The 60948-nt window shown below is 37.4% G+C and overlaps 4 protein-coding genes across 5 annotated transcripts; 3 read left to right on the top strand and 1 right to left on the bottom strand.

Moving 5' to 3' along the window:
- Positions 1-12972: 12972 nt before the first annotated feature.
- Positions 12973-19179, top strand: LOC121323514 (G-protein coupled receptor 1-like). 2 transcript variants are annotated; one of them, XM_041264611.1, is made up of 2 exons: positions 12973-13473; positions 17449-19179. In XM_041264611.1, the coding sequence occupies exon 2, from the start codon at positions 17474-17476 to the stop codon at positions 18560-18562; it is 1089 nt and encodes a 362-aa protein (XP_041120545.1). In that variant the 5' UTR covers positions 12973-13473; positions 17449-17473; the 3' UTR covers positions 18563-19179. The 2 variants fall into 2 exon arrangements, with proteins under 2 accessions (XP_041120545.1, XP_041120546.1); XM_041264612.1 differs by lacking the exon at positions 12973-13473 and adding an exon at positions 14928-15085 and having other exon boundaries at positions 17450-19179.
- A 440-nt stretch (positions 19180-19619) lies between these two features.
- On the bottom strand, positions 19620-23658 carry LOC121323515 (elongation factor 1-beta-like). The gene is made up of 6 exons (XM_041264613.1): positions 23477-23658; positions 22771-22893; positions 22130-22253; positions 21661-21727; positions 21176-21301; positions 19620-19829 (listed from the first exon to the last, which is right to left on the bottom strand). Exons 1-6 carry the CDS (start codon positions 23554-23556, stop codon positions 19675-19677), a joined length of 675 nt encoding a protein of 224 aa, XP_041120547.1. The 5' UTR covers positions 23557-23658; the 3' UTR covers positions 19620-19674.
- Positions 23659-24395: 737 nt separating this feature from the next.
- On the top strand, positions 24396-35960 carry ndufs1 (NADH:ubiquinone oxidoreductase core subunit S1). Its single transcript, XM_041264610.1, has 19 exons — positions 24396-24504; positions 25603-25685; positions 26219-26310; positions 26566-26673; positions 26868-26944; positions 27418-27499; positions 27595-27725; positions 28005-28190; positions 28628-28762; positions 29144-29258; positions 29384-29529; positions 29822-29950; positions 30588-30717; positions 30990-31150; positions 32784-32938; positions 34205-34380; positions 34992-35126; positions 35338-35410; positions 35699-35960. The coding sequence occupies exons 2-19, from the start codon at positions 25607-25609 to the stop codon at positions 35788-35790; spliced, it is 2202 nt and encodes a 733-aa protein (XP_041120544.1). The 5' UTR covers positions 24396-24504; positions 25603-25606; the 3' UTR covers positions 35791-35960.
- A 4335-nt stretch (positions 35961-40295) lies between these two features.
- LOC121322912 (INO80 complex subunit D-like) lies at positions 40296-59805 on the top strand. The gene is made up of 10 exons (XM_041263507.1): positions 40296-40535; positions 48645-48891; positions 49985-50895; positions 51709-51811; positions 52146-52370; positions 52851-52960; positions 53340-53473; positions 53858-54075; positions 54296-54453; positions 55068-59805. Exons 2-10 carry the CDS (start codon positions 48674-48676, stop codon positions 56267-56269), a joined length of 3279 nt encoding a protein of 1092 aa, XP_041119441.1. The 5' UTR covers positions 40296-40535; positions 48645-48673; the 3' UTR covers positions 56270-59805.
- Positions 59806-60948: the final 1143 nt, after the last annotated feature.

The following is a 60948-nucleotide window of genomic DNA, read 5'->3' as shown; positions in this document are numbered from 1 at the left end:
TGCCACAGGTATTCGAATGGATTTAGGCCGGGGTTCTGACGGGGCCACTCAAGGATATTTACTTTTTTGTTCCGTAGCCACTCCAGTGTAGCTTTGGCTGTGTGCTTTGGGTCATTATCATGCAGTTTCAGCTTTCTTGCAGAGGGTAGCAGGTTTTCCTCAAGGACTTCTCTGTACTTTGCTCCATTCATTTTCACTTCTACCCTGACAAGTGCCCCAGTCCCTGTCAATGAGAAACATCCCCATAACATGATGCTACCACCACCATGCTTCACAGTAGGGATGGTGTTCTTTGGGTGATGCGCTGTGCTAGGTTTGTGCCAAACATAGCGCTTCGCATTTAGGCTAAAAAGTTCCACTTTAGTTTTGTCAGACCACAAAACTTTTTACCACGTGACTACAGAATCTCCTGAGTGTTTTTTTGCATACCTCAAACGGGACTCAAGGTGGGCTTTCTTGAGTAATGGCTTCCTTCTTGCCACCATACCATATAGTCCTGATTTGTGGAGTGCTTGGGATATTGTTGTCACATGCACACTTTGACCAGTCTTGGCCATAAAAGCCTGTAGCTCTTGCAAAGTTGCCATTGGCCTCTTGGTAGCCTCTCTGATTTTCACTTGGAAGTTGTGGGGTAGGATGTGTAGATAATAAGGCAACAAAAGATGAACATTTTGAAAGGGGGTGTAGACTTTCTATAGGCACTGTATTTCAAACCCTCTACAAAGTAAATCATTAAGTTCATTTCACAGCTTCAGACATAAAAGTGTCAAATAGCATAGAAGTGGTTTCCTTCCTATTCTAATGTTCAAGTAAAGACCACTAAATAAAATTAGTCAGACACTGAGTTTAAATCATTTAGAAGTTTGTGTCATTTATTATTATGTTCAATGTTTCACCATGTAATTTCCTTCCCATGAAAATAAATTTAATTCAAGAAAAGCGTAATAAAATTAAAACTAAACCGTTTACTCACCCACTGCTGCGCTCCACTTTTGTCAGTGGTTCTTCTTGTCTTCTGTCTGTTTCTGTTAAAAAGAAAAGACGATAACTTTACATATTCAATGTTAATGGTTAGGTTTTTTCCTAATCTTGCTCAACATCATTGTTTCCTCATTCATTATGTAGCTTTTTGTTGAACAAAAGTTATGTCAAATGAGAATAAGAATACAATGATTGCAAACCCGAATAACTCTGTAAAATAGTGAATGTTTGCCAGTATCTATATAACTATATCCTATTTTTTTGTATTGATTTTTTTGACGAATTTGTGTTGAACGGATCACTACATTTATTTAGGTTTACTGGACGTCACTGGTAATGAATCTTCTGAAAATCAAAAAATACAGTGTATTAAACATTAAGAAAAACAGTTCAAACTTAAAACAGTCACATATCCTCAACATGGCAAACAGGAAGCAGCTTTGTAAAAATGTAGCCAGTATATTGAATGTCTTTATCATCTAGTAACCAAAATGTCACATGGTTAGGGTTAGCTGTGTAAAGTGCAACAGATTTGAATAACTCAACACCATCTCAACACTGCGGCAGTGATTCTGCATTTTATATTTATACCAAAGGTTTTATTTATTTGTTTATTTATAACAATAGTATAATAATTGCTTACCTTGTGCTGAAGGAGCTGACTGCTCTCCAGCAGGCATGCATTTATCATTCATCTGTAAAATAAATAAATACATACATACATAAATAGGCAGGACTACCAGTCATTCACATACTGTACTGCCCCATAACTATTTACAATATGGGGGACGTAGATATGTCCTGCATTAAAATGTAATAAATACAATAAAGAAAATAAAAGCCAATGTGACTGAGACTAAGATCCTCTAATTTTCATTTTGTAAATAGTGGTTAAAACAAATCAGTCACTTTGCAATGCAGCTGAGCAATGAAGCATTCCAGTCGGAGGCACCAAACAACAGACGGCAACATGTTAGGGCTGCCACCACAGGGCAAAGAAGGTGCTGTAGCTGATGCTTTATTTAAAATATGGGAATATCAACCCTTTCTACCATTCCTTTTGATGAGAATAACTTAAAAAAGCAATTACCTGCAATATACAGTATGAAAAAAGTATTTGTCTTTTCCAATACTAACCTTGCCTGCTGGCACTTGGTAACTACATGTGTGTTTGAGCAAAATAATTAATAGTCAGAAGCCACTTCTGAACACTTCTACAGCATTTAGAAGCAACTGTTTAACCACATGAAAACATGTACTGCAGGGAATTTCACAGCCCAGTCTGAAATAGTCCAAAAAAAAAAACATTAAAACAAATATATTAAATACACATAAATCTCAAAAATTGCCAACAGGTATAATTCACAAATAAAAAAAAAAAAATCATAACATTTCTACCCAGAACATATGTTCCCAAAATGTAAACAGTTTTACCATACTGAAATGTTATGGTTTGCTTTTTAAGGTGTAAACCTGCTTTTATTTATTTATTTATTTAACTGAGATCCAATTTTAAACAGCTTTATATTTTTGCCATTGTATTTCATACAGCAGATTTGAACAAACACATTAATCAAAAAAGCAATTAATTCTCCCAATTTTCGTCTTTAAACAACTCCTATTTTTGAAAGATGAAGAATCCACAGTGATGTACAAAACTGATAAACAACGTACTTGCTTAAGGGAGCTTCAAATATATTACATAAACTCCTGTTGACTTGTATCAGATGTTTTTCTCCTTCCAATAAATGGGGGTAATTATAGACCGGAATAAACTACAGCTATAGCCAAATGCGTTACATCACCCTATACAGAATTAACGTATGTTGCGTCATAAAGTCGAAAATCATTTTGTAGTTTCTTTGATTACGTGATGTTAAATAATAATTTTTTAAAAAATTATATAGAAAGTTACACGTAAAAAAGCTTATGAAAACTATTATCATTTAGAAAGTATAATCTACAATACACATTTAACATAGCATTTAAAATCATAGGTTGCACAGTGAAACTGCATTATTAATAAACAAATGGCAGAAGAGTGTTCTGCTCTTGACGTAGTGTGCTACGTACGGCCGAACGACTTATCCAATTCCAGGATCGGTATACTTTGTGGAAGTCATGTGGTACCACAGAGTACCTTGTTAATGGCAAACAAGAGATTCCCTCTCGTTATTACTTTTTGTATTAACAATAAACTTCAGTGACTGAGTGAGATGAACGCATACACTGCATTTAATCCAATGCATACCATCATAGTACCATGTGTTCTTTTTGCATCACATTCGGTTACTACTGAAATTCAGTAATGTCACACTCGTTAGTTAAACAAACAAACAAAAAAACTTACATTAAGTTTTAAATAAATGTTTTACTTTTAAGTGTCAACTAGCATACTGAAAACTAAAAGTAACCCTACCCACATTTGTCGCATAAAAAATATGACTATGACTTAATACTAAACGGTTTGCAATGCAATAGACCATGCAACCCTCATTGGCAGTCTTAATTTCAAACAAATTCAGCAAAGTGTAGTGTACCAAGCAGCACAGGGCCCGCGTATCAAACAAAACAACCATTCACAACTAAAAGATAAAGGGCTGTTATATTTTATTACAATATAATGCATTTTAGGCATTTAGCGTCTCCTACCGTGGTACCTGCTTGCACCGTGTAATATGAAAAGCGTAGTAAAACAAATGGAAGGCCTACTGCTTTCAAAGTAATTCATAAACATACATAGTACACGCCTGATACTACATAGTGCATGTACTTGTATTTTAACTAAAACTAGAACATGTGAAATATAGCTACCAATGTATGGCGCAACCTACGTTAGTAAAGCGGGCTACACTTCGTTCAGTAGTTTTCATCTTGTTATTTTTCCCAACAGCGCTTATCGGTAGTGGAGTTCAAGTTTCCCCATATTTTCTTCCCTCGAGGACAGTGACGTCATTATGGTAATGAAAAGGAACGACTACTTTTGTTCGTGGACTGAATTAAAAAGGAAGGGTTGCTGTCGGCGAAATGTTCTAAAATAAAATGAAGATAAACAGAAACATAGAAGTGTCAAATTGTGTACAGAGACCGGTCTCTTAAAAAAAAAAAAACAGGCCTGCTACAAACCAACAGATTTTATATTAGCAGTCAAAACTGATTCAAGTTTCTTTCAGATAGTTTGAAGGCAGAATCATTAGTGCGGTGTTATTTTGACGTTAATGGGTGTGTAATTCTGTACACATGCGTATCAATACATAATCATATATTTCTTGTGTACTATCCACTCCGTTTTATATGAAAATGCAGTTATTAGGTTATAGTCCTTTGGTTTTTCATTAAACCCTTGCGCCTGTGTCTGAGTATAAACTGATATGAATGCAGAAGACGTGTGGGCTAAGGCTTAACACAGTAAATTATAGTAAAATTGATGAAAGACAAAGTGAAAATATCTAACGGGGGCAAACGTTTCAACATTGAAGAATTTGTCTTATTTTCATCAAGACAAATTTGCCAACATCTGTGCATCTTCTGTAACTATGGCTTTTCCTCTGCAAGAACATGCTGCTGTGGTTAGCTGTATAAGGGAAAACTCATCACAAACTGTACATCTGTTTATCCTTCGGGCTGGGTGAGGCTAGAAACCGTTGCTGGCAACAATAACTTGTAGGACCAGCGCACATTAACTTCCAAGTCCTTTGTGGAAAGCATTAAACAGTAAAATACATACAAGTAGCTTAGGTATATGAATATAATATGGACCATTTTTAAAAATACTTTCTCATCTGCTCAAAAATAATAAAAAATAATTACATTTCTTTAAATATAGTACAATAACTCCCTGAATAAAATGTACTTAAAATACAAGACACTAATGGAGCATACATAATGCCCATTAATGAAAAATCTAAGGATTGTAACTTAATAAAAGGGAGGTGAAATGTAAACTAGAGACATAGGGGGAATAGAAAATGTTGTTTTTTTATATCAGATTTGAAAAGATATCAGTCATTGTAAATGTTGCTGGAGTTTTAACCAGAGAGCTGAAAACAGGCAAAATTTGCCATGAAGCATACATACTGCCCACTTCTGAAAAATCTAAGGAATGTAAATCAGTAAAAGAGTGGTGAAAAATAAAGACCCAAACAGATTAGGAAATAATTTACAGTGCCGAGAAAATTGAGGTATTTCACATCTAAATTGTTATTAAATCTAAGTTTTAATAATAGATAAACACAACCTGATTAAACAAATGCCACAAAAACATGATACTTTTTCAACATTTATTTATTCACAAATGATTCAACATTCAATATCCATGTGTGAAAAAGTATGTGAACCTTTAGATTCAGTAACTGGTGGCACCTCCTTGAGCAACAATGACTTCAACTAGACGTTTCCTGTAACTGTTGGTCAGTCTCTCACATCGGTTTTTACAAAACTGCTTCAACTTGGTGACATTTGAGGGCTTCCTTGCATGGATAGCTCGCTTCAGGTCCTGCCACAACATTTCAATGGGGTTTAGGTCTGGACTTTGACTAGGCCATTCTAAAACGAGGAATTTCTTCTTCTGCAGCCATTCTTTTGTAGATCTGCTTGTATGTTTAGGATCATTGTCTTGCTGCATGACCCACTTTCAGTTCAGCTTCAGCTCACGGACGGCCTGACATAAATCTTCTGATACAATGCAGAATTCATGGTTGTGTCAATGATGGCAAGCCATCCAGGTCCTGAGGCAGCAAAGCAGCTCCAAACCATCACACTCCCATCACCATGCTTGACGGTTGGAATGAGGTTCTTCTGTTCGAACGCAGTGTTTGGTTTTCGCCAAACATAACGTTTCTCATTGAGGCCACAAAGTTCAACCTTTAACTCATCTGTCCAGAGAACATTGTTCCAGAAGTCTTGTGCATTATCTATGTGCTCTTTGGCGAACATCAGACTGGCAGCAATGTTCTTGTTAGAGAGCAGTGGTTTCCTCCTGGCTCTATGAACACCAGTCATGTTCAGTCTTTTTCTGATAGCTGAGTCATGAACACTCAAATTAGCCAAGGTGAGAGTGGCCTGCAGATCCTTGGATGATACTCTGGGGTTCTTTGTGACTTCTTTGATGACTTTCTGGTTTGTTCTTGGAGAGATTTCGGTAGGACAGCCGCTCCTGGGTAGAGTGACTGTGGTCTTGAACTTACTCCATTTGTAGACTGTCTATCTGACAGTGGATTGGTGGAGCCCCAAACCCTTAGAAATGGTTTTGTTAACCCTTTCTAGACTGGTGAGCGTCAATAAATGTTTTTCTGAGGTCCTCAGAGATTTATTTTGACCGTGGCATGATGTGTACACACCTGTATGACGAAGACCAAACTCACAAAGTTTCTGATCTTTATATAGGGTGGGGCCTCCCAAACTCACCCCTGAAGATCTACTTAATTATTTAAACACCTGGCTAATTATCCCCTTAATTGAGCTGATAAAACCAGGAGTTCACTCATTTTTTCACATACCCTGAATCTTAATTACTCATTGTTTGTCTAATTTATACATCATTTTGTTTTAAAAGAAATGGAGTTGGTTAATATAAACCCTATTGGATAGTTAAGAAAAGAAAGGTTTTTATTCAAGAATGCTATCATGGTAAAACCATGGAATTTCCATAATTATCATTGGGGTTCACAAACTTTTTCTCAGCACTGTATGTCACTATAGAAAATATACCACCTTTCATACTGTTGGCAAATAGCTAAAATCATACACAAGTACATAATGAGTCAAGAAGTTTCAACATTTTAAATATTTTTTAATTGTACCTAAAAATGTAAGTTTGCTTTAACACTACAAATTTGTTCCACAATGCTAGGACAGACAAACCCCCCTGTATAGCAGGAGCAAATCTACTGACTTCTGCGACTGGGAACTGCCCCCTTCCCAGGGTATTCTACATATATAACTAACAATGGAATACAAACCAGTATGCTGGGTCACAGACTGCAAACTTTATACATTATTTCATTTGTTGTTTCTGATCAAGGGAGGGTGTATGTTACTCATATTTTAGTTTTTCAGGAGCAGAAACTATAATATCCTGAGTTTGTAACTCAAATAATATTGTTTCCCTCGTTTTCCCAGAACTCTGAACAAGATGGTTTCCTCCAAATAATATTTTTTTTGAAAATAAGCAGACATAAACTCCACAGCTATTACCATCTGTTTGCTTTGGAAAATGTAGACATTTATGTGCATACTCAACAATAAACTTTATATGACAGATTTTGCCTGTCAGAGACAAGTACTGTACAGTAAAATATACTTGTAGACAGCAAAGAACTCCTTTTAACTAATGTCCATATCTTTGCGATAAATCCATCAGGTATGTTTGCAACCTGATCATTTTATAATCTTCATTGAACATTTAGAAACCACTTTCTGAATCATTTCAAAACTATATCGAATTGTGTCAGCATCATTCCCGTACCATTGCTGATTCTCAGTTTTCCTGAATAACATTAAGTAAGGATAAGATTTTAAGGCAAACATAGGTGTCATCTTATATTTCTTAAATGTAAATAGTGAGTGAAGACATAACTTCATCAATGCAAGATGGAGCAGTACAATATTATACTTTTTTTTTTTTTTACAAACTATTAGAATCAGAATTTGCACAGCATTTACAGACCATATTGGTAATGACAGGGTAGTCTAAAGAGAAATGATTTCTCAATGTCACTTTTTGATTTTCTGCTGAGTTTATCATCCTTATTTCTTTATAAGTAGCATTTATAATCGTTTAACCTTCACCACACTGACAAATACATGTGTACAATACTTTCATATACAGAAAGTCATCAGCAAGAAAATGTGCTGAAATTTGTATTTAAGAAAATACTCAACCATATTAGAATAATCAAGTTTACTGTTTGAAACAGTCTGTGTAGAGATATACTTTGTTTTTTCCACTTTTAAATGTATGTTTTTGAAATTGGTGACTGTACCTTGTTTTACTGTGTGATTTAAAAGACTGTGAGTCTGATGAATTGCTGCTGTACTGTTAAGAAGAGGTTTTTTTTTTTTTTAATTTAGTCGTTGACAATTATTTTTGTTATTTTCTCCCAATTTGAAATGCCCAATTATTATTTAGGCTCAGCTCATCGCTATCACCCCTGCACTGATTCGGGAGCTGGGGAAATGAGCACACGATGTCCTCCGAAGCGTGTGCCATCAGCCGACCGCTTCTTTACACATTGCGGATTCACCATGCAGCCACCCAGGAGCTACAGTATAGGAGGACAACGCAGCTCCCGGGCAGCTAACAGGTAAGCCCACAAGCGCCCGGCCAGGTTACAGGGGTCACTGGTGCACAGTGAGCCAAGGACACCCTGGCCGAGCTATTTTTATGAGCAAACAATCCATTAATTTTTAAATACGTTTTTTTCGTGTTTTTGGTAAAAGAAACAATGGTTTTTAAATACAATAACGCAGTATGGATTTGAATCTCTAATTTTATTACCAAAAATACTTTCCCAAGAATATTTTTTTAAATATCTCCTACTTTTTTGTTGTTGTAGTCTTTTCCAAACTTCCACAGGCAATGAAGCAGGCAATGGAATTGAGCATGTAAAATCGCCAAAGGTCGTCTTTTCTGATAGTGTGCACTTTAAAGTATCCTGACAAATAATTTGATCTTCCTTTGAACATTCCTGAACATCACCAATAGGATTTATTTCAAAATCGTTATCGGATTCCAATTGATACTGCTCATGAGAGTACTTAGCTATTGTTTTGTTACTTTTGTTGTCGATTTCAATATCAGAATTTAAATTTTAGTTGTCTCTGTGCTTTGCTGTTGCATGTAATAATTTCATCTGGTGAAAACTATTTAATAAAGTATGTTCAGTGGGAGTTTCACTAGTGGCGTTTGTTTATTTTTACTTATAAATTTCAAAGGGTAATTGCTTTTCCCTGAAAAACTAAAACCTTTTGTACCTGTAGCACCTGTAACTGGCATGTCTGTGGGTTGCATGCAAAGCCCATGAAGTCGCATGTCTGTGAGTTGCATGCAAAGCCCATGGAGTTGCATGTCTTTGAGTTACATGCAAAGCCCCTGGAGTTGCATGTCTGTGAGTTACATGCAAAGCCCCTGGAGTCGCATGTCTGTGAGTTGCATGCAAAGCCCCTGGAGTCGCATGTCTGTGAGTTGGATGCAAAGCCCCTGGAGTCGCATGTCTGTGAGTTGCATGCAAAGCCCCTGGAGTCGCATGTCTGTGAGTTGGATGCAAAGCCCCTGGAGTCGCATGTCTGTGAGTTGCATGCAAAGCCCCTGGAGTCTCATGTCTGTGAGTTGCATGCAAAGCCCCTGGAGTCGCATGTCTGTGAGTTGCATGCAAAGCCCCTGGAGTCACATGTCTGTGAGTTGGATGCAAAGCCCCTGGAGTCGCATGTCTGTGAGTTGCATGCAAAGCCCCTGGAGTCTCATGTCTGTGAGTTGCATGCAAAGCCCCTGGAGTCACATGTCTGTGAGTTGCATGCAAAGCCCCTGGAGTCGCATGTCTGTGAGTTGCATGCAAAGCCCCTGGAGTCTCTCCACTACTATAAAGGGGAATAACTGCACCCTCCAAAATGGTACAATTCATGGCGATTTTTTTTTCATTAGGTGATTTACAAATGAGAAAAGTTTATTTTTTCTTCACCAAAGGCTCTGTGACCCATTCATCATTGCCATATTTTAAATGGTCCTCTATTTCTCTTTTTATGTTTCTCTTACTGAGTTAACGTGTTCATTATTATCCTCTGGGAGAAAATGTAATCCCCCCCCCCCCCAATCAGGTTTACTTTTGTGTCTGTCTGCATTTAATAAGAGAGATAATATACTATCTAGGTGGCTGTGTGGTCCAGTGCTTAAAGAAACAGGCTTGTAACGAGGAGGTATCTGGTTCAAATCCTAGCTCAGCCACTGACTCATTGTGTGGTCTTAAGTAAGTCACTTAACCTCCTTGTGCTCCATCTTTTGGGTGAGTCATTCTTGTAAGTGGCTCTGCAGCTGATGCATAGTTCACACACCCTAGTCTTGTATCTTGTAAAGCGCTTTGTGATAGTGGTCCACTATGAAAGGTGCTATATAAAGATTATTATCTGTCTGTATTCCTAAAGTATGAATTTGATCAACTAATTCCTGTATATCACTTAAATTTTTTTTCCATATATTATAAAGAAGTTTACTTTTTTTTGGCTGCATTAGGACGTGTGTGAGGAATGGAATTTTACAACTTCCTCCCAAAATTGTAGCTCGTTTGTTTTTTTATCGCTGTATTTTTTAACCTCATGAATTGCATTTGCAATTGCTCTATAATCCAAAACATTTACTTTTTTAAAAATACTTTTTGTGTTCAATAGGCTCCTTTGAACTATGTGCTGGACCGCCTCCCTTTAGCTTCTTCCAATTTATAAATTGACTGAACAAAAAATATGAACTACATGCTGCAGTATTTGTGTGTGGAGTCACCTTGCTCCCTGTACTCAAACTGGTTTTAGAGTGTCCTTTGCTGACCATTTCATTTCTTGTCACTGGACCTGCCTCACAAGCCTGTCCTCCTCCCCTGTCACTCTTCACCTCAGCCTGTCCTCCTCCCCTCAGCCTGTCCTCCTCCCCTGTCACTGTACCTGCTCTCAGCCCGTCCTCCTCACCTGTCACTGTACCTGCTCTCAGCCCATCCTCCTCACCTGTCACTGTACCTGCTCTCAGCCCGTCCTCCTCACCTGTCACTGTACCTGCTCTCAGTCCTCCTCACCTGTCACTGTACCTGCTCTCAGCCCGTCCTCCTCACCTGTCACTGTACCTGCTCTCAGCCCGTCCTCCTCACCTGTCACTGTACCTGCTCTCAGCCCGTCCTCCTCACCTGTCACTGTACCTGCTCTCAGCCCGTCCTCCTCACCTGTCACTGTACCTGCTCTCAGCCCATCCTCCTCACCTGTCACTGTACCTGCTCTCAGCCTCCTCCTCACCTGTCACTGTCCTCCTCACCCGTGTCACTGTACCTGCTCTCAGCCTGTCCTCCTCACCTGTCACTGTACCTGCTCTCAGCCCGTCCTCCTCACCTGTCACTGTACCTGCTCTCAGCCCATCCTCCTCACCTGTCACTGTACCTGTTCTCAGCCCGTCCTCCTCACCTGACACTGTACCTGCTCTCAGCCCGTCCTCCTCACCTGTCACTGTACTTGTTCTCAGCCCGTCCTCCTCACCTGTCACTGTACCTGCTCTCAGCCCATCCTCCTCACCTGTCACTGTACCTGTCTCAGCCCGTCCTCCTCACCTGTGTACACTGTCACTGTACCTCTCTCAGCCTGTCCTCCTCACCTGTCACTGTACCTGCTCTCAGCCTGTCCTCCTCACCTGTCACTGTACCTGCTCTCAGCCTGTCCTCCTCACCTGTCACTGTACCTGCTCTCAGCCCATCCTCCTCACCTGTCACTGAACTTGTTCTCAGCCCGTCCTCCTCACCTGACACTGTACCTGCTCTCAGCCCGTCCTCCTCACCTGACACTGTACCTGCTCTCTGCCTGTACTCCTCACCTGTCACCTTATCTGTTCTTAGACCGTCTGCTTTACCTGCCAGCACCACTGCTCCTGGCTTAATCTGCATAGCTGCCTCGCTCTTAACAAATGACTGACTTATCTTATTAGCTTTTCCCTTTCTTTTCTCAGCCTTTGTTTTCTTCTCCCTTATTCCTGTTCTTGATTCTTCCTGAACTGCTCTGTATGCCTTAGGGTAGCACAGGACTGTTGACCTAAGGATTTGGTAAACACTACCACCACTCAAACCCTAACATTAGGCAACAATACGTAAAGATAATATTCTTTAAATAGGATAAATGTTTGGATAAATTCACAAATTGTATAAGGGAATGAGGGAGATAAGTAACCAACACTCAACTTTTTTTTTATAATTATGCACATTTCAATCATTAATATAATGCATAAAAATGGCACTAGGAAACATGCAATACAAAAGTAAAAAAAAAAAAAAAAGATATTTTAACCATATTTGTATGAATAATGAAAAGCGGCAAATAGAGATTATTGTATACAAAATATTGACATATACATACACAAACATGGTGTGATTACATTCTAGCTTGCAAAAAAGTTGTGAAACAGATGTGATCAGAAAACTGTAATCAGTATGAAAAATTGGAAAAATGTATATTTAAAAGTATTTGGCACAGAGATGTGTACTTAAAATATAAATGTATATTGTAACAGCTCGATTTAAAATACCTAATCAACGTGTAGCTACTTATATACATTAAGCAATAATAATACGATACATGTTTTATTTTTTTATTTTTTATTTATTATTTTTTTAAATACATGATCTTGAGTGTCAGAGGTATGGGTCAAACGGGACTTTTATTTTTCAAAGATCCTACGCTATTCCCCGCTATTCTGGAAGTTAGTATCACCAACCGCTGAAAATGATCTGTTCTTTATGAAATATTTTATACATACATGTAAGTGGTCCAACTCGAAGCCTAGTTTCCCTCATTTCCTTAATGAATGTAAAATGTATCTTTGCATGTCTAGACAATAATCTCATTTATCTTTGCTTTTTCTTGCCATATCCGTTCCTCTAATCCACACATTTCCTGTACGTCATATGCCCATTGCATTCCACTTCTTAAAGAGCTAGTCAGTGATTGAACATTACACCAATAAGTTATAACAGTCGCCTGGAATCCAGGATTCGACACTTTTCTGTAAACTAAAAACACAGACTATAGTAACCCCTACCATCCTATATGTATAACTTTGTCATGTGGATGCGTGATAGGTAAAATGAAAATGTGCACTAGCCTATCTTTAAATTACCGGTAAGTCCTTTTTGTCTTGCAGTCGGTCCATGCTTAAAACGTAGGATCCTTCTAGTAACTTACAGGGGAATTAATGATTAATACTGTTCTATTGTTAATGTATTTGGTCTGCGGTAATTATATGTTAATTCGCAATATTTAATTAACTTTTTTTTTTTTTTGTAAAATGTTGTCGTATGCACTTTTATTCTGTAGTTTTTGTTATACATGTGTGTTGATTACAATTTAGCAAAAAGTGACTGCCCTATAGCTAAGGATGTATGACAGGTTTTACCGCAAATAAATAAGTAAAGAGTGGACAACAAGCAGCTGACTTTAAAACTACAGTAAAGCTCATCAACCAGCACAGTCTCTTGAACTATCAAGGCCTACTCCTTTTTTTTATTATTATTATTTTTTTATTGGCACAAGGACGCTTCCTTACGCATAAACAAAGAAAAAAAAAACTAAAACGTTTGCTTCAGTAATCTATTACTAAATGTTAAGGACAAGCATAATGCACCCAGACGTGATCTGTTAAATGTAACAACGGCTTATCTAGGGATGGGGGTAGGGGCAGGCTGCTGTGCAAACAACTGAGCTCACATTGCTGAACCAACATACTGGAGGCTGCTTGCACCCTCGTTATTTTCCGAGGTAAGTGAAAATTGAAGTTTGGTAAAGTTTTACGGAAAAAAGTGTGATACAGAAGTGTAAAACAGATTGTAAGTTATATTGTAACTACTTGTGTATTCTATAGACGTTTGAACGTTTATTTTGCATAAACACAATGAAAGATGAAAACTGTCGGTGCTGATGGAATGAATGCCTGTGTTCATATGTGCCGTGCCTTTGGGGAATTCGTTTCTTATTTTAAGGATCACTACAAAGGTACATGTGAGTATGAAGAAGGATTTTCAACGTTATATATACAGTTGAAGAAGGGGTTTTCCCCGGAACGTCCTGAAAATAAAATATTTTTTAATCTTTTAAACTGTCTGTGTACATTTTTAAAAAACATTTTCTTTCATATGCCTTCAATTTTGTACACTGCAGTTTTATATATATATATATATATATATATATATATATATATATATATATATATATATATATATAGTATATCATACATGTAATTTTGTTACATGTGAACTACAGCAAGGCTAATACATTTAATTCCAAAAGAGTTCTCATTAGAATACTCCACTCATAAACAAACCTTAAACTGTGTCTATATTCCACATTCCACAGACCAGTTCTATCCTCCTGTGTCTCCCTACATCCTGTTTTTCAAACCAAAAAATCTAAAACCTAGGACGTGTGGTAACAACATTGCAAAACTTGGTATGAAATTACAACAGTCTCTAAACACAGGACATTTGAACACGTACTGCCAGTCTGAGACATGCATGCAGTAATAGTGCGAAAGCGAAAAACCGAAGGCTTGTTCTATTTCTAAGCACATGCATTAACCCTTTGCGGTCCTATGTTGGACCAGGACCGACATTACAATTTTCCCTTTCTGGTCCAGCACAGGTCTCTAGTCATTTTTCTTCCGGAAAAAGCAGAGAAAACCTTTCAATGGCTCAATGAGACCATTAGGAGCTGATAGAAGCCAAAAAAGAAAAATCTGAGCAATACACGTATCCCATGCACCACAGAGATAACACAGACACAAACAAACAAGATAGCTTTTTCCAGTTTAAACCATCTATTTGTCCTGTTGTCAGCCTCCCCTTATTCTGTTAGAGAATAGAAGAAGTGCTTGAACGTGACTGCTTCTACTTTTTACAGTATATATTGTTTTTTAAAAACAGTAATTGAATTGCTTTGGACGCAAAAACAAGTGTATCCATCATGGTTTACTTTTTCATTTCTCTTGTAATTTTGAAAACGTTTTTTTCATTGCCCCGGTGCTTTGTGAATATTTTTTTGAAATCTCCCAAACATTACTTGCATTTAAACAAAACACATTACCAAATAGCAGTGTAAATGTGTGGTTTTTTTTTTGTTTTTTTTCGGTTTCAGACTAAATATTTAGATGTTAGGGAAACAGTGAGTCACAGATTAGGAAATTGTGCGTAACCATTGACTTGTTCAACAGGCAAATCCTCTCCAGGCTATAACACTCATTTGCAGTGATTTCATTTTTCCATATTAAATCTGACTATAATACCAAGAAGAACTAAGAATACTTCTCTGTGTGCATTCAGCTGTGTTGTGGATTTCTGAAAACAATTGTCATAAGACTGGAACAGACACAATCAGGTTTGTGTGATTTATAGTATACATGCATAGTGGTGTAGTCCACTTAATTTAAAATCTTTACTGAATTTCTCACATTCCAGTTGAGTTAAGGATTTTTTGGCTGGTACTAGTTTGGAGATGAGAGCTTACGTATTGTTGGTATTTATAAGGGTTGTTGTTATCTGAGGTAAACTTTTACAATTTACATTTTTCTCAATTTTTGGCACACTGCTTTTCAATAATAGTTCCAAAAATGTAAGCATGAGCCCTTAAATTAATTATGTAGTGTTTTTATAATTTTATAAATCACCAACTTTTCTTTTGCAGACAGTGTTTCAAAATATTCTTTGGAGTACAGTGACTTTTATTGACTTGTTAATCCAGCAATATCCATGATTCCAGGAGCAGTTTGCACATTAGCAATATCTACATATAAATGCTGTTCAAAATGTGGATGTTCACTGAGCAATTCATATAAACATCTTTACAATGTTTGATTACTGCAGACAGACACTTTGTACAGCACTTTACATATGAACATTCATAGGAGGCAGAGTGGTCCAGTGGTTAAAGAAACAGGCTTATAACCAGCAGGTCCCTGCTTTAAATCCCTGCTCAGCCACTGACTCGGAGCAAATCACTGAATCTCCTTATGCTTTGTCTTTTGGGTGAGATGTTGTTGTAAGTGACTTTGCAGCTGATGCATACTTCACACACCCTTTGTGGCGGTGGTCCACTATGAAAGACACTATGTAAAAATAAAGATCATTATTTTAATTATCTTTTTTTTTTTTTAAACTTTGCTCACAATATTTTGTTCTTTTTTGGGGGCGTATCATTGACTGTAAAACTAATAATAAAAGAATACATATAGAAATATACAAATACTTTTTGTGTTGTGTCTGGCTGTGTATCAGAACTTATTTGAAATGTATTCTGAGTACAGAGTAATCCAAGCTGTCCAAGAATCACTGGAATCTGTACATTTGATTTTGTGGGCGGAAATCCTTATGTTTTTGGAGCATTGTTTATTGCTGTTACAATACACAGGTACTTTGCCTGTGTTCAAATACAGTATGTCAGATAGACAGTGGTTGGTAGATTGTCTTACTTTCTCTTTTGTCAAAAGATTCGGAAAGGATGTCTGCTCGACTTTTTCTCTTCATTCATTCAGGAAATGTTTGAAATGTTTTAAAGGATTTACAGGATTAGGGACACAGCTCCTTCCTAGCAAAATTGGTATTTCCTATAAGCGGTAAGGTTTTCCATCATAACAAACTGCAATCTGTAACAAGGGAAAGTCATCTGGGGTAATGTTTAAAACGATACTATACTGATTATACAGTACATCCGTATTCTGTGGGAAAAACAGCTGTCTTCAAAATGAACTATGTCCATATGGGAGAGGCAGTATTTAGTTTTTTTGGGTGGAGTGCAGTAACTTGTTATCAGATTAAAATGAGTGAACTGTTAATTCACAGAATGACTGTACTGTAACACAGGCAGGATCAGTGTTACCACTTTAAAAGTTTACTGCGTTGTGCAATAGTAATGTGTAGCTGGGCATTGTAAAAACATTCTGAAAGCATGGTAAAGTACAGCAATGTTTGGTTTAGGCATTGTTTAGGCATATGGTTTACATTCGTACAGCACTATGCTGCTGTATACTGAAAACATACTGCATAGATCATTGCTTAAGCCCTGCCTTGGAGTGGCTTCATTCTGGGAGTGTGGTAGTTCACTTCCCTTTCAATCTTTTGGCTTAGTAACTGCCAACATACTGACTCTGTATTAATATTTCTGGTTATTTATTGAACCACTTATTAACATGATTGCATACAATAGCTACATAGTTTAATAAGGTATGCAGAAAATCTGTTTTATAAAATAGCCCCACTGTCTGAACTAATTAGTGCCAATCACAACAAAGGCTTTTGTGATTTCTTCTGGGCTGACACCATGCTACACTGGCACCCAACATATATCAAATAAAAGTGACTTTGAGCCTCTAGAGCCCAGTTTTATTTAATATATTACAGAATCCATATCTAGGAGTTACAAAAATTTTGCATACTGTGTTTGTGTCTCATCTATTGGACTCTGCCTCAATGGGGAGTGATGTACTCTACTTCCATCTAGTGGTCAGAGAGACATGCATTTCTGCTTGGTAGACTTGGCTAATGTCTGACCTTGTGACTCAGTGAAACAACAGGCTTATTGGAAACTTGTTTGAACAAGGCATCCCATTCATTAATATAGCTCAAAGTCAGCATTTCCAAAGGCAGAAGTAAGTTCTCCTGGCCAGGGGCACAAAATGTCCAGCTTCTGAGTACAGATTTTTTAATTCCCATTTCACACTTGTATTTGTTTTACCTTCTTTTACAGGATTTAAGAAAAAGAAGAAATAAACATGAATAAACACAGACCAACGGCAGGATATGAAGACATCCTGGAACTGTCACCTAATTACAACTACAGCGATTACAGTGACTACTATGATACTGAAGTGGCTGAGGAGCCCCAAAGAGAAACTTTGCACATAGTCTCAGTTGTTGTTTACTCCATCTCTTTTGTGTTTGGCCTCATTGGGAATGGTCTTGTGATTTGGGTCACAGCTTTTAAGATGAAAATGTCAGTCAAAACGATTTGGTTCCTGAACCTGGCCATTGCAGACTTTGTTTTTGTGCTCTTACTCCCCTTGTCCATTGATTATGTGTTTAAGAACTTCCACTGGAATTTTGGAAGGTCTTTCTGCAAGATCACTTCATTTGTTTCTCTTCTGAACATGTTTGCCAGTGTGGGCTTCCTTACTGTCATCAGCTTAGACCGCTATCTATCACTGGTTCACCTCACCTGGTCCCAGAAGTACAGGTCACCATTAAATGCATTGAAACTGAGCTTGGGAGTCTGGGTCATGGCAGGAGCTCTCAGTTCCCCCAGTCTATATTTTAGAGACACTACCCATGTAGCTGACAAGGTTATATGCTTCAACAATTTCCACAAGAGCGACAGGAGCATGGCTCAGCTGACGCACATCATTTTAGTGTGTGTCCGCTTTGTCTGTGGATTTCTTATTCCCTTCATCACAATGGTGGTGACTTGCATCCTGTTGGTGATGAAGGTGAGGTACAGAGGCCTGCCTATGCTTTCCAACTTTTCCAAAACCATCTCTTCTGTGATCATTGCCTTTTTCATCTGCTGGACCCCGTACCATGTGTTCAGTTTGATGGAACTGTCAGTCCACAGCCATGGGAGCTCGATGCTGCACAATATACTCCGAACCGGCTTCCCTCTGGCAACCAGCCTGGCATTCCTCAATAGCTGCCTCAACCCCATCCTCTATGTGCTCATGGGTAAGAAGGTCAAGGCTGTTATTGGGAAGTCCTTTTCAGTTGTCATGAAGAATGCCTTAAGAGACAGAAGCCAATCAGGAACTGATACAGAGGTCTTGCCAAACAGCACAGAAGTAGAAGTGTGTTTCAGGCTTTCTTCAGTATAAAGGGAGCAGTGTAACAAGCATTGAGACATGGTGTGAGTGTGGTAACTGTCCCAATATTGTTGGTGTGTAATGTACTTTCATGCATTTTATAGCTAAATTAAAGCTTTACAGTAACTTAGCCTTATTATAGTTTTATATAACAATTAAACGCTAAGAGAAGTATACTTTGTTTTGATTCTTTTAAGCAGTAGTTAGAGGCATTTAGATGTAAATTGTCATGTTTGATATGATTAACTGCCTATTCAGTCCCCCCAAAGACAGAACGATCACAACATGACTACAATAGTTAGCTAGGTTTATTTAGTTTTATAAAGTATGTATGTCACACTTTAGTTCCCATTTACTGTGGCATTAACCTTTTATTCATCAATGGACTGTGTGCTATTGAATTGATTGCACAGTAATACAGGATACTTTAGACATCAACAGCTCTTGTAACTAAAATAACCAGGAGTATTATATTAAACTGAATATTCATTTTAATTACTGTTTGAGTTTTTTTTTTAGATTTGTAATCCTGAAGTAGTCATTTATTTAAATAGATGCATTACATTCATGCAAGTGTTAACAGTATTAAACTTTAAAGTGTTTTATGAAAATAAAACCTGCTTTGGTTATGCAGTGTGCTTGATATATCAAATCAAAATAGTCAAAGTGGTCCACATGCAGCAGCAATGAGGGCAAGTTTCACCACTGGCAGCAGTACCCACATATTGGTAATTTGCCAATCCCATCTCATTAAATCTGTTATTCTCATTCAGCATGTCTTACTTCAGCAAGGCACTATTTAAGTTCATATAAAATTTAAAGAGGCCTGCATTCATGCCAGGACTCTTAAGCATCTCAAAGTAAAAGCAACACTACATGGTTATTGATTGTAATGTCGCCCATAATCTTACAGCAACACTGAATATCATATTTGCTGAAAGTTAATAAAATGGAAAACTTGTTTCATGAAACAGAATTTGAACTTCTTTATGCAAGGTGTAAACCCACAGCAGTAAGAAGTAAGGAAGGTGGTGCCCAGTGAGTGAAAGAAAGATTCTTCAGACAAACATTTGTTTCAAATTGAAAGTGCTTTATTATCAGTACAATGAGGTCATTCAGTTTGTTTAGATCTTGTTGAAGGCAGCAACGTCCATGGACTGCACAAGGTCTTCAAAAGCAGTAATCAGTTCTTCCAGCTGGTCTACACCCACTTTGTCATCTTCCACCACACACTGGATCTGCAGCTTCTTGATGCCATAGCCAACTGGAACCAGTTTGGCTACAAACAAAATTAAGTCAGGTTAAAGTCCAAATTTATATTAACACAAAGTCTAGCAGGGCTCCAGACAAACTCTGGAGCCTATTTAGACACCCTACGAACTGAACAGCAAGAGACAACATTGGGTTATTGGAGTTTAAAGAAACCTTTTCACCTTTTTATTTAATTGACTTTTGCTGTGTTTAAGCTCATTATAAATGGTTTTCTTTACCTTTTAAAAGTTCAAAGCTTTTTCTTAATGTCATGCGTGCAACACACAAACCTTGTATTTTTACACAACAGTACCTGCCATCACATCACAACTGCTGCACGAAACTGGGGTTAACATTCTGCTGCTGCCAATACTGCACCTCTGGACTTCCAGGCATTTGTATTCGATCAGATTGGGCTTTCTTAGCGCATTCTTAAAATATGGACACATTTTTAAAAGAGAGGGGCAGCATGTGCGTTTCTGGTACCCAACACCTCCAAAAAGTTACTAACATTTTTTTAGTCAGTGGAGCCCCGTCCAGTTATCCAATTATCAATACATTAAAAAACAATGAAACAGTTTTGGGAAGAGAACACTATTCTGCCTTGGCAAAGATGGGCTTTAATTAGGTACCTAAAAAAGGCTAACAAGATGCTAGGATACATTGTGAAAAGTGTCGAATTTAAATCAAGGGAAGTAATGTTAAAACTACAATGCACTAGTAAGACCTCATCTTGAATATTGTGTGCAGTTCTGGTCACCTCGCTATAAAAAAAGATATTGCTGCTCTAGAAAGAGTGCAAAGAAGAGCGACCAGAATTATTCCAGGCTTAAAAGACATGTCATATGCAGACAGGCTAAAAGAATTGAATCTGTTCAGTCTTGAACAAAGACGACGACGTGGTGACCTGATTCAAGCATTCAAAATTCTAAAAGGTATTGACAATGTCAACCCAAGGGACTTTTTCAGCCTGAAAAAAGAAACAAGGACCAGGGATCACAAATGGAGATTAGACAAAGGGGCATTCAGAAAAGAAAATAGGAGGCACTTTTTTTTTCCCCCCCACAGAGAATTGTGAGGGTCTGGAATCAACTCCCCAGTAATGTTGTTGAAGCTGACACCCTGGGATCCTTCAAGAAGCTGCTTGATGAGATTCTGGGATCAATAAGCTACTAACAACCAAACGAGCAAGATGGGCCAAATGGCCTCCTCTCGTTTGTAAACTTTATGTTCTTATGGACTGAACTTTGTTTAACTCACTCCCTTGGTGTCCCCAGCCAAGAGCATACCATTATATTCCAATTGTCTCCAGAAATACTTTGCAGTGGCTCAATGTTGGCTGTGACCTTCAAAGTAAACTAGATTGAAACTCACAGGATCCCCAAAGCAGGCCGTCCATCTGTATGGTCCGGACACACGCTTCCAGTTTCGCCATGTCTGTCTCATCGTCCCACGGCTTCACATCAAGCAGGATGGAGGATTTCGCAATAAGAGCTGGTTCTGGAGAAGGGAGCCAGAATGTTGGAATAAAATTACTAACTGGGGTATTGGTCTGTTTACTTTAATATTTACACTACCATGTTTGTAACCAAGCAACTGCTGTTACGTATACCTTTCCGCAAAATTCATGTAAAAACAGAAGATGAGCCTTAACAATTAAACTAACACATTAGCATTCCTAATAGCTGCAGTGCACTGTGCTCTAAAAAGCAGCAAGATGGTATCAGATTAAAAACAGAGTCCATCACAAATACAGCCGAAAGATGGTGAGATCAATCCTCATTTTACCAAATGCACTGTCAAGCAAGTCAAAGCCATTTCCAGGGCACCACAAGGCGCAGTCACTGTACTATACATACTTTTGGATTTCTTTGCTTCATACTGTGCCACACGCTCCTCCTTTAACTTTTTGGCAGCTGCGGACTCCTAAGGTAGGAAAGGACAAAAAAATAAAAAAATTAATTTGTACACACACACACGCAGTAGAAAGCACAAACTTTAAAAACAAAACAGCTGGCAACTGTCAGTAGAAAAAACACACATCACAGATTCAGCCAAAAGATGGCGATTAATCATCATTATGAACAGCCATTACTGTCTGTACAATGCATACATTGTATAACCAACTTCTGAAGTGTCAGTAGAATAGGTTAAAGGTTATTGGGCTTTGTGGTCAATTCCCGCTATAGGGCAACACATGGGTATAGGGGGTGTGCATCACCCCGTAGTGGGTGTGGCAGAATTACAATGCCAGGTTAGCAAAACACCTCACACCCATCCACACCAACATCCATCAGCCATAATTTATATATAAAAAAAAAAGTTCACCTCTTCATCATCAGATCCAAAAAGATCAATGTCATCATCACCATCGTCATCCTTAGACTCCGCAGTGCAATCTGCTACGTCAGCAGGACCATACTTGCCCAGAGGTTTCTTCACTCCTGGGAGACTGCAGGACCGAGCAACAGCAGATTACAATGAGGGCAGCCTTTGCACTGCAAGACTTCAGTTTCTCATTTACAGACACGACACATCATAACCTCAGGCGAAAGATGGTGAAAAGAATCATCATTCAGCCAGTCCATATACTACCAAATGCATTTCTGCAGAGCTATGAATCCCTCCAAATGTTCTGATGAGCATTAAGAACTCACTATATTGAGGTTTAAGCAATTCCAGCTTGTACTGCTTAATGAGATGTTGTACTGATCATTTCGTTGCAGCTCAAACTCTGGAATTCTTTGGACTTAGAAAATTCCATGCCCTAAATTATAAAGACAGTAGCAAGTACAATGTTTAAATGTACATGCTTTAGCACAGTACTTGTAAAATGGTAACTTGCCAGAATATAATATTTTAAATGTACAGTAAACTGAAGTGTGTAGAAATTGCCTCATGCCCCATTGATGCACTCTTAAATCTACTGTACACTGTTTTTTCACCCACATAATTGAATCATTTTTTACCTTGCTTTTTCTTTCTGGTATGACTTGATATGGTTGTACCACCGGAGAGCATGGAAGAGCTCTGCAGATGGAGGGCTGGAAAGGGCATCGAACACTACAACATCAGCCTGGGATGGAACGTACCTGTACAGAACAAATTCGGATCAGTATAATGAAAGACGTTAACATCTACAAAACATATGGGCTGCATGCAAAACCGACTTATGTAAATGCGCACCCCATTATTCATTTATTTTTGTTTTTTGGTTTAGACAAAATGGGCAGGAAACTGCACTAGTACTGCATTTGGAATGGGCACGTATCAACTTGAGTGTATATATTAACACGTTTAACTTTCAAATAAACCGTGTGTGTACTAGAACTATTAATGTTAAATGTTCAAAAGATATAAGGTTGCACCAATGCATCCTACGAGTATGTTTCACACATCACTAGGCCATACTACCATTTCCGACCTAAAATATACACAAACCCCAAATAAAATACTACTACACACTAAAACCAATAGGACAATATTGAAACTTGAATGTACTGTGAAAAAAAAAAACTAAAGAAAATAAACCAAAAACACCAGACAATGACCAAGTCTCTGTTCTGACTCAAGAAGTTTCATTTTAATATAGTACAGTAATCGATCGCATGCGTGATATGCAAGTTCTTCACACTGCAACAATACAAGTAAAAAATAAATAAATAAACTACAGACCCCTCGATGTAGCTTTTATCCGCCAGAAACTCGTTGAGAACCTTCAGGCCACTAGGTGATTTCAGATCTCCGAAGCCCATTTTACGTTATTCTAGTACAAAGGTATTTCTAACAAGACTGCGTTGCCGTGCCTCCAGTCTTACCGCCAGACAAGAACAAGGAACGAGAAAAGCCCAGAATGCCATTTATATGTGTGACGCAATCTCTCGCTCCACCACCAGGCATTTTTATAAAATAAATGTTTTTGGTAGACAAGAAACACGTAAAAACTGTTTAATAACAACTATTTAAGTAATTCAAAACAATCAGTAATAATAATAATATATCCATTATTGGGTCACGATATTCTGTCAGCGGGAGTGTGCGTACCGTATAATCGAGCAAATAGGCGTATTTCTTGGGGGGGGGGGCACTGTTTTTGAGAAAATGCACTAAATCCTATGGTTTCATATGTAAGCCCATGTCCCTATTAAATAGGTTTTTGATATTTAATTTTGTTATTTCTCGTCTGCTATTTTCTAAAAAGTCTACAAGCTAATGCGCTTATCTTGCGTGTAAATGCGCACACCCGTAACATAATTCTTCCGCCCATTTGCGCGGTTATACGGTAAGGGTTAACTCATGGAAATGGCCGGACTCAAATCAAATTTAAAATAATAATAATAACAAATTAATTTTTGTCAACAAATATCTCGTATATTATTCACATTTATAAATTAAATGAAACATGGTAACAGTTGTATTAATATTAACGTATGTCACGTTTTTACCGAAGGATTACATACATAGGTCAGAGGTCACGAAAGTATTATAAAAATATGACATTCGTTGTAGTTTAAAAATGTATTGAATTTGACGAGTGAATGCATTTAATAAAAATGTGACGGTACACTCACACAGTTTGATATATAAAAATGTATAAATATATATATATTCGGTTTTCTTCGACAGTTTCTCCGGAAACCATCGAAGTCGCCATACTGATTGCAGTGCCGCTGTTCTGGTCCAGAAGGCCAAATAGCGACAAGGTAAGTCACACAAAACAGTAAAGCTAAAGCTAAAGCCGAAGGCGTTTAAGTTTGGAATTGCAATTAATATTACACGTTTTTTTTAAATATACGACATACGTTTAAATTGAGTTTAATTTGTATTTTTTTTTTTTTACATGAAAGTGAATCGTAATGTTTTTCTTTGCCCTTGACTTTCCAATTCTGCTGAGATCAGAATAACATTACAATTGAACTGTGTAGCGCGCTTAGATAAAATTGAGGCGATCTTTCTATTTTCTGGAGAGCACGTGTCTGCGTTAAACTGAATTCCCTATTTCGAATTTAGTAATTTCAACAAAATAGCAATGTCAGTGTATGAAGTTATGAACTTGTCTTTTTTTTGCTTTGCATTTTTTTTTTTTACACCTCATTCTTTATTAAGTAGTATAGAATATTTGTCTTATTTCATTGTAAGTAATGTTCAGATTTCATTTACTTTGTATGAGCTAAAACGTACACCACTTATTTACAAGCTGTGTTTACAAAGTACCTTACTTGTGCCACCATTATACAAGAGGGAACAGCAGCTGCAGAGTCAATAGTGAAGATGCATCCATGCATGTATTTATATTTACATGAATGACATCACTCTTTCTATATTACGTTTTATGTCTAGTGTAAATTTAGGAATTATAACGTGGACTAAAATGTTGCGGTGAAGAACACATTCTGATTAATGAGTTGTTATGCAAGTGAAACAATGGAACTGTGTAATATAGCTAATCCGCATCTCCCTGTTGCAAGCCAGTTAAAATAATGATGGAGAAGATGTGATAGGCTACCATTTCCAAAACTGCACAACATACTGTTTCATGATAAACAGTCACAAAAGTGTTTACTCTATGGGCCACGCTGCATTTCTACCTCAATTCCTAGGCTGTAATCCATGAAGAATGGCAATGCATCCCTTCAGAAGAATTTAAACACCTTGCAGTGCATGCTCGAATCACTGCTATCCTTGCCTATGATTGGTGGTTATTCAGCATTTGATTTTGTACAGTCAGGTTGCTGTTGAGTTAACATTACTAATGATGCACATCATATATCTTTTGAGTGATGTTTTATCTTCTCTTTCAGCACCATGCTGCGATTGCCTGTTAGCCGGGCTCTGGCAGGAGTTGCCCAGAGCTCTAAAGGCTGCATCACCACAAAGAACAATGGTAATGATCCCTACAATGCTTGGACACTAACACACAGTTTTAAACAACAAGGAAAAGGAGCCTTTTTTATTACCAGTTACAATGAATGAAAGTAAATGTGGCATTCTTGAATCCCTATTGTTTTAACAGAACTTGGAGTTTTACTGCATATTACCAAGTGTTTAGCATCCCCTTATTTGAAATGCATTCAGTGTTGGGCCCTCTTCACAAAGCTTGATAACTACGTTTGACATATGTTAAACTGTTCTAGACTTTAGCAATAGTCTATATTAGTTATATGAATAACAAACTTTATTGTATTAATAATGCTAGTTTAAAAATACTATTAAATAACCCACATATTATAGGGTTAACCAACTAAAACATGTGCACATTGTCTTTCTGTGCATTTAATGTAGAAAGCCACTACACAAGTTTATTTACTGTAGAAATGCCAAACAAATGGGTTTGTCTATAATATAGTTGGCTTTTGTAAGATCTCTCAATAAAGTGAAGATTTATTCACCCACTTTGTTTTTATTCTTTTAATGCAGTTCGCACTGCAGCTACAGCTGCCAGTAACCTGGTTGAGGTGTTTGTGGATGGGAAGTCGCTCATGGTAGAACCTGGAACTACGGTCTTGCAGGTGATGATTAGGTTACTAATGTCCTCAGCAAATGTGTTTTCCCAGGCTGCTAAAAATAGAAATTGTGTATCATTACATAAATGACTACCACCACAGCCCTGCACTTATAATTGTCATGGATTTATTTAACTTTATTGGGACACTATTAATAATACAGAAGTAACCTATGGAAAACTGTCTAGTAGTTTATTATTTGAACCTGCAGCACCCGATTTATGTTTTCCTCCCATTTTTATATTTTTATTTAAATCTCAGGCCTGTGAGAAGGTTGGAGTTCAGATCCCTCGATTTTGTTACCATGACAGGCTCTCTGTTGCTGGGAACTGCAGAATGTGCCTGGTGGAGATAGAAAAAGCACCCAAGGTACAGCCCTCTTTTCAAATGCACTTGCAACACTAAAATAGGAATTCAATTTTTTTGTGAATTTCTATACTAAAACTGAAATTATACTGACAAGGTCAGTATAATGTTGAGCTTTATTCAGTATGAGTACCTGGAATATGTTTTGGAGTCCAATACTGTTTACAATAGGAACTGAAATGTTTACCCCCTTTTAGCCAGTTGCAGCCTGTGCTATGCCTGTCATGAAGGGATGGAACATCTTGACCAGTTCTGAGAAAACCAAGAAAGCTAGGTAAGTTTTCCATAAATGGCTTTTTTTTAAATATGCTACTACGGTATGGTCCGATGCATGTTCTCTTTATGGTTGTGTTCTGCTTATGAGGATGAGGTGCAAACCAACACATTTCTTACCAAGAAAAAAACGCCACATTGTCAAATATGAAGTAGTTTTTTTTTCTTTAACACTTAAAATTTCAATTTTTCTACTGTATAACAAAAGTAAATGAAACCTCTATAAAACATTTAATATATTTTCTATATGTAAACTGTGTTTTACCATGCAAAAACATGAAGGATAACGCTTTTTCCAAATCCAATTAAAAACTTTAGGAGTTTTAGTTGGTCACAGCACACATTACCTTACAATATGTGACACCAAACCGGAAATGGGGAAACCTTTTTACTACATTCTTTTTTGTTTTAGGGTGTAACACTCTGTTTTAAATCACTGTGCTGTGAATTTTCTATTTTGCGGTTGCCTTTCAGGGAGGGGGTTATGGAGTTCCTGTTGGCCAACCATCCTCTCGACTGTCCAATCTGTGATCAGGGAGGAGAGTGTGATCTTCAGGTATAGAAAGTAGATATCTGTCCAATTCTTAGACATCATCACATTTTTAAAATAAATATTTTGCTTGAATTTTCATTCTGCCCCGTGTGCCCCAGGACCAGTCCATGATGTTCGGAAGTGACAGAAGTAGATTCACAGAGGGAAAGAGAGCTGTGGAAGACAAAAACATTGGCCCTCTTATTAAAACCATCATGACTCGCTGTATCCAGTGCACAAGATGTATTCGGTAAGGATACTGAATCACTATGTGTTAATTGATCAAAGCCTTATTTTGTCAGTCTTACCCATTGCAAAAATCAAGTTATTGAGAGTATCAGAAGTTTGAATGTTTATGGAGTTGTCTGTCTGTATGTCAAACTTACATTTTTACACATGCATATAATGGAGATAGGTCATTGTTGTTTTTACTTTCATGAAACTGATGGCTCTAATTATGCATTTGCAGCAGTGGTAGGAGGTTGTATACCTGATATATTATTTATTTATTTGTTTTTTAAATATGAAGGTTTGCCAGTGAGGTGGCAGGAGTGGATGACCTGGGTACCACAGGAAGAGGTAACGAAATGCAGGTTGGCACATACGTCGAGAAAATGTTCATGTCAGAGATGTCTGGGAACGTTATTGACATTTGCCCTGTAGGAGCCCTGACCTCAAAACCTTATGCCTTCACTTCCCGGCCCTGGGAGACGAGGTAGGGAATCCTTCCGCTGACATTACATAGCTTGTTTATACAATCTACCCAAAACATTTCAGGTACAGAAATAACTGAGTTAAAAATCAATGAAAACTGTATGAAGATGTGAGATCTGCAAAAAGAACCATCTTAAAAACTCCCTTTACTTGATGCAATTCCTTGAAAATCTCAATTAGCTAAACACCATATCCTAGTTACTGTGAGTAACTTGTATGAAATTTGTTCAGCAGGATGCTGATTAAAGAAATCGGAACAAAATAAGAAAATAGATTTTTGTATTTTTGTAGGTACAGCAACTCATGAATTTGATAGAAACTCTTAATACAGAGGATTTGTACGTTCTCCAGATTCATGCTGTTGAGCTAAATGTGGTACAGTATTTTTAAAGCCTTACAGTCTGCATATTGTTTCGTTGTATGTTGTCACACCCACAGAAAGACAGAGTCCATCGACGTGCTGGATGCGGTGGGCAGTAATATTGTTGTGAGCACACGTGGAGGAGAGGTTATGAGGGTCCTCCCGAAACTGAATGAAGACGTCAACGAGGAATGGATCTCTGACAAAACTAGGTGAGAACTAGTGTAACTCCACCAGTTTCCTACATAGTACAGATATCAAATCTCAGATAATGTGTTTCATATTTTATCATTTTTGAAAGCTTAGAATTCACGCAGTGTAATTTGTATCTCCATGAGAACATATTTGAAAAGACTTTTTTTTTTTTTAATTGACAACTGTATTTAATATTACAACCATTGATTGAAACAGCAGTTATGGGATTATATGGGAGTTGGGGATGAAGTTAGAAGGGTTGTATAAATGATTAAATATTTAGTTCATTGGGAGTCAAATACAGTAGTTTTTAATTACATTTTTGATGGCTACAGTCAAGGTTGAAATCGTAGCGTAATACAGAAACTTTTTTTTTTCTCTCCCTGCTAAATATATAGGTTTGCTTATGATGGTCTGAAACGTCAAAGACTGACACAGCCCATGGTGAAAAACTCTGCAGGGCAGCTGGTTCCCACATCCTGGGAAGATGTGCTTACTCGTGTAGCTGGATCGGTAAGGCTGACACATTAAACGTTCACGATAGCATCAGGTTGCAATATTTTGCTGAGGACAGTATTTGATGTGTCTGTATGGAATGCTGTAGACAAAATCTGAAATCCTTGTCCTTGTCCTTCCAGCTACAGGGAGCTCAGGGTAATGATGTGGCTGCCATCGCAGGGGGGCTTGTGGATGCCGAGGCCCTGGTAGCCCTGAAAGACCTGCTAAACAGACTCAACAGCGACAATCTGTGCACCGAAGAAGTTTTTCCCATGGCTGGGGCTGGGTAAGTGACAACTTTTAAAACTAGTTCTGTAAAATGCCTCGGATGCATGTTTTTTGGAAAGTCAAATAGCTCCACTTATACCGCCATTTTTGGCTGTGAGGCAATAAGATTGACCTGTGGCATGTTGACAAGGTTCAAGAAAGTGTTCTTGGTTTGGGGCCTAGAACTAGCTAGTTGTTTATAAGGTAAAATAATTCCTATGTGATGCTGAGCCTGGGCTGCTGAACCCTTTGGACATGTCGCGTGAGGGGACAAAATCATTTGCTGTTTTGGTTCCATTTTTTTGATGCAGCACTGACCTGCGTTCCAACTACCTGCTGAACACCAAAATCACAGGAGTGGAGGAGGCCGATCTCCTGCTGCTGGTTGGCACCAACCCAAGGTTCGAAGCACCTCTCTTCAACGCCAGGATCAGAAAGAGGTCGGTAAAATGGGCAGCCGTGGGTCCGTTGGTTTGATATGCCTTTCTGCAGGAAAATCTTGTAGAGTCATTGCAGTCCCATAAGAAGTCAGAACTGGGGTGTGACATGCTTTCCTTTCATAGAGTTCTTGTATGAGAGCAATATGAATACATTTTGGTGAAAGAAATGGTTTGGCCCTCAGGTTTAATTTTTTTTTCTTGGTACTTTTTTCCCCACTCCAGTTCAATACAAACTGTCTTCCATCAAGTGACATAAAAGTAGCCAAATACAATATATTTCGCATTTAGTACGTTGTGTATTTTTAAATTAAAAGCCCAGTAAAACCTGGAACGCCCCCAAACTGCTATGCAATGGGAGCCTTATTTTGTTCCTGGGACTGACATTTAATAAGGGTTTTTAAATTCCTCCCCATTATAAGAAGTTATTTAAAAACATTTTGGAGATGTTGCTGGCTAAGCACAGTAACTAAATACCAAATAAATGACTCAACTGGTAATGAGTAAGTTTCATGAATATTACAACTTTAGATTCTCAAATTGCAGTCTTAATGCTTTCAGCTGTTGAGAGCGAGTCAGCAAACGTTGCTGCGCAGAGGTTGTTTTAATGTTTTTTTTTTCTATTTCTGTCTTATCCCAGCTGGCTTCACAATGATCTTCAAGTAGCTGTGGTTGGCAGCAGGGTGGACCTGAAATATACCTACAACCATCTGGGGGAGTCGGCACAAGTATTGGAAGAGATTGCCTCTGGAAAACACCCATTCAGCCAGGTAAATCCATACTTCTGTAGTCTTCTTATATAACATCTCCTAATTGTATAGGCCTGCTGAATACCTGCATGTATTTTTTGCTGTCGTCTGTATGCTAACTGGCAGTGGCTGGGTGCAATTTGTAGTTGATTTTATTTAATAGTCTAATTACAGTATTTATGGCAGTGGGCTAATGCTGGAAGTTTTTGAGGGCGGTAATTAAAAGCTATTTCAGTTCATTCAGACAATGTGCTCCATTGTTTAAGTTCATAAATGTTGCTGTTTCCCTCCAGGACCTAAGCAAGGCCAAGAAGCCCATGGTTGTAGTTGGCAGTGCTGCTTTCCAGAGGAAAGATGGAGCTGCTGTTCATGCTGCAGTTTCCACCATTGCTCAGAATGCAAGGACCAGCAGCGGGCGCCAAGACAACTGGAAGGTTCTCAATGTTCTCCACAGGTGAATGATCATACTGGGGCTTTGGGTGTATTGTAATTAGTGCTGGGACGAACATGGGATTTTTATGTTCGCTCATAATTTAAATGTTTGTTTATTCATTTGTTTGTTTTCAAAAAGTAATAAAAGCATAGCAGCAGGGGGGCATGGCCCCTGTGTGTGTGCTCCTGTATTTTACAGCATGATCTTACAATATGTAATGTTATAGTAGAAAAAAATCCTAGGAGTAAAGAATATGTTTTACTCCAGTGAATTAACTACAAAGCAAAGGATGCCAAATAGCAGTTAAACGCTGTTTTGTTTATTCCCAAAATGAACAGTACATAAAGTTGACCGCATTTTTATTTATTTTTTTACTTTTGTTTTCATTCCTTGCCATTGCGGTTTCTTCACAGTAAACAGTGGCCATAGACGTTTTTATAAAGTAATAACACAAGGTTTACTTGTGCCTTTTTGTAGTTGAATAAACAAGCAAAAACTGAAATTTTACTTTAAACACTTCAAATAAAACAAACGTGGAAGTGGCGTAAAATTAAGGTGAAAAAACACACTGCTTTGGTTCTCGTTTTATTTTCATTCCACATAGTCGCAACAAGAAAATATAAAAATCACTACACAATACAATTTCCAGCATGTTGGGCACTGTTTAAGCGAGGCATTTCAGAATGATGTGCTTGCCTTTTTTCTGTCCCATGAGATTCTGACTCGCTCTAAAGTAGCACAACATGTTTTTGACCCAGGTGGCTTTCCATAGAGATCACTATGCATGCGTGCGCTTAATCTGGTTTCTTTACTTTTTGCTGTCTAAAACTTTTTTAAATAAAGGCTCAAGAGCTGCTGTGTTGATCCTGTTTTTTTTTTTTTTTTACTTTATTAATTAAAAAAAATATATATATTAATCTCACATCACACAGAGCTGTTTTTCATTTGCCATTTTTTTAAATCTTCATGCAATTTTTGGTGTGGCAGTAAATAAGTTCTAGGTATTTCTGTCATTTCTAGTGAATAAAAGTGCTGTAAAAGTGATCTGTCTTGGTGGTCCAGTAGTTAAAGAAAAAGGCTTGATACCAGGAGGTTCCTAGTTCAAATCCAGGCTCAGTTACTGCAAGTGACACTGAGCAAGTCACTAAACCTCCTTGTGCTCCATCCTTTGGATGAGATGTAAAATTGAGATCTTATTGTAAGTTACTCTGCAGCAGCAGTCATTGATGCATACTTCACCCCCTAGTCTCCAAGTTGCTTTGGATAAAAGCATGTGATAGTGTATTTTTATTTTATTTAATTGCCCGAGATGGAATAACACTGTAAAAACACTCCCTGTTTGTTTTATAATGTGTATAGTTAACCTTTTAAACGTAATTCTGTGCAGAGAGCAATATTGGTTCCATGTGTAGTGGAGATGCAAGTATCAATGTGAAATACATTGTAGATTATAATGTGTGTGTGTGTGTCATATATATATTAGGCATTTTTGTAACGTTTATTCTGTGACAAGGTATTTTGTATTTATTTAACTCATATTGACTGAACACCATTTTTGCTTGTGACTTGTGATGTGGGGTTTATTTATTAAGTAGTTTTAAGTAAGAGTCTTGTAGAACCTTTCTGTGCTGACCTTGTGTTTTTCTCTTTGAAGGGTTGCTAGTCAGGTGGCAGCACTGGATCTGGGATACAAGGCAGGAGTTGAGGCTATTAGAAAGAATCCCCCCAAAGTGCTGTTCCTTCTGGGAGCCGACGCTGGCTGTATAACCAGGCGGGATTTGCCAAAGGACAGCTTTATCATCTACCAGGGTGAGGGGGTGGCTTACAATAGTGCTAGTAGTGCTATGGTTAAGAGGACCCAGGTTTATCCTTCATTTTGGATTCCAATAGCCTTGATTGTCTGCACAGAGACTTTCTTCTGCCTGTTATGAAACATACTGTATTAGTGCTCAAAGTTTCTGTAGGGTATTTAGTGCTGTGATGCAGTGGTTTGGAGAAAGCAATCAACTGTGCACCTTCTAACCCCTTGCACTAGCATGACCCTATACAACTTTGAGTGCTAATTTTCTGTATCAACACCTATGCATTGCTGATGAATGGCTTTTAGAGTGAAATGAACTGCTTAAAAAAAGAAACTGTCAGATCTAGTTAGGGCTTGGAGTTTGTCACAGCACATTTGGATGTAAATCACGGAGGACTCACGGTCAATGCATTTAAAATCACAGACAAAATGACAGAGGGAGAATAAAGTCACAGGGATAAAAAAATAAATAAAATAACTGTCTTTAATAAAAGCATATTGCAGCGTTGGTGCGCACAGGTTCAGCAAAGAAGGACGAAACAAGCGAATAATTCAATTTGTTGCTTTTTTTTTTTATTTGCTCTGCAACGATGACTACTAACAGTAGCATTTATAAGTGCTGAACTAAGCAGAGAATAAAGACGCAAACGGGAAAGAGTAAGCCGACGGCAAGCGTAACGCTGGGGGCAAGAAATATACACACAAGGATAACAAAGGGTGTGGGGCTGACAAAAATTAAGTGCAACCGTACAACAATTAAAACACAAGTGGAACAATAATTTCAATTAAAGAGGAAACTTTTTTCAATGTATGTCCGGCAGCGAATGCTGGCAGTTTAGTACACTCATGCATGCACGCACGGACACATACAGACACACTGAATTTATGAACTGATGGCATAACTTTCAAGAAGTATTTAATCGAAGAGCTTAGTTTGATACAGAAACTTTTTTCTTCTCCTCCAAAAAAAAAAAAAAATAATACACAGGAAGTACTGTGTTGGAGCTAGTTCCAAATTTGTCATTGTTTATTCGAATTAATAAATGATAAATGCATTTTTTTTTTTAAATGTGAAATTTAATGTTAATGAGAAACTCTTTCCAATAAAATCACATACAGATTGAACACAATTTACTAATATCCCCGCAAGTCACGCACATCAGCAAACATCGCGGACACTAGCAAAAGTCATGGAATCCATGACGCCCGCAACCACTGTGAATAAATCCCAGCCCTAGATATAGTATAGGATTCTCATTTTTCTTTTCTTTTAGGTCATCATGGTGATGTGGGTGCCCCCATGGCTGATGTCATCCTCCCTGGTGCTGCCTACACTGAGAAATTTGGCACCTATGTGAACACAGAAGGGCGGGCCCAGCAGACCAGGGTGGCAGTAACTGCCCCAGGCATGGCTAGAGAGGACTGGAAGATCATTCGAGCAGTTTCAGAGGTGCCGTGACAAACCGTGTACTGTTTTTTTTTTTTTTTTTTTTTTTTATAGCAGCAAATAAAATGCAGGTGTAACATTTTAATAATCTGGGAATATCAGCATTAGCATGTAAAACCTTAAAGTATTGTAATTTTCAATCCAAATAATGTTCTGTGCTTCTGTTGTAACACTTAAGTAAAGATTCCAGAGTTTACAAAGGATATTTTATGATTACAGATTTGGTTACCCTTTCTGTTTTAATAATATAGTTTTAAACCAAATATTATATGGAAATTAAATTACTTTGATATATAAAGTAGGGTTTTAGTTTCATAAAAATGTAGCCGTAACTTGTTTAATACAAGATTCTAAATTAGACTGTCATTGAATAGCAGTTTGATCCATTCCAGGTGTTACTATGACCTTTGTTAAAATTTCAGGTTTTTTTTTTTTTTTTTTTTTTTTTTTTTTATCTTCTACACAGTGCCTAATTAAATTCTGGATAGATGGTTGATGCAACCAATTGTGCTTTTCTCCAGTGCTACCAATTGCTCTTCTAGTTTTACCTCTGAATTTGTGCTGCTCTCCTCTTAAAGGGGAGAAGTTCATGTTGACCTTTGTTGTCTTCCCAGCTGGCTGGTGTGACTCTCCCGTATGACACTCTGGATGAGGTGCGGGACAGGCTAGAGGAGGTGTCTCCTAACCTGGTCCGCTACGACGATGTTGAGGAGGCCAACTACTTCAAGCAGGCAACTGAACTGTCAACAGTGAGTCTTTACATTGAACATTTTTTTTTTACCCTCTTAATAGAGAGGTGGTGATGCACCTGGCTTGTGAAGTCTTCTTATTTCTTTCCACAAACTTCCTGGAATGTAGACGCAATGGTTCTTTCATGCTTTTAAGCGGTCTTATATTTTCCCCGTTCTGAAATCTTTATCTCTTGTAGTCCGCTGACGTAATTTTGTTTTTGCTTTGCAGGCAGTGAACCAGACGCTCCTTAGCGATTCTCTTGTGCCACCACAGCTCACAATTAAAGACTTCTACATGACCGGTGTGTTACCTGTAAAGCCTTCTTTAACTCTGTTTTCTTGTGGCTTTTTAAAAAATAAATAAATAAATTCTGTCTGGAAATCCAAAAGATATTTTAATATTTCATTGGCACTAACAAAATCCTTTTGATAAATTCTTAATTTGAGGTTTCAGCCTGAGCCTACGAGATACCTGATTTAAAATTGATTCAGAAGTTTCAGATACACTGCAATTGTAATTACATATGTAATATGTGTGTTTTTTTTATTTATTTAATTGCATGTGTAATATGTGTGTTTTTTTTAACCAGATCCTATCAGCAGAGCCTCCCAGACCATGGCAAAGTGTGTTAAAGCAGTTACTGAGGGGGCCAGCGCGGTGGAAGAACCATCCATCTGTTAAAGAACATTGACTGAAATAAATATTGGTCTGTCATATCCAGCACTTGTATTGTGTCTTGTACACCAAGCATGGAAGCAGACCATCTTAAACTGTGTGAACTTTATATATATATATATATATATATATATATATATATATATATATATATATATATATATATATAATAAGATATATATATAATTTGGCCAAAAGAGGTACAATATATATTAGTGTAGCACTCTGACATACTTTGACAGTTTTAGTAGAGGGTGATTAATGTGGAAGTTCTGTGGCATACTGTATCTTTTAAAATAAATCTGTGGCAAAAAAGATGTAAAAATAATAAATGTATCTTATTATAAAGGTTTTGTGTGAACATTTTTACTTAACACACCCTTGTTATGACAAGGCAAGACATTTCCAAGCTCTAACAGAAATGTATGATGTGTATTGTAAATTTGGTGATAGCAAGTGTCCAGCAGTTGTCCAAAAAGTTTGGATATGTGTTTTTATATATCCCGTTAATCAATGTTTCAAGTATTTGTGTTTTGCTAAAATCAAAATGTATCAATGCAGAAATCATGTGATCTATGCGGAAGCGGGTACTTGCACTCTATTAGTGCAGAAATCTGCTGAAGCGGACAGTCATAATGGAATTCAATTAAATTGAGTACAGTATAGTGCAAGCCAGTGGACAGTACTGTACTGTAGTTACTGAAGCCAGTGACAGGCAAGCAGAAGCAGACTTTCTTAGCCTGGCAGTCTGAATATGAGCACAGTAGCAGCTCCTGACTTTAACAAGTGCGCAGACTCAACAAGAAAACCTGCTTTTACTGCTATATATATATAGCGTGTGTGTACTTATTATACGCAACAAAAAGTTGCATGTTTTAAAAGGTACTTCATAATTTAATAAGAGATGTAATATAGTATACACAGCACATAAGGCAAGCAACTGAATATAACAAAAATATTGTTGACTTGATTGATGAATCCTGAGTGATGTGTAGAAAAAAATAATTTTACAGCTGGTGGAAGATTTTTTAAATCACTAGCCCACAGAAATCCACTGGAAAGAGGAACAGCTGGTTTGAAAAACCAACTAATACTCGCAGTCAACCATTTTGTTTTTTCATAACATGAGCAATTAAAAAGGCCATTTTGTTTTGGTTCTCCCTTTTGAAGAAGGTCCAATTTTGGCTTTGGGTGACCTTGATTGTTATTTTTTGTTGTTTTTTCTTCAATTTGAAAGTGAGGAAAATTGCATATGAATTTGAAAAATCTACGTTATAAAAAATATACAAGGAAATCAAAACTTATGGGAGTAGCCACATGTGACCCATAACCTACCTGGCAACAGACATGTCAAGATTAAGTCTAATTCTGAGTGGTAGAGGCTAGCCGCAAGTTTGCATCGTGTAGCCAATACAAATACAGTAAAGCTTGACAGGTGATTGCAGGTGGAATATATGCAGAATGCTACCCATTTTGAGGCTACATGTTAGCCAGTAGCAATACAGTAGACCTGGGAAAGCATAACGTAAGATAAGCTTTTTACTTTTACAAAACGACACGTAGGCTTAGCCTCCGTAGCCTCTTATAATGAGCCGCCACTGGAAGAGCAGTTACGACAATTAAAGACTCAAAGCAAGTTCAGTGACTTTTAAACCAGCTCTGCCTCTGAACAACGCTGATTATATACTGCATATATTTTGACCATTGTTGGCACATTATATTTTAACTGTATTGTTGCATTTTTCAAGTTTTCAATTAATAGTGCAGGGATTTCACAAACTCGGTTTCGGCTTATCCATGTTTTTCACTACATCACAGTGTGTATATAAAAGCAATGTGGGATAAATGTTTATATTACAGCTCGTAAAATCAACCCAAACATTCTGGTGGACTGGTGGATTGCTTAAATATGGTGTTTACAATAAGGGAAATTGTGCAGGTTGGGTCTATAAGCAATTCCACTCTGGGTTTAGATCATGGCTGGAAGGGACAAATTTGCTCATGTACTCACACTGCAATTGCCATGATAGTCTTGTTCATGACACTCCAAGAACAGCATTTTGGAGCAATGAAATAGTCTTGCATTTGCACATGCAAGAGTATTGAGACAGACTTAAATTTCTTAAAATATAAACTGAATATTCAATTGAGAGCTGTCCTAAAATATTTTCTTCAAATTAAACAGGCTTGTAGAGAGTGGTCTTATTGGTATGCAGATCTTTGTTAACTGCTGGCCACAAGAAGGGAGTTTATTGCAGAATCTGAGAATCTTACGCAAACCTGAGGTTTTTACAATAACAATCCTCTGAATGGTCATGTGTCATCGTGTATTTTACATGTTACAAAAAATAAGTTAAAAATAAAATACTCTTTCTAGGGTGTTTGTTTTGTTCAATGTAAGCCTGCTTATAAAAGGAAACTTTCAAACAATACACACATACAAGTGGTGGTTGAGCGTTACTATCTGTACTACTTTTTTTAATAAGGTTACTTAGTATTTCACTTTATCTTGGGTTGGAACTTTTCTGTGATGAAGAGTTTTAGAATTTACCTTATACATGGTAGAAAATACACATACATACAATTAGTGTTAAGAAAACATTCATATATTTGTTGTACATTACAATAACCACAGCTCCATATATTACAGTACTGTCAATTGTTTAAAATTACAAAGTTACTTCAGTTACAAAAAAATATATATATATATATATATATATATATATATATATATATATATATATATATATATATTTTACAGACCAATACTTTACCCACCCCTGGTTTTTTATGGCAAAGAGGTACAATAGTAACACTTAATGGACTGCAATAGAAATGTACTCTTTTATAGCGACCAGGGTAACCCAGGGCGGTTCACAATTTATATTAAAATATACCTAATGTGCTTGTGGTTAAACCCGTTCCAATATGAAAACGCACTTAGACAGATAGGTCTTCAATCTAGATTACTTTATGCAGACGTGAAGTCTTGAAATGCTGGTGCTACTGAATATATATTTGTTTATTTCCGCACACAAAATGTACCTCATACAAGGACAATGAAATGCAGCTGAGTATCTTACCAACCCCTTCAATTACATCACACACACCCGTGAAGGGCAACCTCTATACATTTAGAGACCATTCTGTATTTCATGTAAATGTGTCCCAAGTTAAATCAAATAAGGACAAGTCTGTTAACCAAAAAAAGCAAAAAAACAAAAAAAAACAGTGACTATTTATAGATAACTAAACCCATTTTCACATAAGGATAAACAAGTTGATATGAATGAGCACCAACCATATTCCAGTCTTTACTAAGCTTCAGAGACTGATTTCAGTCATCACATAGTAACTGAGATTTTGTTATGTACAATAGTAGACCTTTGTTATTGTAAGCATATGGAAATGATCTGATACCTGTAATTCGTGCATCTCAAATAACTATACTAGACATCAACTTTGGAATGTCTTGTCAGAAACTGTTGACTAGCTACATTTTATTTCACAATAATAAAATTAAGTTACAGTATGCTGTCAAAAAAATAGGTATACATGTTGTGAAATATTATTAAAAGAATGTATATCAGCATTATATTTATACTCGCTTTTGACCTTCAGAAATATACAGTATATGTAATTGATTTTATTTTTCGGATAAAATATACCCTTGTAAATAAAAAACATAATGCCTAAATTGCGCCCCCATATGAAAACAGACGAAGGTGGAAGAGTATATTGCATTAATTGATACCTGTAATAAATGCACTTCAGTGGTACCTGCTGTCACAGTGTTGTATAAATTGCATTTCTTACAGTGCCAGTGCCAGCGTGTGACTTCACTACTGTTGCTTTTGGCCTCAATAAGCAATTAAGTTTTTCCAGAGACAATTTTACTAAAATGTACACCAAGAGATTAGGTTACTGTGGGTAGTCACTTATCAGGTTACTGAAACCTATTTGTAACAGTAAAAAAAGGAAAAATTGTAAACTTCAAAAATGTGTTCAAATTACCATATGCCTACAGTGCTGATAAAATATTCACACATGAAAAATATATTTATCACAATCCATATTTACTGAGTTAAACATATAAAATGTTTTAAACTGTTTTTTTTAAATATACTTATTGACTTTTCCAAATATATAAAATCATATACATCATCATATAACATAACTATGCAAACACAAATTCAGATAACAGAGGGGGAAAAAATAACCATTCAAAGCATACACAAGAGCTCAGTCTACGTAGGAGTTCAAACTAGCAGTATGTCCACCCAGCTGAATGAAGGTTTAAACTTGTTTTATAACGTCCAGGAAACCTATGCTCATATATGCCATCAGTGCAAACAATGCAAGAACATATCAATGCTCAGAAATTACCATTAACCAAGGTTATTTTGAAATGTTTACCTTTTCAATGTAGTACAAACTTAAAGCGTTCAATATGGTAGCGAGGTTGTTGTTGTGCTGCCGGTTGTTGTCATGTCCCCCAAGTGCCTGTAGTGGTGCTGTAAGGAGAGTCTGCTGATGTTTAAACTATAAACCCCAGCAGCTCTTTAGTGGTATTTTTTGCTGGAGATAAACGAGATTTATATGTATCAGGGATTCATACAAAACTATATACAAATATAAAAAAGCATAGCTCCTTTAAAGATACAGAAAATAGTGCTTAAAGAACCCAACAGATTGAAATAGGGATTTCAAGACTATCAGGAGTGAATATCAGATACAGCAAATAGCTGAAGGTAAGTGAATCCGGTCTACAGCCTGGGGTTTGCGTGGAAGCGGGAGCTGATTTAGTGGGCGAGACAAGGCCGCAGTGGTTGTTACTCGAGATCGGCCGATTTAAATTCCGACAGGCCGTTATTGGTAGTTTGTTTTTGTTAATTATTTTAAGTGTTGGGTTGCTTTGTATAATATAATTGTGTTTTATTATTTATTGTCTAAATCAACGGTTTGTCTGGCGATTAAAACTTGTTTGAAGTAAGCATTTACATATTTTGTATTGATGTTTTGTTTTGAAGGCCCCGTAACAGTGGGCCTTGGAGCGCCTCCCTTTGTTCGAACGGGTTTTTTTTTTTTTTTTAAGAATAACTATTTACTTATCGAAAATATAATTCAAGTACATGTTTTACATAATTTTTAAATAGACACATTTTATTAAGCTACTTACTTTTTACGTTTCAATTTTTATTATTTTTTCCGTTTCCTGCACAAGCTCTCTTTTGGCTTTAGTGTTTAAGCGCTTCCTGTGTAAACAAAATAAATGGATATTTTATTGTTACATGTAAAACAAGTGTTTGAAACAATTTGCCGTTAAAATAATGCATAACAGTTCCACGCATCGAGTTAGGGCTGTGCTTGTCTTTAGTTTTCAAAACAAATTTTAGGATTTAATCAGCGATACTAATGTGTACTTATATGTGGGATGATTACAGTTTGTAGAATAATTGTATAATGCTAGATGACTTTTAATGTGTACATATAACACCAAACATGCCACATTTTCATATTTTTTTCTTTTTTGTAAGAACCATTCCTTGGTAAAAAACCGCGAAATTCGATAATACACGATTATTTCAAATACATTACAATACTAATGCAATAATGTGTTCATTCAAAAAGTTTACCATATTACATAGTGTAGTTCAGTATATAAATATTTACTATTTTGTTTAACATGAGAAGACGTAAACAAGCGGCAAAGGAAAGTACAAATCTGAATAATTGAAACATAAATATTTTGTCCATGTGTTTAGTTTGATGATAATTTTATTTATCCAGGTACATCCTGTTCACATGAATAAATGTACAGCAACAGTACAGTTATATCCGCTATAAATAATTAATTTGACAACAAACTTGTTTAGATTTTAAATTGCAGAAATGTCCGTTTTCATTTCTATAGGTAGAAATCTGTTCAAAATACAAACCGGTACAGTATATAAGAGTGGTTTGGTCTACACAGGAACTAGGTTTGCCTGCAGTAGGTGTGCTCCTACTGTGTCAGTATTCTGCAAATGTGGCCAGAACATATTCACAGGAGCAGATTATCACAGGGTGAGTGATTTTACTACATAGACATTGAATAAAAAGGGAAGGGATTAGCTTGATTTTTTTATTTTGTGAGAACATGCTTTTTGCCTACAAAATGAGAAGGTTCACAATCAAAAGTTCCTAGAAAGGGGGTTGACCTTTCTGCTGTGTACACATTTGTGCTGTGGTGCTGTGAAACTAACTACATGCAGCAGTGAGTAAATTATAAATGTTTCCTCCAAGCCTACAGTAGTAGGTAACCTTGTCAACTGTCCTTATGTCTTCATATTTCAATGTAACAGGGAGAGAACTGAAAAGGTTCTTGTACACAGTTGTGTGTGTAATTGAAGCCATCATAAATTAGGTTTACTGCAGGATAGTAATAGGTATAATTAAAATTTACTTTGATAAAATCATCAGGCTTCTGGTCAGCATCTGTGATACCAGTGTATGGCACTCCAGTGTCACTTTTAGGTTTGTGCCACAATTGCTGGTTTGCTGCTACTTAAACTTTTTTTTTTTTTCTCAGTGAAAACACAGTCATTTGTGATTGCCTTATAACAATTATAGTACTGTAGTTACTAACTAGCTGTCTATGGTTTGCAGCCTTGCTAAAACAAACATGTTGGCCTGTAATGATTCAAGGTGAGAACTGTAATTGCTGTACTTCTGGGATGGTTTTGTTGGACGATGACACTCCCACCAACGTTGGTAGATATTCTGTACTGAGTGGATCAACACAGATATTGTGCAGAGATCACTTAGAAGCACAATCTAATATTGTAGAAAAAAAGTAATTGAAACTCAGGTGCTTAGAAGAAGTTGTAGTTTCAAATGTAACCAGCAGCAGGGGTGTGCAATTCTTATCACCCGACGCCCGGAACAGCAAGTTTTGCCATTATGCTTTGTCCGTCAGTGAAGTAGTTTTTATTTATTTGTTCTGTTTGTAGAAAGACACTCCAGGTATATTTGTAGAGAGCCACTCACAGACTAATTTTTTAAATTTAAGGTATTTAATTTTTTTTTTTGTAAATTAGCAAATAAGTGATACTGCTTTCTTAATGCATGAACATGACATTTAAATGCTGCATTCTAGCAAAGTTACAAAACACAACAAAAAACACCATAGTAGCTAAGGTATTAGCGGATTAGAAGAAAATATGTTGTCTAATTTATAACACTGTGTTGCTAACCTAATTTGCTATTTACAACATTTACATTTTTTAGTGGGGGGGGATTTAAACTCTCAGAATATAGAAATCTCACTATATATATATATATATATATATATATATATATATATATATATATATATATATATATATATATATATATATATATATATATATACACTTTTTTTTTTTTTTTTTTTTTAGATTTGAACAGCAGTGATATTAGTTATTTATTGGACATGCACAATCCCTCGATTGTGAAACTATTAAAACATGAAGATTGACAAGTATGTTTATAATGATAGAAATGAGATTCTGTACTGTGTGTTTTTAAAAAAAAAAAAAAAAAAAGTATAATAACAATAAACAAGAGAAATAAAAAACTTGTCTGCAGAATTTGATGGTGCCTACTGTAAATATTGCTGCATGCTGGTAGAAAAACAGTAAAAAATGCAGAGAAACTTGACAGGTTATACACAAGTCCTTAAACTCTGGGGTTCAGCAGTTACAAAACTGAAAGAAAAATCAGAATTCCACAAAGCAGCAGTAATAGTTGACAATGATTTTGTATCTGTGATGCAACAAAGTAAAACACCTGTACATCAGGAGTTAGATTTTGTATATATATATATGTGTGTGTGTGTGTGTGTGTGTTTTGCTTCTACTAGTAGCTAATCTAAGTCTATTTCAGCTACTCGAATATGGAATGTAATTCAGAAGTCAATAATAGTACTAATATTATTACTACTAATAATAATATTAATGTTTGTTGGTCTTTTAATAGGCTATGCAATACAGGTGTGTTATTGCATTTAGCATAATTAGCCACACTGTATCAGTAAGGTGCTCAGTTGTGTCAGATCAAACTGGCATGGCCCAACTGCTTTGGAATAGCTGATACACATACTGAATAAGGTGTACTTATAACAGCCAAACATTAACCCAAGTCAGAGATTTGTAAGCCAAAGAATTGTCCGTTTTATTTCATTGTATGCTTTTTTTTGTTGTTGCTCTCTTTTGTCAAAATTAAATGAAGATGCTTCTCAGCCCCCTAAAAATAGAAGAGAGTTATTTTTCACTGGGTTAGTTCAGGAGTGCCCTTATGTGGGGTATGGTGAGCAAAATGCAGTTTTCACCACTAGTGTGGTTGTGCCTGAAACGCTGGGTGTGGTGATAAATGAAATCTGAGACTGGGCCATTTTAAAACAAACAAACAAACAAATAAATAAATAAATAACTTTTTTTCTTTGAACAAGTTGTTGAGTGTGCCATTCAAAACTGAACTTTGGAACTCCTTTTCTGAATAACTAGCTCAAGAGTTTACAAAGTTTGCTGTACAATATAGTGTTTGGAATTTTATTTAGATTGACAGCATTTAAATTGCTGTGTAGTGCTGTTGTATGTGTGTGTATATCTGTCTGTCTGTCTAAGTTCTGTGTGATTTTAGGGCGTCTATTGTACATTATACTACATGCAGTAAACTAAACTGAACCATTTACACTGACACATTGATTGTGCCAAATTCACAAAGAAGCACAATCTAAAAATCAACTCGCAAAATGACAAAACTAACTTTCAGAAACTGCATAATTAAACTCTACATTGCAGTAGTAAAATAAGTTATCCCCATTTAGTAAACAATACTGTATTAACTAAATTGTTGAAGTATATATCACTACTTTTATTGAATGACTTCTTCGAAGCAGCATGAACACTTCCGCTTTCTCTGTAGACCTAGTATCCTGTTACCTGAGTTTCAGTAACTTTTTTTTCCTACAATATTACATTATGCTTCTTTGTACATTGTCAGTGCAGAGTCTCTATCAACATTGGTGAATGTGTCACGTCGATAAACATGAAGATCAGCTGTGGCTATTAGCTCAGCTTCAGTTTCAACAAAGAGTTCTCAGTTTATGAGGGGTCATCTGTTGTTTTATTTACAGTAGGACAGAGCTTGAGAGTCTGTACTGAGCCCCACTGGTGATCATTTGTGGAGATGGTGCTGAAGGAAAATCTGTGACTGATAATGCTACTGAATGGAGAATGCAGTTTACACACTCCAGTTCCTGTACAGTTTCTTTGGTTTTTCATTCATTGTAAACTGTAGGCTTATGATTTAGAAAACAAATTTAGCAACATTCTCCAGTGGTAATCGGTCTGGAGCTGTATTACTATCCAGGGATTTTTGGTGTTTATCTGGCAACCAAACTAGCAGAAATTGATTACTGTGGTTCAGAGCTGCTTTTCCATGTGCTTCAGTGGGTCTTCTGAGGAAATCACATCAAGAAGGATACACTACACAGAGAAATACACATACTATATACAGGGTAAAATTAGCTTTCAGTTTAAGAAAGATCCATGTCATTGTTATATTTTCTTGCAAAGTCTGAACCTGCGCTGCTACTGTATCCACTGCTAAATGATGTATCAGAAATGCTTGAACCTCTTCAACTAAATAGATTGGGCTGATAAGTGATTTGCTTTGTAATCTACAGCAGGTAGGAAAGTATAGCTATGTAATTGTTTACATTTCCTTGTGGCAAAAAGATTAGCTTCACTTTCATTCTCAAAAGATGCAGTCTGCATGGAGAGCTTGAATGCACAGATGGACTGCTTCACTTCTACTATTCTGGGAAGGCATTCAGTAGTGTTTGTGTGCGCAAGAGGGATGGTGGAATATTAGGTGAAAATTTTCCAGATTCACACACTCAAGATTTGATTTACCCTCTTCCTCAGGGAGCTCCCTGTTGCTTAGATTTCGGTACTGTTGTCAACCAGCGGTTACTGCGACAAAATTAGCTTGTACCCTTACTGTCAATGTGTGAGATAAACCTTGAGTTGCATGTAGCAGCACCTGCCTTACTGACTTGGCCTGTATTTGATATCTGTTTCCATTGCAAACTGGCTTTTCCTGTTTTGTCTGAAGTAAGCCTAACTGAGTCAGACACTAGCCTAGTCCACCCCAGTTTCTAGTGAGTTAATATGTAGATCATCCAAAGACTAATACAATCAAGATAGGATAGTTCTTGGTTCTAGCCATCATCTAGCAAATAGGGTTATATTAAGTTTATCTTATTTTACTATATTGTTTATTTTAATATAGTTTTTGTGATTCAATTGTAGATTTAAACAGAGTTTTCAGTAGTGTCTGTCAGGGCAGCACTTGGAAATATCCAATCATCAGTCGTAGAAACACTTTAAATAGGCAGCATTGGTTGTGGTCAGATGAGAGTTTACACGCATCAGTTTGAGTTTCGGTTCAAACAGCTTTAATACATATGTGTATGCACTGGCTGAAACCGAGGTCTCAAATTGGCTTACAGTGTTCAACTACAACACATTCCTTCATTAATAGACATGCTGCATCATACAACTTTGCTTTTACAGTAAGGGTCTACCTGGTACAGGTAAATAATCACTAACGTAGATAAAGAGTAATCTGAAAAGGGACAGATTATCCCTCAAATATTTTTCATAATTTAAAAAAAAAAAAAAAAAAAATTATAAAATTATAAAATAAAGTATTAATTTAGGTTGGTATGTGAAAAATATTGTTGACACTGAATGGCACTACTTGTGGTGAGAATTAAAATGACCAGAGAGAGAGAATCCTATTTTAAACTAGTGCAAACGCTAATTTTCAGAGGTGAATAAAATAAGTAACTGTATTAAAGCCAGCAAGGTACTAGGGCTGCGCAAACTGGTCATGTTGATTGGGCTAGTTTACCAAGTAAAACAACTGAAGGAACAGCTGCTTGGGCTTGTGTAGATGTTGCTGTTCTCCACAGAATCTAAGAAAAGCAACAGTCATCACAATTCCAAATGGGTGCTGCTTCACCTGTTTCTCTTAGAATAGTAAATGAGCCCAAATCAACACCACTCACCCTTACCTGATTGTATGGAGAGCTCGATCCTCGGCTGCACTAAAAGGTACTATTTAGAACAGTATTTGTCCTTCACTTGCCTGCAGTTTTTTGCTAGTTTATAGGTTATATTTTTAATCCTCCTGGAGAGTGTATTGTAACCTGAAGCCTTCCATGTCCTACAGTGAGAGAGATCTCTGCTGTAAATGTAGCATAGACTGTCCATGGCAGACAGCATCCAGCAACGAGATTATGCAGAGAGGAAACGATTTCGCTACTCTTATTGATACTGCAACTCGGATGTCATGTCTAAATCCAAGGTTAGGATTTAGGTCATACCAATGTAATTCACAGGAGCAGTGAGCATCACAGGAGCATCTGGTACGTGGTACATTCAGTCTGTTTCTAGAGTGTATAATTATAGTGTTGCATGATTACTTTATGACATGAATGTGACCGTTTTTTACAGTTAATCTAATGATTAACTGCTTTAGGACATTGTCGGGGAGTTTAGTTGTTTCATTTTAATAATTAAGACATGAAACCTGGAAAAGTAGTTTTCAAAATTTTAATAGGTCAAAAACTAGCAAAGGAGCAAAGCTGGTTCTGTATGCTCTCAGGCTTTCAAAGCAGTCAACATTGTTTGCTGGTGGCTGTGCAGGGTAGCACCAGGCAAGACAGCTGATTATAAAGACAGTATTGAGATGTGGGGACTGGAAAGGTGATGTTTTAGGAAGTGAAACAGTAGGGACATAAAAAAAAAAAAAAACTGTAGATTGAGGCTAATTGTGGGCAATAAAATACATTTATTAGAATTGTTTTCTTGTTTTTCACACTTTACATTCTCTTGGATATTTGGTCAGGGATTCATGTTTTGAAGCACACTCCAGTACTGTAATCACACACAAGTGAATTTTAATAGAAATAAAGGCAGTTGTTCTTGGCAACCCTTTGAGACAATGACGAGGTCTGCTGTGAACATCCAAGCCCTTTTTAAATTAGATGGTTATGTAAAGCGCTTCTGGTCCTTGCTGTAATATTGCCTCTTGCTCATTAAAACTTGACTTACGTGTGCGTCGAAAAGAGTGTATGGTGAATAATAGTAGCCAGAAGTTTTGAAATCCTTGTGAACCCAGGATTTAGTAATTTCTTATTAATGAATATATCAATAAAACAAATATAAATACACCACCATCACCATGTATTTTTATATCTAGTGTAAAACTAAATGACCGTTGAAACAGTTGTAATTTTAAACAATGGTTCTTTCTTTGGTGTCTGTATGAAATCTCATTAAGATGTTTACTTTGAAGTTTATTTTAAAAGCCACATCGTGATGGTTTGTCTTTAGCCATGATTCAGTGTCTTCTAGAAACCTAAGTTTTTTATTAAAATACAAAACACTCACACACAAATTCACTCTATCATGATGAACTGATTTTTGTGAAATACTGAACATACAAACATGCCCATCAAAAGAAGCGGGCATCATTGTGTTATACATTGAATGGGATTAAATATTTTTACTTTCTGAACCTGTAGGAGTTTTGCATCTGTAGCCAACACTTTATGATATGCTTGAGTAAAACATTCCTCCTTTTGAACAATATGTGAATGAGAAAACGACAGCTTTCAGTATAATGTTTTAGCCTTATATTAAGCGCCTATAAACAAATTACAGAAATATATTATTTTCCTCATACCAGCCCTGCCCCATGTCTTCTGTGTACTCATTGACAAACCAATCTTTACCCTCTGTGTCTCTCCCCTTCTCTCCCATCAGCTGATGTTCACAAGGACAAGAGTCACGTGATGTATGAAGGCAAACACATACACTTCTCGGAGGTGGACAATAAGCCATTGTGCTCGTACAGCCCAAAGCTCTGCAAGCAGCGCCGGCTCAACGGCTACGCCTTCTGTATCCGCCACGTCCTCGAGGACAAGACCGCCCCCTTCAAGCAATGTGAATATGTGGCCAAGTACAACAGCCAGCGCTGCACCAACCCCATCCCCAAGTCAGAAGATCGCAGGTGAGCCAAAAAGCTAATTGGCAGACAGGGTACCAGTTTGATGTGCATTGCGAACAGGGTTGCTGCACCTTTTCCTCCTTAGAAAATACCAAGAAAACCTAAAGCTGTCTCAGCAGGTTGTTTCATAGTACAGAACCTGTAGTTCACAGGTTCAGTCTGAAGGATGTAGGTCTAAGGCCCTCCAAGGCCATTCCTGTCCAAGTCTTTATTCTGATAAATCATATTGTTGAACCTGATAGGGGTCAATTAGATAATTTAGGACCTTGTTGAAACCAAGAATGGCGTAGGATAGCCCTCTGCACCGCTGTTACACACTTGTTTTCCCAAACAGCTCTGACGAAGTGAAATAAAAAGTTAATACCTACTTACAAGAGCAGCGTTGGTTCAAAGTCAAAGATTCTGGTGTAGATTGTAATTTTTTTTCGCTGTGGTTAAATATTTGTTATTATGCAACAAACCTATTGCTTTATGTACATTTTTCAGGGAGTTGTGGGGGATTATTTGTGTATTCGTATGCGAGTGAAATAGATATGTAGGTATAGTCATTAAAGGGGTCTCTACTGGCAGTAGGTTATAGGTTTTATTGAGTAATTAGTATTGGAGGTTTACAGAGATGCTGCTCTGGACAGTTTTAGTTCTTCAGATTGCATTAGCGCTTGGGAGTTTCTGTGTGTTGACTTCAAAACCCTACTGCATGCACTGCTCATTACTGCCTGATGCGGCATGTCAAACACCAGTGTGTGAAGTTAGCTCATGACAGCTTGATGCATAGTATCAATTCACATCAGGGCATGGCTTTAAATACACTGGAGCAAAGTAAATAAATAAATAAATTTAGAATATAGAGATCAGGTAAAGATGTGATTTAGACCACTGGGCTGTGTTGTCTTCCCAAAGGTTTGTTATGTATTATCCAAACTCGGCTTTAGTGATTATTTTGGATGCTGCCACACTATCCCCCTAGTGTTAGTAACTAATCGGCCATTTAAAAATGGAAAAAGTTGGTTATTAGATGAATTGGTACAGGTCCTTTAGAGAGAGTCACAGTGTTTGCTTGGTATTTTATTTTAAATACATTGTAATTTTCTCCTAGGTACTGTAATAGCCACCTGCAGGTGCTCGGGTTCATCCCGAAAAAGGAGCGCAAAAAGAAAAATGACCCGATGGAGGAGATCCGGTCGCGGCCTCATCTGGAGTCGGTGGCGCTCAACATCACAGTGCCCTCGCTGGCCCTGAAGACACCCAACGGGTTGGACGGGCCAGCGCTGTCTTCCCCCAGGTCACGGCTGCCAGTGCCATTCCCAGAAGCGGAGCTCTTGGACCCCTTCGCCTTCCACGAGGACGACACCGACGGCGACGAGGCTGCCCCCAGGAAAGGTTTGGCCGTCAGGAAGAAATTGCAGAGCAAGCTGGCGCTGAACCAGCGGCTGCGGCTCCGAGAAACCACCGCAGAGATCTTGAAAATCCAACCAGAGCACTTTAGCCCTTCTCCTGCACCTTGTCCTCCTCGGCTTCAGCAACAGCACCACCACCAACATCAACAACAACAACACCACCACCACCACCACCACCACTCTCCTCCTCATCCCCATCCCCATCATCAACAGCAGCCTCCCCAGCCCCAGCCCCAGCACTCCTTCCACATTTCACCTTTACCAACCCCCCCTTCCTGCCTCCCAGGATTGCAACTGGGCTTAATATGCAAGCCGCCTCCACCTCAGACCAGCAGTCTGCCGGCACAGGGATTGACCCCAGGCACCGCACCGACAATAGCACAACAAGCTGGGCACTCCCCTAGCAAGAAACCGCTCGCTGACGTTTTCCTCCCGCCCACATTACTGCCTCCAGCACCAACCGCTGTTATGGACTCGCCCAAACCCAAGGTTGTCATTCTCAAACCCACCAACTTTACTCCTCCCCCTGCCTGCCTCAGCAGGCTTCAGAGACTGGTAAAACTGTGCACCCAACACCAGCAGCAGGATGGAGATCTCTTTCCACATTTAGGTAGGTCTTTTGATGTTTTGTCCTCGTTTGTGTTGTACAGTACTGCAGTTGTGTTGAGATTTGCACATTGCTGTATGTTTAACTAACTAATCCAGCGTGCTGTAATGATGGGAAGCTTATTAAAAGAGTGCATTGTTGAATACAGGAAATGGGACATTAGTCTGAGCTGTTAATACAGCTCAGAAAAACAGGAAGCAATGATTCACCCTTATTTGTAGAAAGTTTCAAAAGCGCAGTGGGAGCAAGGTATTATACTACTCAAGTAATTTGTTTTTACTGTAACTGATGATGCTCTCAGAAAATAACAGGTGCATGTTTTTTTTTTTAAATTTGATTTAAAATTGTCCTTGTCGGGAGAAAAAACAATCCGTAGAAAACATTGCCCAGATTATTTCATCGACTGAAGAAATGCACTGCTTGTATTGTTACTGCATTGTCTCCTACATGTACACAGTTGTAGTATTTTCTCCTAGGAAAGCCCAAGAATGCTGTAACATTTTACAACTTTGTGTTCCCTTGCGTTTCTGTGATGGTCATTACTCAGAATGGTGATACTCAGTTATGTCAATCATTATCATGTTAATTTGAAAGCTGCAATTGTTTTGTTCTTCAGCTGCTTGGAAAAAAATTATGAAGTTGCTAAGACACATGCTACTTCTATACAACATCGCATTGCCTGACCACAATCAGCACACTCATTTGAACCTGGCATTGCCTTGGGCATACCTAATTAGCCCTTAGAAGTTCTTGGGTTGACAGATGTACAGTGAACAGAGGTCTTTTAAAGCTGTGAATTGAAACCCATTCCCACAGGACTGGATTGGTCAGAAGACAGTGCAGAAGATGACGATGAAGTGGAGCATTTACCACCATATCAGTATGCCTGGAGATTACGGGAAACATATTCACAGGACAAGTATGTTTTTTATTATGAATTTATTTATATAATATCTATTTTCTATGAAAAATGCAATATTGTAATAGATTAAAAGATAATCTATAAATGATTCTGTTGCATAGCAGTTTGTTTTATTGTGGTCTTAATTATTACCTTCCCGTTCCCTCACTTAAACAGTTTAGTTTACACATTTTAGGATGGACCTACTGTTTAGATCAATAAATTAGATGCCTAGTGTTAAAGATGCTATCTGTGACTTTTATAAAGGGATAATCAGTCCTGTTACAGAAACATGTGATTGTCACTGTTGTGTGTGTGTGTGTTTCTTAAATGTACCATTGACATTCCACAGCTCAGAAGATGAAGTTGGGGCTTCAAGAAGTAACAGGCTAGCTCGACTTTGCACTTATCTGCAGCAGAAATACAAGCACCTCTGCCGCCTGGAGAGGGCAGCAACGCGCAAGAAGAGATGCCAATATGCCTTTCGAAAGGCCCTGCTCCATGCGGCCAGTAAAGACCCAGACTGTGCAGGACAGCTGATTCAGGAACTCCGAATGGCCACTCGGACACAGACCAGGTAGTCGCATTAGCATATCACAGAAGAGTTTGGGCATAATTTAAGCTGTAACGTGGCAAGGTTATTTTTCCTTCTATTATTTTGCCTGTAAAAAGAAATCATTCAACATAACATGAAACAGTTTTGGGTGATGGTAAAAAAAATAATGGTAATTATTTTTTTTTTTTTTCACGTTGACACTTTATCATAAAATACAAAAACTTCAATTTTTACAGTAAACACTTTAAAAAATGAATGCGTTGTTGTATTGTTAGACTAAGAGTTCTGAGCTTAAAGGACTCGGCAGAAATCATCTAACATACCATTTGAGAATTGTTCCTTAATTGCTTTCTGCTCTTAACATATCATTAGTAAAATACATATTGATGGTTGTAATATATCAAATAAACTTCAGAGACATAGACCACCTCACACACACTCCACTTTTCAAGTTGCTTACTTTTCTTTTGTGTATTTAATTAATCTTCTTATGTTTTTCAGTGTGAGACAACCAGAGAGAAGGGACACAAACCCAGGGCTCTGTACAGGGAATATCAAGGGCCAAGCATGCACCAACCAGGCACTCCCCTTCACCAGGCACTGTTTTCAGCGTATCCTTCAATTCACAGTCCACTGTATTTTTCTAGTTCTTAAGTGCTCAAAGATTTAGGTAGACTGGGGGTTGGAAAAAGTTGAGCCAGTGGTGTGTAGCAGACTGTAAAAAAAACAAAGTAGACATTTTTCAGCATATGCCTTCATCAGTTTAATCAGTAAAGGTATTAAAGCTATCTGACTTAAATGCTGAGATATAACTGATTTGGTGTTTGTGGATCCGGATGATGTACATATATGGTATGTGTGGCTTAGAACTATCTGGAAACTTCTATTTTAAACCCAGCTCTGTAATATCCTCAAGCTCTGCTAACAAACCTAGATGACTTCTGCATGGTATAACAAATTAGTAGTCCTTCCTTGATGTTTTACCTCCAGACATTCTGCTGAATCGATCACAGCAGCTCTTCTCCAGCTGCACTGCCAAGTTTGCGGATGGTCAGCAGTGTTCCATTCCCGTTTTTGACATCACGCATCAGACACCGCTATGTGAGGAACATGCAAAGAAGATGGTAAGGGTAACCCTTGACATCTACAGCCCTGCATGCTTCAGGAAGATCCAGTTGCTTCAGAAAAATCTGCTCTTGTTTTGCATCACTCAGTATTGTTGGGGTTTAATAGCACTGGCCTTTTACTAATAGCTTGTTAAAATGAATAAATACACGATTAAAGAGTTATTCGTTTAACTTTTTCTGTGACATTTTCATAAGTAAAACCTGTTTATGCTTTCATCATTTGACGTAAATTTGTTTATCCATGTTCTACAATTCTGGGGCATATTGTGGTAAGCATTACCATAGTGTTAAATAATTGTAATAATGGTTTTTAAGGTACATTTTGATGAATACTGAGGACCTTTTACTTGTAACATGCAAAACACATTTTTTTTTGTTTAGGATAATTTCCTGCGGGGTGACAGTAATCGCAAAATTCAACACCAGCAACAACGCAAACCCAGGAAGAAAACGAAGCCGCCGGCCCTCACCAAAAAACACAAGAAGAAGCGGAGGAGAGGACCACGCCGACCTCAGAAACCCATTCCACCTGCTGTCCCACAGGGGAACCTCGGCATGCCCTCCAGCCTCGCACTGCCGGCACAGGCAGCTAGCATCAGGTCAGTCCACACCCCAATGTTTAACCTGGCCTTTCTTGAAATATTATTAACACTGTATGTTGCATAAAATAAATAAAAAAAAAAATTCCTTTTAATGGAGCACATTTAAGTTATGGTAATGGATGCAAGATAGTATTCTTGAAGTTTGTTGTTTGCTTTTCACAGTAGCATTTGTACTTCATTACTGAAACATAGTTAACTTGTTCCTTTAATGTCAAAGGAGTCCCTCGACCCCAGAGTTGAGTACAGATGAGCTTCCTGATGACATCACCAATGACATCTCGGACATTCCAAACGACCTTGAGCTGAATCAGGAGGATTTTTCAGATGTCTTGCCAAGGCTGCCCGACGACCTACAAGACTTTGATCTGTTTGAAGGTATTTTACCAGCTTGTCAGAGCTGCCTATGAATTTTAAATACATAAGCATTCAAAACATCCTTTGTGTGTATATGCATGTATATGCATACTTATATATAAAACATTTATAACTTAACATCGGTCTACTTAGCTATTTCTACTATGCTATCTGTTTGTTTTCAGACACATTTTCTGTTGACAAAGGTATGCTAAATATACCGAAATGTTGGGAAGTTTGCTCTTTTTATATAGAAGCTGTGTGATTTCTGAATCGCATATTTGAAATAAAAGCAGTAATTTGGTGGTAGGTAAAAAGTCAGTACAGTATTTAGTGTGTGTGTGTATGTATGTATGTATATATATATATATATATATATATATATATATATATATATCTATATATATATATATATATATATATATATATATATATATATATATATATATATGTATATATATATATATATATATATATATATATATATATATATATATATATATATATATATATATATATATATATATATATATATATATATATATATATATATATATATATATATATATATATTTTTTTTTTTTTTAAATTGTCCCCAAGTTCTCTTTACATGTTTTGTTTGGAATTCCCTGCAGGTAAGAATGGTGAGCTCCTTCCCACCACGGAGGAGGCAGAGGAGCTGGAGCGTGCACTGCAGGCCATGACATCCTACACAGCCTCTCTGGAATGCCTGAGTTCGATGGGTGAACTCACCCAATCCGACACTGTGGGCGTTCAGGAGCTCTCAGTCCACCGGGGAATGGGGGTCTTCTCCACACCAGCCGTCTCTGGCAGCGGCATGGCCTCCCTCGGCCGAGCGGTGGTCAACAGTGAGCTAGGAGACCTCCTGAACGGCCGCATCCCTTCTGAGAACTTCTCCAGCCTGGAGCTGGATGAGAACTTGCTCCACTCGGCCAATGGCCAGTTCCCTGCACCCCCTCCTCCAGCTCCCTCTTCCTCCACCGTCAGCCTTACCACTACTACCACGTCTAACCCGCTCCTCATCCATAGCCCATTGGCTGAGCGGACGTTTCCCCCTTCACCCTTCCCTGGACTCCACGTGGGCAGCCACGTCTCGCCACGGACCCACCCCTCCCAACTGCTTGGCAAGGCAGAGGAGCTTCTTTCCCCCCGACAGCAATACAGCAGTGAGCACTCGCACTCTTCTCCCCATGGCAGCCATTACAGTAGTGAACATGTGTCCTCCCCCTACAGTGATCACATAACCTCCCCCCACCCCACCTCCTTCTCTATGGGTGACAGCAGCAGCATGGCAGCTACCTTCCAAGCAGAGGCACCACTCATGGTGCCCCCTATTCTTTCGGGACAGCTGGAGGTGCCCCATAGTGGGGTCCCAATCAACCCCCGCCCCCAGTGGAACAATATCTCCATGAACCTGACTGACCCCATCCAGTTTGGCCACCTCATTGGATCTGATGGGCACCTGATCTCCACCTCGCTCTCCACTCCCCCCTCCACCTTGCACTCAGTGACCGTTCAGCCCTCGCCAGCCCTACCAGCGCTGCCCCAGTCGAACTTTAGCAGCCTTCCCGCAGCAATGGGCTCTTCAGCCGCCCCCTCCTCCTCTTCCCACGACATCTTGACTTCCAACCCCCCTAAGCAGCAGCTTCCTCAGTTCAGCGCCGCCTTCGGCCACCAGCTGTCCTCACACAGCGGCATCCCCAAGGACGTTCAGCCCAGCCACAGCTCCACAGCACCCCCCACTGGCTTCACAGTTGCAGGGGCGACCGCCGCAAGTGCCAGCAATGTGACGTCACCTTTTACCACGCAGAAGTGAGTTTAACACTGGATGTGTACACACCGGAAGAACGGGGTCAGGGTTTCAAACAAATTTAAACAAAAACAGGTGGACTGTTTCATTTTTACTATAACAGAAGCATGGAACTACCATTAATGTAGGCTTGGGATTTACCACCATGTGTTAAGAGTTTTAACCTTAAAGTCTAATGCATGATATTTCCATGGTAGTCTCTCATGAACTCACTAGTGTTTGTCAAATCTTATGTTATCCCCAAAAGACTCAGTGGTCTCCAAGCTATGTACTAATTGCTAAAAGTTGAAATATTACAGTGCTGCATTTTATTTACTTGCTCCTTTTAAAGCAACAAACTAGTTTAATTGTGTCTTACTTCTCCTTTGTGTTTTTTTGCTGCATTTTTGCTTTAAATAAGTGTGATCATTATGCTATGTTATATTGTAGGCTTCAGACAGCCTTGACACTATATAATACCTGATTAAGATGCCTATGGCCAGTTGCGTAAAACACAAAGTTAAATTTCCCCTTAGTTTTCCTGTTGTGTTCCTTGAGATCAGACAATACCCTAGTTGAAGGAAATTGTATCCTTAAGTGTTATAGTTAAATGTAATACTTGAGGTGTTTTATCCAACCAGCCCCCGGTTCCTAATTGCTTGTATGTAAAAATGAGATATATACATAGAAAAACTGCAGCAATATCTAAAGCAAATGAAGCAAAATACATTGTAAACACGTGCTTCATAGTGCAGTATACGTGATGTGAAGAATCTCCCCTTATTCTTATATTTTATATGAACTGTTTTGGCTCAGTATGTCAAAAGCACTTAGTAAATGTTTGGTACCAACTGAAGAAATGAATGGAAGATTCTTCTACTCATGTAATTATCGAGACTCTGGATTAGGTGAAAGGTTATGCCTCTGTCATAGCTCAGTCATGGTTGTGGCAGGACCATCATTTTGATTTAATCTAGTTTGAAGGAGCACTTTTTTAAAAGATTCATAATTTCTTTAGTGCATACAAAGTGCACACCGAAATTCAAAAGCCATTCAGGTTTAATAACTCGCAGATGGCCACAATAATGGGGCTGTTTCTTCAGCTACCAGCAATTAAGTAGTGTCCGTCTGTCAGTATATCCAGTTGTGGACTAATATGGTTAATTGACCTTTAAGTAAATTCATGAGTGATTTATTTATTTTTTAAATTTATTTATTTCAGGCAATAATCTTAAGTAGACCACAAATATAGCTTGGTCCCAGACAGAAGAAAAATGCTTGGAAGTCATTATTTGAAGCTCAGTTGGGTAGAATACTGTTACCATGGTGATTCTGACCAATGGCGCCCCCCTGGTCTGTTTTATATTTGTTTGTTTGTTTGAAATCCAATCCCCACCACTGGAACCCTGGTTCTGATGAAGCAAAACTAAGGGGGTCATCACAGTGCAAAGCTGTGAAGCACAAAAGACTGGGAGTCACTGGGTCAGCAAAATCTAATACACATACGCTGAAGAAAGTGATAGCTGTATTTTTCAAGAAACAGTCCTCGCCCAAACATTTATTTAGCTGTGAGCACCATAAAACTTAAAGGCAAGTGGAGGAATTAAAAAAAAAAAAAAAAAAAAAAAAAAAAAAAATCAAGGACATTTCAGTTTTTAACATGTAGGTGTCTTAAAAATGTCATCTTGCTGTGCTCATTTGATATGAGTAGGAAGCTCTGAAAAAACTTCTACAGTACTTTCTAAATGATGCTACTTTACCAAAGTGCAAGATTAACTCGCTACGTAACCCATGCTAGAAACATTATTCCTTGAAACTGACATAATGTATAATAGAATTAGATCTTCATATTTTGGGGGCCCATTTGAACCTGAAAGTTTGCTTTCATTTTTAATGTTGAATAGGAAACATTTAAAACATAAAAACACAATATTTTATTCTTGTTTTTTTATTATTATTATTCTAGTAGATAGTTAAAACCACTTTTAATCTGCACATGTTTTTCTATTGTAAGTCTCAGACATTTTAATGACTTATTTGAAAATGAAAAATAAAATTGACGTAAAAAAATGCAGTAACGCTATGAGCATTTTTTGATGTAATGGGTCTAATATCGAATGTTAGACTAGGGTTGATATCTTTCAATGCAGTTAATGGTCTAGTAATCTGCAGTATTTTAACAATCATACATGTTGGGATTGCTTGCCTTTTTGTATTTATGTTTGTGTATACATTGACAAAATGCGGGGGGAAATCAAAGTCATTGTTTAAGAGCACTTTGACATCTGTGACTAATTTTGTGCACTGTTTCATGAAAAATACAGAAATGTGTAAAGGAAAAATTTTTGGCTGGGGTTTTGATGCAAGAGCTTTTTCGAGGTAGGCTTTATGGTATGAAGTGGTGAAGTTATTTTATTAACACGGTGCCACCTGCTGAAAAGGTAAAACCATTGCAGTTTTTAAAGTGTCGGACAGGATAGCCAGAAATGTTTCTTTTGTCAAAGCGTCCTGGTAAAAACAACCAAATCTAGGGTTTAAAAATGTGTACAATCCTCTGGTGCTTTTTTGGTTATCTATGGCCTTGAAGGGAACATAAAGTACAAGTTTAAATTTGTCCCATTTAAATGAGATAAAGTTAACACATTACAAAGTTAATGCTACATTTCATGTGTCTTTTTTGGTTATTTGGCTGGGCTGGGATGGGGTGAAAGATTTAAGTCAGTGTACCTGATTTGTGTGTTTACCGTGCAATTAAGGCTGCTTTTGGGAGGGGGGGGTAGTGGTGTTTGGGTGTCTTAACAAATAAATGTATCTAGAATTTGTCAGGTGGATAAGAATAAGACTTTTTTCGTGGTCCGTAGCTAGCAGCATCTACTGTTATACACTGTTATAGTCCTTTATGTAATCTACTAGAACATAATTCAAGGTGGTGTAGGGAGGTAGATTATCCCAATGTTTGGTGGCCTGCAAAGTCCAAAGTCATTTGCTTGCTTGCTGGATACGAGAGGCTGTTTGTTAGTTTCACTCCTTAGTTAGCCAGAATAAATATAGTCATTGTAGTAGTAATAGTTGTGATACCTTATATAAAGTGCCTCTCTTGTATTGTTTGTTTTTCTGAATGTAATTCCATTAGTTATCCAACAGATGGTGCTGATGAAGAACAGCTTTAAACACTGCACAATTTTTATTTTTAATATATATTTCCATTTATGTGTCCTCCCCTACAGTGATCACATAACCTCCCCCCACCCCAGTGCAGAAATGTACTGAAATGTACCTAAAGCTGTACTGTTTTTCCATAGGCTAAACTAAATAGCAATAAAGCCTGTAAAATTTCAGAATAGAACTGCCTCCATTATGTTGAATAAAGTCAGTGCTGCTGCTCTTTGGCGCAGTGCTTATGGCAACTGTTATTATAAACCCTGTATGCCATTTAAATATTTAATTCTTTTATGTATTGGGACTTTAGTACGACTAACATGGGCTGTAAAATGTAGGTACTTTCATATAAGTGTTGCAAAAGCCTCTCAAATATGAAAGATATTAGGGCCCACAATAATTGAATATATTGTATCTATATTATAATACTATGGATAAATACTATATATCTATTATATATATTATTAAATATATATATTAATAATTTAAATTAAAAAAAAGTATATATCACTATTAATTATCATATATATATGAAAAGATAATTACAAATATATATATATATATATATATTTATAATTATGTATATGGACTGCTTAATAAGGTAAGGACGATAATACCGTCATGTTTCACCCAAAAAACCATCATGACAAATCTTGACTTTCTACTAGTTATTTACATAAAGATTTCATAAATTATTAAATATCTCATCGTCAGAGATTTAATATTGGGTTTAATACCACTCAACTTTACTCACCTGATTAGGTGGGTAGTTTTTCGTAACTATTATGGCAGTACAAATGGGTTTTTTGGTAGTATTTTTTAGAAACTGAAAGATGATCAATTCTGTAGTTCTAAGTATTTAATATATTTATAGAGTAGCAGTCTCTAAATATTGGGTTTTAATGGTGAGTTGAAATGAGTGATAATGGTTTAAAAAAAAAAAAAAAAGAAAAAAAAAATTATAAAAAAGAATTCAGCCCTGTTCGTGTATCCCATTTCACTTAATTTAATGGAATCAATGTTTTAATATTTTAATAGCTATCAAAACAAAGGTGGTCTTTTACCAACTTTAAATAGATGGTAGACTGTGTATGCTTTCACTGTTTGTCACTTTTTTATTTTAATTATTATTGTATTCAATTTGGCAGAGATTTATGGACAAATGTTGTATGTGTTTTTGATAGCTATTCAAATCTACTAAATTAAAGGTTTTAAATGGGTTGGAAAACAAACAACGAAACACACAGAACATTGGCAAGCAGAGAAATCGCCCAGTCTTGGTTTGTATTTTTTGCTTACCTAGTTGGTCTGTGCTGCCATGCCTTCCCCCTCCACTTTCTGGCAGACAAACACAGCATTGACATTTTCTGTTTCCCTCAGCCTCCTGCTCTAATTTAAAATACACTCACAGTTGGAACAGCAGCTAAAGTGAAGTTCCATTCTGCAGAACAACAATTGTAACATGAACTCACACACATGCCCAGGTAGTAAGAGGAATAGGGGCATTATTTCTGTCTGTTTACTTTGCCTTAATATACCGCATGCAC

This window comes from Polyodon spathula, chromosome 11, assembly GCF_017654505.1.
Source record: "Polyodon spathula isolate WHYD16114869_AA chromosome 11, ASM1765450v1, whole genome shotgun sequence".
NCBI lineage: Eukaryota > Metazoa > Chordata > Actinopteri > Acipenseriformes > Polyodontidae > Polyodon > Polyodon spathula.
The sequence above is the reverse complement of the archived record's forward strand: the minus strand, read 5'-3'. Positions and strand labels throughout refer to the sequence as shown.

Coding starts and splice junctions, on each gene's coding strand:
- LOC121323514 (XM_041264611.1), top strand. CDS start 17,474: ATGAATAAACACAGACCAACGGCAGGATATGAAGACATCCTGGAACTG.
- LOC121323515 (XM_041264613.1), bottom strand. CDS start 23,556: ATGGGCTTCGGAGATCTGAAATCACCTAGTGGCCTGAAGGTTCTCAAC. Junction 21,728..22,129: donor TTGGATCTGATGATGAAGAG/GTGAACTTTTTT, acceptor TTCCTACCTTAG/GAGTCCGCAGCTGCCAAAAA. Junction 21,302..21,660: donor TGAAGCAAAGAAATCCAAAA/GTATGTATAGTA, acceptor TCCCTTCTCCAG/AACCAGCTCTTATTGCGAAA.
- ndufs1 (XM_041264610.1), top strand. CDS start 25,607: ATGCTGCGATTGCCTGTTAGCCGGGCTCTGGCAGGAGTTGCCCAGAGC. Junction 27,726..28,004: donor CAGTGCACAAGATGTATTCG/GTAAGGATACTG, acceptor TTAAATATGAAG/GTTTGCCAGTGAGGTGGCAG. Junction 32,939..34,204: donor CAGCTTTATCATCTACCAGG/GTGAGGGGGTGG, acceptor CTTTTCTTTTAG/GTCATCATGGTGATGTGGGT.
- LOC121322912 (XM_041263507.1), top strand. CDS start 48,674: ATGTATGAAGGCAAACACATACACTTCTCGGAGGTGGACAATAAGCCA. Junction 53,474..53,857: donor AGGAACATGCAAAGAAGATG/GTAAGGGTAACC, acceptor TTTTTTGTTTAG/GATAATTTCCTGCGGGGTGA. Junction 54,076..54,295: donor GCACAGGCAGCTAGCATCAG/GTCAGTCCACAC, acceptor TTAATGTCAAAG/GAGTCCCTCGACCCCAGAGT.